We start from the raw sequence: 58,139 nt of genomic DNA on the forward strand, positions 1-58,139 counted from the left end.
TCCGACGATCTCTTTGGTGGACTTCTGAAAACTTTGGCAAGTCCCCGATTCCTTCTCGGTTGGTTCCGGCAGTACTTCTGATGATTCTTCAGACTTTCGGCGGACTCTCGAACACCCATCGAACTTGACTCCAGTAGAATTGCTTTATGTCTTCAAGCTATCGTAGTTAATCCTACACACTTAAAACAAAACTTCGATCAAGACAATTAATCCTAAGCATTTAATCAAGTTGTCCGGCATGTCATTGGTCCCTCGACGCTTTGTCCGATTCTTCAGCACATCGTCCTCTCTTGCGGCTTATTGCCTAATCGGCCAGTTGACTCCGTAACTCTGATATCCTTGGTACAATCTCTTCTCTTCTTGGCCCGATGCTCGAATCCACGGCCCAAAGCCTTCTGTCGATATGTCGACCGATATTCTTCATCATTGCAATTATAGCTTTGTTGTCACAAAATATTTCTATTACTTCTTTTTATTCTTGATGAAGATCTTCAAGAAGTCTTCTAAGCCATATTGCTTGACAAGCTGTTGATGTTGCAACTACATATTCTGCTTCCGATGTCGATAACGTAGTTATTGCTTGTTTTTTTGAACTCCAAGATATAACTCTTAATCCGAGGCTAAAAATATTACTTGAAGTACCCTTTCTATCATCTAAAGCTCCTTTCCAATCACTATCAATGAAACCAAATAATTTACATTTAAAATTATGAGAATACCAAATACCATAATCTGTAGTTCCAGTAATATAACATATAATTATTTTAACAGTTTCAAGATGATGTTTGCTTAGGCTATACATAAACTTGGATACTATACCAACAGAGAAGGTAATATCTGGTCGAGTATGAGTTAGATAAATCAAACATCCAAACAAACTTCTGTAGTATCTTGCATTTGTCAAACATATACCATCTTCAAGTTTTAATTTCTCATTTACATTCATGGGTGTTGCTGTAGTTTTACAATTAATCATGTTAGATTTTTTGAGTAGATCCATTATATACTTTCTTTGTGAAATAAAAATTTTATCTGATCCTTACTTCACTTCCAACCCAAGAAAATAATGCAGTAAACCTAGATCTAACATTTTAAACTTATTCATCATACACTTTTTAAATTTTGTTACAAAAGAGTTAGATGAACTCGTATATATAATATTATCAATATAAAGGCAAACAATTAGAACATTTTATTTATTTTTCTTCTTTAGATAAAGAGTAGATTCATTATTGTTCCTCTTAAATCTATTTTGAAGAAAATAGTAATCAATTTTATTGTACTATGCTCTTGAGCTTGTTTAAGCCCATAAAGAGCTTTCTTTAGCTTATATACATTTTCTTCATATCCTTTAATAAATAAACCTTCAGGTTGAGTAACAAAAACCTCTTCATGTAAATCACCATTTAAAAATATAGATTTCACATCAAATTGATAAATAAGCCAACTCATGTGAGCAGCTAAAGCTAAGAAAGTTCTCACGGTTTCAAATCTAGCAACCGGAGAAAAAGTATCATCAAAATCAATATCTTATTACTGTGAATATCGGTTTGCTATAAGCCAAACCTTATGCTTTTGGATACTTCCATCTACATTAAACTTTGTTTTGAATACATATTTTAATCTAATAGCTTTCTTTTCTTTCGGTAGATCCATTAACTCCCAAGTTTTATTCTTCTCAATTAATTTGATTTCCTCTATTGCTTTTCACTATTCCTCTTTTTCAACTACTTCCTCAAAAGTTATAGGATCTGAAATAAACAAAGCAAATGTTAAGTCATAAATTTCTATTAGTGATTTGAAATTTCTTGGAGGGGCTTCATCTAAAGAATTAGAATTTGAATTGCTACTAGGTGAGGTTGATGATAAACTTATTGGAGCAGGATCTATCATTTGATTTTGTGGAGTGTCTAGTTTTATTGGAATCTGAATTTGTTTTCCACCTTTATTGGTCTCCTAATTCCAACTTGCCCTTTCATCAAACACAATATTTCTATTAATAATAACTTTGTCACTAACATGATTATATAATCGGCTTTGGATTGTAAGGAATAATTAATTAAGATACATTTTTTAGATTTTTCATTGTGATGATTTTGTGAATTCACCAAAACATAAGTAATATAACCAAAAATTCTTAGATGGCTTACACTTGGTTTTATACCATACCAAGCCTTAAAAGGAGTTTGATTTATAACAGTCTTTATTGGTGAAATATTCAACAAATAAACTATTGTTGCAACTACTTCTGTCCAAAACTAATTTGGAAGGTGTTTTCCTTTAAGCAAACTTCTTGTCATTTCAACAACAGTTCGATTCTTATGTTCAGCTACACCATTTTATTACGATGTATATGGTACTGTTAATTCTTTACGAATACTATTTTCTTCACAGAAAGAATTAAACTCATTAGTTAAAAATTCACCTCCTCTATCTATTCGAAGTGTCTTTATGTATCTACCACTTTGTCTTTCTACAAGTGTCTTGAATTTTTGAAAATTATCAAATGTTTCAAATTTAAGTTTCAGAAAATATATCCAACTCATGCAGCTATAATCATTAGTAAATAATAAAAATATTAACTTTCATCAAATGATTTTGTATTTATGGATCCACATAAGTTAACATGAATTAATTCAAGACAATTAGATGCTCTCCATGCTTTTACAACAGGAAATGATTTTTTTACTTTGTTTGCCATAAATACATCCTTCATATACATCGAGTGTATTAATTTTGGATAATCTGAAAACTATTTCTCTTTGATTTAATAACCTTAAACCCTTGATATTAAGGTATCCATATCTTAAATATCATAAAATAGACTCATTCTTTTGAGTTGCGACAAGAATATGCTTTTCAATATTTGAAATATCAAGTGGAAATATTTTGTTTTGCATCATGCAAACATTTACGGTAATCAAACTAGATTTTTTATCTTTAATAGTGCATGAACCATTATCAAATATAACTGAATATCCATCATCTATCAATTGTCTAACACTCAACAAGTTATATGTTATCTCTAACTTATGTGTTATCCATCATCTATTAATTTGTCTTTACCTCAATTGTTCATTTTCCTTCCACTTGGATTTACTTGTTATCTCTAAGTTTAACTTTCAACTTATGAGTTTCATCAATATCTTTAAACATTGATCTTATACTTGACATATGATTAGAATATCCATAATCTATAAACCAAATATCATTTGATATATCATTAATTTATGAATAAGTTATAAACAACTTATTGTTTTCTTTATTTTCCTCCACATAGCTTACTTGCTTTTCTCTTTTTTAGTAATCTGCCGTGACTAAACTTTTTATAATAGTTACATTGAATTCCACTCTTATAATTTTTTTTTATCATAATTTGATTGCCTTTGTTTATCATGCCCATTAAAGTGTCGTCCTCCTCTTCCTCTTCCTTTTTCATTTTCTCTACCACGAAATCCTCCTCTGCTACGTTCTCTTCCTGTTGATTTTTTATCTTCTTTTGAAGTAGAAGACTCCCCCCAATCTAAAATGCTTTTTCTTTATATTTTTCAAGTAACATGTTCAACCTTACTTCATGTGCTTTCAAGGAACCCATTAGTTTATCAAATAAAAATGTAGATAAATCTTTTGACTCCTCAATTGTAGTAACAACATGATCAAATTTCGGAGTTAAACTTTTTAAAACTTTTATAACAATTATATGATCAAGAAGATGTTCGCCATAAGATTTCATTTGACTAACAATTTTAGTCACTCGAGAAAAAAAATCTTGCACCAATTCATTGCTTTTCATGAACAAAATTTCAAACTCACGACGAAGGGTTTAAAGTTTTACTGTAATTATCCTTGATGAGCCTTGAAATTCATTTTGAAGTATCAACTAAGCTTGCTTTGAGGTTGTCGTTGCTGCAATTCTTGAGAAGATTGTCTCATGTACAACTTATTGAATGAAGAACAATCAATGCCTTTGAGTCCTTTTTATTCTCCCTCAACTTGATTTTTTCATTTGGATCTGCATATCCATTCTCTATTAAGTCCCAAAAATCTTGAGACTTGAATAGAGTCTTCATCTTGATACTCTAAAATTCATAGCATTTGCTCGAGAAGATGAGAATAAGGGGTTGAGAGAATTGCCATTGAAAGTCATAATGCCCAATTCAGATTGAAATTTAGCTCTGATACCACAAATGTTGAGGATGGAGGAGCAATGAAACGATAAAAATAATACTATGATACAATTAAAAAGAATCCTTTCGATGAAGAAAACCGTTGTAGTATTTAAATAAGAGGTAAGACAAGAATATATTCCCTAAGTGCACACACTCTATCTTGCTTCATGAACTGTGATCATATTTATAGAACCTAGTGGTAACTACTCATGTCACCCATGATTGAGTTAGGTGTAGGAACTACCTTATAACTTTTAGATCATGGGCCACTTCTTAACACATGTCTATAACTACCCAAAACATGGTAATTACCTAGAACATGATAACTACCTAGATAACTACTATGAATCGATTCTCAACATAAGCTAAAATCATTTTGAATTAACTTGCATACACATAATTCTTTTAAGCAAATAGATATGATCTCAACATGTCTTTTCTCTCCGACATGTATAAATAAATCTTATTCCATTTATTCAATTTATGAAAAAATATATTATATATATGTGTTTATTTGATATAGATCAAATAGAGAGTGCAAAGGGATTTAAAGTTTACTACTCTTGCAATTTGAGTGCTACTATCACAACAACAACAACAAAAGGATCATTGTATCTTTCGAAGATATTGTCGCTAAATCGTATGTATCAGTATAGAATAAATTCATCAAAAAGTTCGACTCTTATCTGTACCAAATCGTTTGCTGTATCGATGCGTCCCGACGGCGATATGCTTGCCTTCGAACGTGATAGGGAATCCCCCCCGTCGTCTTCCCCTATCACTATAAAGTGCTCACGACTCGTCGTCTTCCCCTCATCCTAACATTGCCTTCGAGATGAGTTACTACCCCCAGCAGCAGCAGGCTCCTCCTCAAGGTATGTATTCTCCTCTTTCCGTTGCATAGATAGATTATGGTTGGATTGATTTCAGCCTTATGCCTACAATGAACACGCGGCATACCCCCCTACAGAGCAGGTCCATCCGCCGACTAATGACGCGCTTCCGCCGGCGGGCTATCCGAGCAGGGACGGTGCTGTGAATTCACAACAAGTTCCCGTCGAGACCAAGAGCCGTGGCGGTAGCTTCTGGAGAGGATGGTGAGAAGAGAAGCTCTTTCCTCGAGCTCACAGTAACTTGTGTTGTTTGGTTTCTGCTGACATGAGTCGTGCTCTTTTGGGTGTCGCAGCTTCGCGGGCTGGTGTTGCTGCTGCTGTCTGGACATGTGCTGCTGAGGAAAGTAGACGGAGATTTATATTATTATTGTATGATGATGGAATTGCTGTTATTGCCAATTATATGTTGCATGAGACATTGTTTATTTGATTTATTGGTTGTGGGATTAGTCCTGTCCTTTGACTAACGAATAAGATGTAACATGTTGTTGGCCTCACAGTATCCTCGAGTGGGGTCAACATCATCGTCATTCCAAGAAATTGTAGTGGATTATTGAACTCCCTTTAAGTGTTTGCTGGATTTGAGAGAGAGAATATTCTGGCAGGCATTTCGTCGAACGAGTTTCCGGCGTCTGAAGCGGACAAACCCCACGCGTCTCCTTCTAACGAGTGGCAGGCCCAGCTTCGATGGCACTAAACCAGCGTCGAGATGGCATTGGGGACGGATTGGGATTGGGATTGGGATTGGGATTGGGATTGGGATCCACCTGCGAACCATAAACCATATCGGAATCATTTGCCAGATAGTTTGGGGTCAGATTTGGATCGATTTATTTAGTCATTGAATCCAAATCTGATTTATTGAAAGAAAAAGAAAAAAAAAGTGGAGATATGCACGGTGAGAGAAGCGTGCGAATGGTGGGAACGGTGGAAACTGTGACGAATGTAAGAAAAATAACAAAGAGAGAAAATGAATGTTTTGAGGTTTTTATTAGATGATTAAGTGATTAAATTTTGTCGGTTTTAATTTAAATTTTACGTGAAGAATCATTAACGGTACTAATCTTAACGGTACTAATATTTATTTTATCCTTTCTAAAATATTTTTCTGCTATACTTACTCGTGAAACCTAAAATTTTTCTTTTTTGAAATTCATTTATGGTGATGATGATATATTGAGCCAAGATATATGTACTTGATGTTATTGTGATCCTCTAGTTATTCTGGAGAATATCTATTATAAATATATTATTATTATTAGTGATAGTAGAAGTTTGAAGTGGACTACGGTCTCGTGAGTTTTTCTGCATTGAGATTTTCATGTAAAAATTCAGTATCTCAATATGTGATTAATTCATTATTCTTTAATATTTCCTTTTTGTAACAAGTTGATGTTTTGATGAGAAACTCATTTTGATACACAAAGAGAGAAAAAAATTATTCCACTATAACAGTTTGTCCCAATAAGTAGTATCAAAGCATTAGGTTTTTTTGTACTAGTTTTTTTACGTGTGATTACAATGGAAGAGTCAGACGGTATAATTAAATTGAACTCATCAAATTATTCCACTTAAAAGCATATGATGGAAGATTTGCTCTATTGCAAATATTTGTATGAGCCTATCAAAAGTAAAGAAAAACATTCTATTATAGAAGATGAGGAATAGGAGGTTTAACATAGAAAAACTATTGCCTATATTAGAAGATGGATGGATATAAATTTGTCTGAGCATATTTCTGATGAAATCGAAGTTGATATTGTTTGACAAATGTTAGAAAATCTCTTTGTGAAAAAGACAGTTGGAAATAGAATTTCTCTTTTTAGAAGGCTTGTCTATTTAAAGTATAAAGATGATGATAATATTATTGAGCACATAAGCCTATTTTAGAGTCTTGCAAATAGCCTGGTTGCTATGAAAATGAATATAGATCATGAGATGCAAGGATTATTACTTCTCAGCTCTTTACTGGAAAGTTAAGAAATATATGTGATGATAATTTGTTACTCAACGCTAGAGAAGACTTTAATCATAGACATGGCTAAAGATTGTTTGCTAAATGAAGACGTTAGAATGAAAAAATAAGGTGAATCTTCTTCTAGTGTACTTGTTATTAAAAAATAATACAAACGTGGAAGAAGTCATGGTAGAAATTCATATGGTTATAGAGGGAGATCTAAGTCTAGAAGAGATCTCAAGTGTTTCCACTACAACAGGCTAGGTCATATAAGGAAAGAATAGATTTTGGAAGCAAGAACATAATGAAAGGAAGAAAAATGAGAAAGAGACCAATATAGTTGCTGTTGAAGGTGATATTGTTATTGTTTGTGATGACGGATGTGTCAGCTTGTAGCTCAGGATAGTAACTAGGTAATTGACTCTAGTGCTTCATTTCATGTTACTTCTCATGGTGATTTCTTCATATCTTACACTACTAGTGATTTTGGCAATGTCAGAATGGGAAACAATGATATATTTAAGATTGTGGATATTGGAGATATTTTCTTGAATGCCAATACTAGGAGCAAATTGATACTCAAAGATGTTAGATATGTTATAAATATTCGTCTTAACTTAATATCTATAGGCATACTTGATGATGAGAGATTTATATAATATTTTGGTGAAAGCAAATAGAAACTCACAAAAAGTTCTCTAATTATGCTAAGAGGAAATAAATTAAACTATTTCTATGTTACAGAAGCTAAGCTATATAAAGGAGATATTAATATAATTCAAAAGGGTAAAAGCATAGATCTTTGACATATGAGACTTTGTTATATCAACTCAAAAGGACTTTAAACTCTTACTAGAAAGTAATTCTTACCAGAGTTGCAAGGTACATCTTTTAAATCTTGTGATCATTGCTTAGTTGAAAAAATAAATAGAGTTTCTTTTCATACATATCCATTATCTAAAAGATCAAATGTTATTGATTTAATTCATACTGATGTCTATACTATCCAAACTAGAACTCTTCGAGGTACTTTTTATTTTATTACTTTTATTGATGATCATTCTAGAAAGGTTTGGGCTTTTGCTTTAAAATTTAAAGACCATATACTTAATGTTTTTAAATAATTTCATGTTAGTGTTAAAAGAGAAACTAGTAGAAAGCTAAAGTATATTCGAATAGATAATGGTGGTGAGTATATGGGTCCTTTTGAGAATTATTATAGATTCCATGGTATTAGGCTTAAGAAAATAGTTCCTAAAACTCATCAGCAAAATGGTGTAGCAGAAAAAATGAATAAAATAATTGAAGAAAGGATTTGGTATATACTTTCTCATGCCAAGTTACCTAAGTCATTTTAGGGGGAGGCTATGAGAATTATAGTTGCCCTGATAAATCTTTCTCCATTATTTCCTTAATGTTCTAGAAAGAGTATTGAAAGGAAAAGATATATCTTATGATTACTTGAGAGTATTTAGGTGCAAAGCATTTATTCATATTCCCAAAGATGAGAGGTCCAAGCTTGATAATAAGGCAAAAGCATATATTTTCTTGGGTTATGATCATAAAGAGTGAGTACAAATTATAGGATCCAATGAACAAGAAAATTCTTAGAAGCAAGGACATTGTATTTCTTAAAGACCAATTGTTTGATGATGGGGACAATGTTGAGAAGACAAAAACCTCTATTTATATTCCTTAGAGTTTAGGTCTAATCCCTTCACTTGTAATTTATGATGATCATGGGGGAGATGAATAAGAAGATTGTGAAGAGAATATCAGTGATAATGCTTCTATAGTTGATGATGTTGAATCAACAAAATAATTTGAGCAAATACTTCCACTACTAATTGAGATTTTATTGAGAAGATCCACAAGAGAGTGACAATCATCTACAATATATCTTCCATATGAGTATGTTATGCTTACTAACGAGGGATATAGTATCTTTCACTTTTGAAATTTATTTATAAATCGAAGGACTTATATATAAATATAAAAATTTTAGTGATTAAATTATTAAGTTATAAAAAAATAAAAAATAGTGATATTTTTTTATCCCACCATCTCTGTTTCCTCGTGAGCACCCTTTGTTTCCTAGGAAACAAAGGTGTGGGGTGTTAGGGAGAAGGGAAGAAGAGAAGAAGAAGAGAAGAGAGGAAAGAATAAGAAAAGAGGAAGGGGGCTACGACACCTTTGTTTCTCGCAAGAGGAAACAAAGGAGACGAGGTGCGGTGCATCAAGAAGAAGAAGAAGAAGAAGAGAAGAAGAAGAAGAGGGAGAAGAAGAAGAGAGGAAGAAGGCTGCGGCTAGGAGAGAAGAAGAAGAGGAGAAGAAGAGAAGAAGAGGAAGAAGAGAGGGAAGAAGAAGTGAGGAAGGAGGCTGCGGCTAGGTGTGGTGCATTAGGGAGGAGAAGGGAAGAAGAGGAGAAAAAGAGAAAGAAGAAGAGGAAGGAAGAAGAGAAGGGAAAGAAGAAGGGAAGAGAAGGGAAAGAATAAGGGGCTGCGGCTGTGGTTGCGGTTGTCGCAGCTATGGTTGGGAATCAAGAAAAGAAAGGAAGAAGAGAAGGAGAGGAAGAAGAGAAAGGAAAGAAGGGGGCTGTGGCAGCTGCAGCTGGGAAAGAAGAAGAGGAAGGAAGAAGAAAAGGAAAAGAAGAAGTGGCCATGACTGTGGCTGCAACTTTGGTAGTTACTGATGGGAAAGAAGGAAAGAAAGAAAGAAGAGAAGGAGAGAGCAGATGACTATGCCCATACTATGTTGTGCATGAGCTATAGTTCTGTAGGAAGAAAGAAGATGGGTGAAGAAAATGAAATAGGGAGAGAAGATGGAAGAAAAGAAGAAGAAGAATTTGGGCTTACATATTCTTTGGATCAAAATCTTCAAAAGACAAGTGTCATGATTATTCTCTACTATAATTTTATCACTATTTTTGCCTTGAATATGAGAAATTTGAATAGTTCTAGCCTTGCAATATGATATCTTTTTGGATGTAAAGATTTGAATCTAAAAAAATTATCGAGATTTTGACTCTTCTACCTTGTTTTAGTTATAAATCCCTGTACTGATTTCTAATTTAGACAAAACTTATTTGATTTGAATCTAGACTCATAACACTTTAGAGTAAATTTACCTACTTAAACTTGATTCAAATGACCAGATTTTACAAAACAAGGACCATAATGTTTGACCTTTTGATACTAAACTATTTATAATTTTTTGTTCGAAACTCTGATTTATACAAAACTTTTGTTAGAAACTAGACTTATAGATATTTCTTTTAATACTAAGACTAATAAATTTAGAGTCTATTTGTTCATTCAGACTTCTATTTCAATTGACTCTACTCTACAAAACAGGGATGATAAATTCTGACCTTTCTATACTAAATTGGTTGTAACTCTCTATTAGAAATCAAAACTTTACAAATATGGATTCAATATGAAAGTAGATTGATATAGCTTTCTAATATATATTTTTGAGTACTTTAAAGCATAATTGGTTGTCCAAATAATTTATGAAATATGCCTATCAAATTCTACCATAATTGAGCTTTGGTCGATTTCGTCTATTCTTGTTTCATTTCCTTTGGAAATTGATTTTAGCTAAATTTATTCCTTCAATTGAGCTTTCTATACTAAATTAGTTGTAACTCTCTATTAGAAATCAAAACTTTACAAATCTGAATTCATATGAAAGTAGATTGATATAGCTTTATAATATATATTTTTTGAGTAATTTAGAGCATAATTGGTTATCCAAATAATTTATGAAATATGCTTGTCAAATTCTGTCATAATTGAGCTTTGGTCGATTTCATCTATTCTTGTTTAATTCCCTTTGAAAATTGATTTTAGCTAAATTTATTCCTTCAATTGAGCTTTCTATTAATGTTTTAAATTCTTGTATACTTTTGTCCTTAAATTCTTTGTATACTTGAAATCTATTATGTAAAGTTTATGTTATATCGTATTATTTTGTATGGGCACATGTATGTTCAATTGTTCCGCATCTGCTTCCGATATGTGTCAATTTTATTATTCATAATATCTTTTTGTACTTTGATATTTATGAGATAATGTAAACCATTACCAAAAATAGTAAAGGGAGTTATGCTTAGAGCTCACGATCCTCTATCGGTCACATATGACTTCACTCAAACGTGGGTGGATAAAGATCACAAACATAAAGGATTTATATTTGGTGGATATTTAGAAATGGATGAAACATATTATGTTATGAGCCCACTTCACCTTTTATGTATTTGATATGATATCCAAAGCTTTGGTTATGTGCTTCTATGTGCACTTTAGATAAGAATGAAATGAATGTAATGTTAAATATGATATTTGAGCTTCTATTTCATATTTATTATTTAATATATTTTAAAATACTTCTTATGTGAGCAATTCTTTATGGATTGTTATGTTTTTGTTGTATAAGTGTATTCTATATAAAATGAAATATTGTCAATAGATTTAAATTGATATATCATGTAAAAATTTTTAAAGACCTTTCTCATTTAGAATTTTAGAATGTTAAGTTTAGTTTATAATCATATGAACTTGTGGTAAATGATCAATTTTATGATTGTATTAATTCTCACACGGGTGAATTTATAAATGTGATTAATATTTTTTTGTTAAGTTGGCTTGGATTTTCATAAATGTAGATTATCAAGTGATATGATGTATGATTATAAACTGTACAGGTTTTGTGGATGTGAATTCTGTCTTGAATATTACTCAGTGTCCTCAAATGTTAGTTTGGATCTTAGATTGGACTTAGTAAAATTACATAAAGGGAAGAAAGCTCTCAAGAATAAATATGTTTACAAATCAAATATTGAAAATAATAGTTCACAATAAAGATACAAAGCATAATTAGTTGTGAAATGATTCAGTCAGAAGAAAGGTATTGACTTTGAAGAAATATTTCTCTTATGATGAAAATATTCTCTATCCAAGTTTTTCTTGGTTTGACTGCCCACTTGAAGAAATATTTTCCATCCAAAGAGTCTAACACATTATAGCATCAATAGTATGATAGAGGGTCATTTGGATGGCGATAAATTCCCATCATATGTATGAAGAGAAGGTGGAATCCTAATGGAATTGACTTTTCTTAAATGTGGGAAGGTTTTGACTTTTGTTGTTTGTCATGCTTGATCTCTTTACTTATGTGTTCTAGACGTTAATCTATCTCAAAGATAGATTTGGTTGTGGATTTCTAAAGGAAGTTCTATAGAGTGAATGTCTAACCCCTTTGCGTTTTAGTTTCTTATGCTACGACTATACTTCCCGAGAAGTTTCTATCGAAAGGGGGCATGACTCAGTTACAATGTTGATATGCTGACAGAGGAATAGGGGGTGTGGTCAAAACAGTAAATCTTTGCTATACCAACTAGGTAAGTTGGGGGAGGAAAGAAATGAAAGTTTGAACAACCCTTGCCAAAGCTCGAATTTATTGGGCTAGGTTATGGAGTCAACGATGATGGTCGACTGTTGCATCGTGGAACAATCAACAGGAGGCAATGGGTTTAGGAACTAGGAAGGCGAGGTTTCTAATAGATTTGAAAGTGGGACCGAAGATAGTTGGATCCTCTAACGGTTTTTCTAAGACACGTTGGGAGAGGCTTCTTTCTAGCGCCAATCTGTTAAAGTAAAATTTGATCGTCTGAATAAGATATCGACTCGAAGACAATAAAGTCTTACTCCACATCGGGTGATGTCAGGCCAAAAAGATTTTGAGACTATCTAGTTCGAAACCACACTGAACCTTGCAAAATTATGTTGAAGGTGATAAAACCTCTTCGAAGTTTAAGTTAGTTTTTGAGTTAGTGGTGTCGATTGAATATCGAGTCCATAAGAGTTGAATGAACTGAAAATGAGTCTATTCGGAGACGGTACACGAGGGGTATTTTTATAGCGAGGCTTAGAAAAATTATACTTATAGTCATGGTTTAAAACTGGAGAGCATTACACATCTATTTCGATGTTGGGTGTAATCATATTGCATCGAATCCGAAGAATATGACACGATTGTGAATGAGGTCATAGCATTCGTCGGAGAGTGAAGTCATGTTAGCCACACAGAGAAAGGGTATCGGTCATGTTATAGCGAGATGTCAATCATATGATGCTGAGATGTCGGCTAACTAATCATATGATGTTAAAGTACCGAGCACGTAATAATGAGGTGTCGATTACGTGATGTTGAAATATCAACCATGCGGTGCAAAGATATCGATCAAGTAGTGTTAAGATATTGATCATATGATACTGAGATATCAATCACATGGTATCAATAGTCTTTCATGTGTCATTATGCTCATATCAATTGCGTACATCATCTACATTCTAAATAATCTATTTTAAATTAGAAAGTTGAGAAACATACTTCCAACTTGGCCCGCACAAATTGTTGACACAACCATAATGTTTAATTACAATATCTCTCTTTTCTTCTTCATTTATTTTATTTTACAATCATTTTCATATTAACATGATGAGAATACTTTATTCATATTAACACGATGAGAATACTTTAATGGATGAGTACAATATTTGAAGTTTTATAATTGGGTCAAATTTATAGCAGTAGAGACAGCCAAAACTCTCCTAATACTAAAAGAAAAAAAAAGTTCAACTTTGTGGATCATGTGGATAATTAATATTATTCCTTATAATTAATTATGATTAATATTCTTATTTCTATAATTTAAAAAATAGCATTGAGATCCTTATCTTTATGAATTCTATATTTTAAAAAATATATATTTTAAAAAGTAACATTGAGATCCTTACGAAAGTGAAACATTTAACTTCAATTATCTTCTTGTTAATTTTATCAATGAAAAAAATCATGTGTTATCACCTATAAAAAAAAAATGGATAGATAAAAAAGAATGTTCATAGAAATCACTTTCCTCCTCTTCGATTACACTGAGGACGACGGACCAATGATGGTGTCGATGGTGCATGAGGTCGGTTCTCCGATAGAATGTGACAATGCGACTCCATCAGAGATTTATTGAGGTACAGATATCTCCTTTCTCTATTCATAAATCAAATTAAAATCATTCACTTACCATCAGTAATATAAATGGGCAAATTTTATGAATTTAATTTAATTTAATTTATTTTACTTGTCGCAAGAGGTGATCCTATCTATCATTTTCATATTTTTAAATCGGGTCCTTTAACCTTATATTTTAAAATATCTCTAAAGAGACATGGAAGCAGCTTTTTTTTATCAATTTTGATGGGATTTAGATCGATGCATAGGGTGAATAAATCCAATTTCTTCATAAATTTATAGTATTTTAAAAAATATTATACCTAACATAAAAAATCTTCATATTTGGTTATTCTTATTTTTAGGCATATATCTATGCAAAATCTTTTTTTTTAACTATAATTAACATTCAAATATTTATTCCTATTCTTTATGATTTGTGTCGAAATTTGCTTATGCTTTTAAATAAACTTACAATATTTTGGTGGAGATATAAAGAATACCATAAAATTATTAAAAATTACAATAATTAATTGATACTATAAATTTTATAACCCGGTACTTACTACTCACTCCAAATGTATTGTTAAAGATATTTCAAGTATTATGATAAATAGGTGTCTTATTTCAAGAATCTTACATACATACATACATATATACATACCTACATAATTTGAAGGCTAAGTTTAAATTAAAATGAAGACTATCACTCCAGTTGATCATATTATAATAATAATGTCATCCACAGGATTGGTGGAACGAAAGCAAGGAAGAGAGATTTGGCTTCCGGAACTACAGTTGGAGGTAAACACTTTAATCTCTAGTTTCAGTTTTACAAACTTGCAAAGCTTCAAATTATATATATATATATATATATATATATATATATATATATATATATATATATTCCTTTATATAAAGTTGGATTATAGCACAAAATTGTTTTCTTTTGAAACAGCTAAAAATTGTTTATTTGAAGTTTTCTAATATTTTATCGAGCAATATTTAGTAGGAGTATATATTATTTAATATTCATAATCTTCTATTTTATGCCAAAAAAATACGTATATTACTACATCGTCGAATTTCAAAAGTGGTTCGTATTATTTTATTTATAAATACTTTATAAATATTTTTTATATATTTAATAAATACTTTATTATTTTTTATAAATGCTTTATGCATAAAAAGTGAGGAAATACTTTGAGTACTTTTTCTATATTTCTCTATGATCGATCTAGAAAAGATTAGAAAAATTCTTCGAGATTTACATGACAATAATATAAACAAAAAAAAAAAGCTTGTTAATTGATATCATATTATGAAGCTTCAATTTATAAGAATGTTTGTAATTGAGAAGAATTTAATTTTCTTCATGAATATGAATATGAATATAAATATAGAGTGTTGAAGCATACTAATCTTATTTTGATTTTATAACTTTATGATATATTATTTTATTATTGATATCTGAGATTTCTTTTGATTTTTAAGATCTTCTCCCCCCTCCTAACAAATGTAGCTGCAATGAGCTTCAACATTCTGGCATGAATGTTAAGAAGAGTGTTTGAAATCTTGAGCTATGCCTCCTCCTCTTCCTCTTCGTCTTCCTCAGGTATGCCTGAACCCTCCTAATTAATTTGTCTCCCTCCCATCTTTTGGAAGATGCACATTAGAAGCTGACCTTCAAATGAATTGTGTAAGCTTCGTATGCTGGATTTGAAAACAGGATCCAAATCCACAAGTCAACTCTGAAGAAACGAATCAGGATTCTTCTTCTACCCACTTCTCAGTGAATTGTTGCATCGACCATGTATGCAACAGGGGAAAGCTATTTTTGAAGAAGAGAGTGAGTGAGCTCTGGTTCTTGGTTTCTCTTGGCCATCATACACTGCAGTTTTCTTTCTCCACGATTCCTTTTGGAGAAAGAACATGTGAAGGTTCTTCCACCACGATGCTTCAGAAGAACATGACAAGCAGCCACAACAGCTGCTGACACACGAGGATGTCAACATGCAGGACATGCCTTCCGCTGCTGATGCCATTTGTTGATAATGGAGCAGTTGAGTGATGCGCAACGCAGCTGTAGAGCAGGTCGAAGACGGAGACTCCGCGTTTCTTCGACACCTGCTTCGACGTCAATGGTCGACGCTTGCGTGCACGCCCCGTTTGCTGTATCCACGCGTCACGACAGGGACATGCTAGCCTTTTAACGTGAGGAAGAGCCTTCCGCTGTCACTATAAGTGCTTACGATTCCTGTCCCGTCGTCTTCACTCTCATCCTAACATTGCCTTCAAGATGAGTTACTACCCCCAGCAGCAGCAGCAGGCTCCTCCTCAAGGTATGTGTTATCCTCTTTCCGTGCATAGATCACGGTGGATCGATTTGTCGAGCCTTATGCCTACAATAAACATGCAGCGTACCCCCCACCGACCAGCTCCCACCCTCCCACCGGGCAGGCCTATCCGCCGGCGGGCTATCCGAGCAGGGACGGTGCTGTGAATCCACATCAAGTTCCCATCGAGACCAAGAGCCGTGGCGATGGCTTCTGGAGGGGATGGTGAGAAGAGACGCTCTTTCGCTGAGTTCATAGTAACTTGTTCTTCTGCTGTTGTTCTTCGTAGTTAGTTTGGTTTCTGCTGACATGGGTTCTGCTCTTTTGGGTGTTGCAGCTGCGCGGCTTTGTGTTGCTGCTGCGTTCTGGACATGTGCTTCTGAGGAAAGGAGACGGAGGAGATTTAGATGGATGTAGATATTGTTATTGCCAGCTCTGTGTGTGGAGTAGTAGTATTATGTCTTGGAATGACGTTGTTTATTCGATTTATTGGTTGTGGGATTTGTCCAGTCCTTTGATCAACGAATAGAATAGATAGATACGTAATATGTTGTTGGCCTCACATTATCCAACATAATTCCAAAAAAAAAATTGCAGTGGATGGATAGAAAATTGCTGGTCGCTTTTGATTATTGATCTCTCGAGAGCGTATTCTTTCAGGCATTTCGTCGAACGAGTTCCGGGCGTCAGCCAGCATCTTGATGGTATTGGGGACAGATTCGGATTCGGATTCGGATTCGGATCCACCTGGGGACCATGCCAGGATCAAATAAAACTTGGATCCGACCCTTTATCCTCCTGTAAGCTCGCTCTGTATGAGCAAATAAGAAGGAAGATGCAAAGTTCACATAACCTTTGACAGCCATGCGTTTTCTTTGTCACGGACACATGCAAGTGTTTTGGCATTGTGCTACAGCTATGTCTATTAAACGGGGAAAGTTGTGGTTCTCTTGAGGAAGGCTTTGTCTCAGCATCTACAATGGTTGACCTCAATATGCTGACGTTGGAGCCACGCGGAGCAAAGGCCAACTGTGTCAATGACCATTCCACCAATCAACACGACAGAGATTGATCACTCCGAGCCCAAATACTTTACTTCTTTTGTACTTTTTCATTTCGTGTTTGATAGGGTCACCATTGTCGGTCGATGGAGACTTTGGAAGGTTAATTATAATCAATTCAAGTATCAAAAATATGTTAATTAGGTATATCTATTATCATGACAGATGAGAAAAATATATTTTAGAACTGCCCTCGATTGGTTTCTTTTTTGTTTTTGTGTTTTTGGGAGCTGTTGTTGCTATATGCAAGATTAATTAGATCTTCCTTTACTTTCTTTTTTAGAGGGGAGTGGCCCATTGAATCATTTTTGGTGCTATTGATGAGTTCCCTTTGTACTGATGCAGTTTACATGATAAATTTATATTTTTTTATTAAAAAAATATTTATTTTTATTTTAAATTTATTAAATGAAGCTACTCCACTTTGATACAGAGAAATCTCAACAAAGGCACGAGTTGGTCAATCTCCGTTTAGATTTAGATTTCTCACATGTTTGCATCTCTCTGTCTCTCTCTCTCTCTCTCTCTCTCTCTCTCTCTGTTTCTTCTCTTTGTTTCAGTTCATCATTACTCTCTGTTTGCCTTCATGTTTTGTGAGCATTTGTTTCCATGTCCAATGTTTAGGATAATAGAGGAAGATAAAACAACTTTACATCTTACAATACATCGATTAAGCATTCATGAATAGGTTCTCATCTCCCATGGCATTTGTGTTGTTGTTGTCTTTATGCTTTAAAGATTAAAGAAGGGCACTACTGCCCAAGAAGTTGCATTGACCAACTGCAACAATGTTAGACGTTGTTGCTTGAATCATTGAAATATCACTTTTCAGAATAGACAAATAGCACAAGGTATTGTAGAAAAACAATTGCTTGTTTACAAGAAACAATCTACAAGCTCAAATACACAAAAAGGCATGTTGCATGCAGTTCCCTACTGCATGCTGCTGGAGGGCAGGAATGTAACAAAAACATATTCCTGTCCCAAAGTCAATCAAAATCTACCCCCAACCACAAGACAAACTTGTAACAAAATAATCAAAATCCAGGGAATGATTTCTTGAATCAAGTTCCCCAACCAACCAACTTCAAGAGCCGTGCCGGTGCCGCTACTTCATCAATCGAAGCTTCCATCGTCAGTTGCAAAAGACAAATGAACTTATATACAACATAGAGCAAAAAAAAATTTTACAAACAATGCTAATATCGCTTCCCTAGAATAATGCCGACGATCATTGATACCAAGGCTACTCCCAAGATGAACTTCAAGGCCATAGCTACCAAAGGTTCTGTGTCATCATGCACATTTGGATCTGCATCAGTAGTTCTTGTGTCCTGGTGCACCCTGTCACTTATCTTGATCTTTCTCTTTAAGAGCGTTGAAGTGTCCAGTCCACAATCTCTTGAAAACACCTCTATTGCATCCTTCAATTCAGCATGCGAGGTTTCATTCTTAACCTGCAGAAACATTAAATGACAATTGTTTAGTGTTCCTGGCCATCATGAGACATAGAACTTGATCTATCAAACTTACCTCTTGTCCGCTTGTTGCATAGGCCAACAGCAATGCATTCTCAAGCTCTGCAATTTTCCTTTCCATCTGAGTAGTTTTGCTCAGTTTAAGTCTCATTTCATGGAGTTCCACATTGACAAGTGTAAGTTTTTTGCTTTGTTCTATAACCTGCAATTTCCAAACAAGGCACATACAGAATGCTCAAGTATGATGCATGGAATATCAAGATGATATGGGAAGCAGATCAAAAGCTTATCAGATTTCCAGTTGTAATAATGATCTTACACTTGGTTCTTCAATGAAATAAGACAAGTTGAACAGAGGACAAAAACCAACAGTAAATAGGATTTTGTGGAACATTTCTACATTATGTACCTTGTAAAAAGCAATTTAAAGCAAGGCTTTCTTTGCCATATCATGGGAGCTTGGCTGTGCTGGTACATTCTGTGTGAGACATACATCAACTATGTTGTATTGTGCCTGTCGCATGAATGGCCACATGTCCATTGCCCGTAGATGGGAGTGGTGGCATGGCTACTTGTCCCGTGTTGCTAACCCGATAGGGCCACCCAGCACAAAAATCCTCATGGGTAAGTACTTTCCATGGGCCCATGAATGAGTTGTGCTTCATAAGTTTTTCTTCATTGAAGCACCTCGACATAGGGTAGTTTTTCATATTTAATATTAAGAAAATTTCCATTTTTAGTTAACTTTTATGTTTATAAGATTAATATATGTCGGAGTGCCAAAATAGTGATGAAGGAAGCATATACCAGATTATTAAAGAAAAATATGAACAACTAATTCTATCACGGAATCCTCAAAATATACTATGCTGTTTTCCTGTGTAATTTAATAGAAGAATTGCCTCATGTACAATGTGACTGGCAAAAGACTTGAAGATCAATATCTATACTCTTTATGAATTCGCTTGATATTGACTTGGAAAAGATGCAAAAGACCAACCTTCTCTTTATTTTGGGTTTTGGCTTCTTGCAACCTCTGCTTAAGCTCCTCAACCTGTTTCTCTAGAAGTGCTGCATCCTGATTCTTAGACCATAATGCATCAAGGGTCTGCTTCATGGAAGCTTGCATTTCGAATTCCTTTGTGGATATCAATTCTTTCTGTTGAAAATTATATATCAGTAAGAAGAAATCATTATTGACAATCAAGTGCATACATAAACTGATGATTAATAATAACAAAGGAAACCCTACAACACATAATAAACTAATGAAGCAGATATCATGTCATCATTAGGTTTCAAGTGATGTCTTTGACCCAAGGGTAACAGTTGAGTGAGATTTTTTCCACCTTAGGTATGCAAGATTTTCTTTTCTTGTAACAAAGAACTCATTTCCAAAAAACATTCTTATTATTTTATTTACTGAATGTCTGTTACTTTTATTCTACATGTTGCATATATTGATCCCAGACCAAGGGCGCTTACTAATACCTTCTAAGATAACCTTACGCCTGATTGCCATGACTTGCTTCTTAATCAGTTGGTGAGTGATTTTTGTTTAAGATCAGTAACTTCCAAGCTCCTTAAACATCACTTGTTCATATTCATGAAGCTTTGACCAAATAGCCACCTCAAAGTTTCATTTATGATATCACGTCATATCTTTACCTCTTAATCCTTCAGTATATTATTTATTTCGGGTTTCAGGTTTACACTCAAGGATAAGGAGCAATAGTGGCAAGATAATTCTAAAGAAAACCTACAGTATACATATACCTATTTAAGCAGGTACGATAGAAGTATCCATGGAGTTTTGCAGTGATATGCAGAAAAAGACCCCTTTCCAATAGTATGTGGACTGCAATTTAATTCAGCAGCACCATACACCAAAATGAATATTTTTAATTTGGTTTCTTTGGGCATGCTAGAAGTCATGATTCACAAAAGATACATCTCAATATAAATGGCCAATACTCTTAAATTTTGATTGAATAAGATGACCTGCAAAGATATTTTAGTCTCTATCTATGTATACGACAACATGAACCATACTACCAATTGCTAGAAAGCCACTATTTAGTTCATCTTATTTGGAAAAAATGTCCAAGCTGTATGTACTGGAGTTCCTTCCTTTTCATTATTTAAATGCATTATTTTTTGGGATTTGGTTGGGATTCTACCTAGTTCTTGGTCATAAGCAACTTTCACCATATGTCCATCAAAGATCAGTCAACTTTGGTTCATTTTTGTCAATTAGCTGGCTGAAAAGCAACCTTCCAGTTTATATCTACCAATCTGTAGTTAGATTAACCTGGATCATCTAAAATCAGATGATTTTAGTCAAAGTTGATCTATATCAGCTAGTTCATCCAATTCCGAAATGGAAACTTCAATTTGAGAACCAACTCAGAAAGATCTCCACATTCAATTCATACTGTTTAGTTTTGTGATATTAGAATATTATGGACAAAATCATTTATAGATGTGTTAATCTTTTGTTCACTTTGCAGTGACCTTCAGACTACATATTTTGATTTTTTGATACTTTCATTTCAATTTTTTTTCTTTAGTTTACAGCTTTACATTTGTTTTTAATAAAATTTCTGTGTCTTACATGCTAGACAATCTAGAAACCAATTTAAATGCTGCAAACCTTGGTTTAATCACCATGTAGTTGAACCAAACTCATTCTATCCATGTTCAAATTTCTATTCTATTTCCAGTATAGTTGCTTACCTACTCAGAACTCTCATAGAATGATTTTATATATTCTAATCTTATGCTGTTCATCAAGTGAAACACTTGCACCTTAGCCTGGGACAGTCAATGACATAAAATGCTGTAATCCAGCCTTCTTAGTGAGATAGGCATTTCTAACAAGCAGTTAACAGTTCAGTGAGAGACACAAAATAAAATATCACTCATTAAGAACTATATTACATAATTAAACTACCAGGAAAAGTTAAAGATGCTATGACTGTTTGGTACATGTAAAGAGCATACTACAAATGAAAAAACAGCCATTGAAGTTGACTCTATAGTCAAAGATTTACCTGTTCTGTTATGGTTCTTTGTGCCAAATCAAGTTCCTTTAAGATTTCCTTTAATTTTTGATCTAAGGAATCTCGTTCTTGAAGCAAGCTCGTGTGATCCTTTAGTTTAGCAGTCAGTACTGCCTCCTTCTCAGCAGCAGCTGATACCGAGCTTTCAATCTGAGCAAATAAAATTGCAAGCAAGATATCAAGCATCACTACCCGAATGCTTAAGTGTTGCGAACCATTTTTTTAAATGGAAACAGAGTTCATAAAAGCACCTCTTGGATATAAGTTTTCTCAGCTAGTAACAGCTTGTGTTCAAGTTCAGAAATTCGTGCTTGCATAAGAGATTTCTCAGCCAACTCTGCCTCAAGATTTCCAACAAGGGAGTTGAGAGGGAATTCTCTTGCCTTCTCTTTGGTGGGTTCTTCTTTCAATTGAACTGTTGTTTCAAGTTCTCTCCTCATATTTTGGTACATCTCATGGAGCATGATGTTCTCTTCCATGACAGAGGTTATCTGCAATATCACTTCTGGTTTGAGACAGTAAAGTACATTTCCCAGATGCTTTGGAATATAAATGTTAAACACAGGAAATCATGTTAACACACAATTTACCTACATAATAGAATTTTAAATACCTAATTTTACATGTATATGATAGAGAAAATTTATTTATTAACCTGTGACTGGAGTTTTTCTTTGTCAGAGATAAGCAGTTGCTTGACATCATCCATTTCTTTCATAGAAGAATGAAGCTGCATGAATATATCCTCTTTCTCTGCAGTAGCTTCATCAAGTGCTTCTTGGAACTTGCTCATTTTTGTCTCATATGTTGCAAGGTCCTCAGTGAGACTTAGGTTATCTCTCGATAAATCTTCATTCTCAGTTTTAAATTGAGCCAACCTGCAATACAGTTGCTCAACAAGCCCTTCATATTCTTGTAATTTAAAATGTGCCTCTTCCAGGTTGCTCTTCTGAGTTGCTGCAACAATAGCCAACTCACTAGCCTGTTCTTCGTAATTTTTTAACTGATATTCAAGCGCAAACAGCTTCTCATTCAAGTCTCTGTCTTCTAAATCTCGCTGCCTGTGTTTCTCAATAGCTTCATGCAGCTGGGCCTCATTTTCTTTGAGGCAAACTTCAGTTGCAAACAAGAGCTCCAGGCCTTGTGAATGTTCATCAGTCAACTTCGCTATGATGCTTGCATGAGAGGCAAGTTGCTCATTAACAGCCTCCTTCTCTGCATGGATAGATTTCAAGACCTCATTAAGCTCATTGACTTTATGCTGATGAGCTTCCAACTCTTCCCTGAGCTCTAAGTTTGATGTAGCCAACAACTCATTTTCAGAAAGTGTTTGTTCACCTTTCAGATTAGCTTCTGAGACCTTTTGCTTAAGCTCCTGAATGTTGTTTTCAAGAGAAACAAGTGTTAATGCATTTGCTCCCAATTCTGCTTCAAGTAAGGTGACAGTTTGAGTAGCTTCAACTAACTGTTCTTTGTAAAATGTTGATTGTTCCTCGAGAGATTTTAACTTCTCAAGCAACTCCTTAGTTTCAGACTCCTTTTGCAAGATGCTTGCAGCTACTTGCTCAAGTTTTAATTTCGTATCCTTGATTAAAGATTCATTTAATGAATTTAACTCCAAGTTTCTTGCAGTAAGTTCCTCCACGGCCTTTCTGTGATGTCCCAACTGCTCTTCAGCGTATCTAAGCTTTTGCTCCAGTTCAGATTGCATAAGAGATTTCTCAGACAACTCTGCTTTAAGACTTTCTGCTAGAGAATCAAGAGAGAATTCCCTTGCTTTCTGTTCACTTAGTTTTTCTTCCAATTTGGATACAGTAGCTTCGAGTTCCTTCCTTGAATTTTGGTGCATTTTGTTGCATTTTTTGTTCTCTTCCATGACGGAGGTTATCTGTCATATTACATCTTAGATAAGAAATTCCTTTTCCCAAAATAATTTGTTCAAATGTGAATCACAGAGAATCATGTAAAACGTTGAAATTTCTCGGCATCATAGAATTTTAAGGAACAATATTACAAGTGTAAGATAGGCATGGTATATTTACTAACCTGCGACTGAAGTTTCTCTTTATCAGAGATATGCAGTTGCATGAGATCTTCCATGTTTTTCTGAGAAGAATGAAGCTGCATGAATATATCCTCTTTCTCTGTGACAGTTGCATCAAGTGCTAGTTGCAACCCGTTCATTCTTGTCTTATTTGTTGCAAGCTCCTCAGTGAGACTGAGATTATCTCTTGATAAATCTTCATTCTCAGTTTTGAATTGATCTGACATGCTTTTCGATTGCTCTACAAGCCCTTCCAGTTCCTGTAATTTGGAATGTGCCTCTTCCAGTTTGCCCTTCTGATTTGCCAATTGTTCTTCGGCAGATCTTAACTTCTCAAGCAATTCTTCAGCTTCAGACTCCTTTTGCATGATGGTTGCGTCTACTTGCCTAAGTTTCAACTCTGAATCTTCGACTAAAGATTCATTTAATGAATTTAGCTCCAAGTTTCTTGTCGTAAGTTTCTCCAAAGCATTTCTGTGATGTTCCAACTGTTCTCCAGCATATCTAAGATTTTGCTCCAGGTCTGATTGCATAAGAGATTTCCCAGACAACTCTGCTTTAAGACTTTCTACAAGAGAAACAAGAGAGGATTCCCTTGTCTTCTGTTCACTTAGTTGTTCTTGGAATTGGGCTAAAGTAGCTTCCAGTTCTTTCCTAGCGTTATGGTACATCTCATTGCACATGTTGTTCTCTACCATTACAGAAGTTATCTGCAATATTACTTCTGCTTTAGATAACAAGTTTGTTTTCACAAGGCAATTTGTTATGTCAAATCTGAAATACAAGAAATCATGCTTCTATCTTGTAAATTATCGACATTTAGAATTTTATGGACTTCTGTTAAATGCATAAGATAGAGATCAAGGATTTTAATTTCGGATATTGCATTGTACCAGTCTTTGACCAGACTGGTACAGGTTCAAGCTACATGCCGGTACATATCAAGTTTTGTAAAGAAAGTCTGAAAAAAGACTGAAAACAAAAGAAAAAGTTATTGCCCAGTACAAGTCCTACAACGTGCAGGCCCAAAATTGAGCAGTATAAGGCCGTAGCAGGCAGTATGCCTAATGCCAGGCTTGAATCGCCCGGTTTAGCCTAGTACATGTGTTTATTGGACCGATAATTACCCTTGTACCAAACCATACCAGACAATATTGCAAACGTTGATAGAGATTGTGTATTTACAAACCTGTGACTGGAGTTTCTCTTTATCAGAGCTATGTAATTGCATGAGATCCTCCATTTCTTTCTTGGAAGAACAAAGCTGCATGAATATATCATCTTTCTGTGTAACAGCTGCATCAAGTGCTACTTGCAACTCATTCATATTCATCGCATACATTGCAAGGTTCTCAGAGAGACTTAGGTTATCTCTTAATAAATCTTCATTCTTAATTTTGAATTGATCCAACTGGCTTTTTAGTTGCTCTACAAGCCCTTCCAGTTCTTGTAATTTGAAATGTGCCTCTTCTAGTTTACCCTTTTGAGTTGCTGCTACAACAGCTGACTCACTAGCCTGTTCTTCATAAGCTCTCAACTGAGTTTCAAGTGCAAGCAGCTTCTCATACAGGTCCCTGGCTTCTAGATCTCTCTGCTTGTGTTTCTCAATAACTTCATGCAGCTGGGCTTCATTTTCTTTAAGGCTACATTCAGTTGCTAACTGAAGCTCCAAGTCTCTTGAATGTTCATCACTCATTTGTGCTATAGTGCTTGCATGAGAGGCGAGTTGCTCCACAGCAAACTCCTTCTCTGCATGGATGGATTCCAGAAACTCCTTAAACTCATTAAGTTTGTTCTGATGAGATTCCAACTCCTCCCTGAGCTTTGAGTTTGATGTTGCCAATAATTCATTTTCAGCAAATGTCTGTTCACCTTTCAGATTAACTTCAGAGACCTTTTGTTTAAGCTCCTCAACAATGTTTTCAAGAGAAATCAGTTTCATCACATTCACCCCCAACTCTGCCTTAAGTGAGGCTACATTTTCAGTAGCTTCGACTGCCTGTTCTCTATAAAATGCTGATTGTTCTTCAACAGATCTTAACTTCTCAAGCAATTCGTTAGTTTCAGACTCCTTCTGTATGATGCATGTAGCTGCTTGCTCAAGTTTTAAATCAGAATCCTTAAATAAAGATTCATTTAATGAATTTAACTCCAAGTTTCTTGTCATAAGTTCCTCCACAGCCTTTTTGTAATGTTCCAACTGTTCTCCAGCATATCTAAACTTTTGTTCCAGTTCTGATTGCATCAGAGATTTTGTAGACAACTCTGATTTAAGAATTTCAACAAGAGAATCAAGAGAGCTTTCCCTTTCCATCAGTTCACTTATTTTTTCTTCCAATTGGGCTATGGTTTCTTTGAGTTCTTTCCTTGCATTTTGGTGCATTTCATTGTGCAAGTTGTTCTCTTCCATGACAGAGGTTATCTGCAGTATTACTTCTGTTTTAGATAAAGAATTCCTTTCCTAAAACATTTTGTTATACAAATGGAAAATACAAGAAATCATGCGCCTATTTTGTAATTTATGGGCATCACAGAATTTAAAGGATTCATGTTACATGTAGAAGATGTAGATTGTAATTTACTAACCTGTGACTGGAGTTTCTCTTTATCAGAGAGAAGAAGTTGCATGTGATCCTCCATTTCTTTCTTTGAAGAATGAAGCTGAACGAATATATCCTCTTTGTCAGTAACAGCTGCTTCATGTGCTACTTTTAACTCATTTATTTTTGTCTTATATGTTGCAAGCTCCTCAGTGAGACTCAGGTTATCCCTTGATAAAAAATCATTCTCAGTTTTGAATTGATCCAACTTGCTTTCCAGTTGCTCAACAAGCCCTTCCAGTTCCTGTAATTTGAAATGTGCCTCTTCCAGTTTGCCCTTGTGAGTTGCTGCAACGACAGCTGACTCAATGGCCTGTTCTTCATAAGCATTTAACTGAGATTCAAGTGCAAGAAGCTTCTCAGATAGGTCTCTAGCTTCGAAATCTATTTGCTTGTGTTTGTCAATAGCTTCATGCAGCTGGGCTTCATTTTCTTTAAGGCGATATTCAGTTGCTAACTGGAGCTCCAAGCCTCTTGAATGTTCATCAGTCAATTGTGCTATAGTGCTTGCATGAGAAACAAGTTGCTCGACAGCAGCCTCCTTTTCTGCTTGGATGGATTTCAATAACTCCTCAAGCTCATTAACTTTGTGCTGATGAGATTTCAACTCCTCGCTGAGCATTGAGTTTGACCTTACCAACAATTCATTTTCAGCACGTGTCTGTTCACCTTTCAGATTAGCTTCTGAGACCTTTTGCTTAAGCTCCTCAACATTATTTTCAAGTGAAACCAATGCCATCACATTTGCCCCCAACTCCGCTTCTAGTGAGGCTACATTTTCAGTAGCTTGAACTGCCTGTTCTTTATAAAATGCTGATTGTTCTTCAAGAGATTTTAACTTGTTAAGCAATTCTTTAGCTTCAGACTCCTTTTGCATGATGCTTTTGGCTGCCTGCTCAAGTTTCAACTCAGAATTCTTTAACAAAGATTCATTCAATGAATTTAACTCCAAATTTCTTGTTGTTAGTTCATCCACAGCCTCTTTGTGATGTTCCAACTGTTCTCCAGCATATCTAAGCTTTTGCTCCAATTCTGATTGCACAAGAGATTTCTCAGACAAATCTGATTTAAGACTTTCCACAAGGGAATCAAGAGTGAATTCCCTTGCCTTCTGTTCGCTTAGATTTTGTGTCAATTGGACTATAGTTTCTTCCAGTTCTTTCCTTGCATCATTATGCATCTCGTTGCGCATGTTGCTTTCTGCCATGATAGAGGTTATCTGCAACATTACTTCTGTTTTAGATAACAAATTCCTTTACCCAAAATAATTTGCTATACAAATGTGAAATACAAAAGGTCATGCTCCTATTTGGCAATTTATTGGCATCATAGAATTTTAAGGACCCATCTTACATGTAGAAAAATGAATATTATTAATGACTAACCTGTAACTGGAGTTTCTCTTTATCAGAGATGAGCAGTTGTATGAGATCCTCCATTTCTTTCTTTGAAGAATGAAGCTGAACGAATATATTCTCTTTCGCTGCGACGGATGCTTCAAGTGCCACTTGCAACTCATTCATTTTTGTCTTTAATGTTGCAAGCTCCATGGTGAGACTCAGGTTTTCTCGTGATAAATCTTCATTCTCAGTCTTGAATTGATCCAATGTGCTTTTCAGTTGCTGAACAAGCCCTTCATGTTCCTGTAATTTGAAATGTGCCTCTTCAAGTTCGCTCTTCTGAGTGGCTTCGAAAATAGCTGACTCACTAGCCTGTTCTTCATAAGATTTTAACTGAGATTCGAGTGCAAGCTGCTTTTCGTACAGGTCTCTGGCTTCCAAATCTCGCTGCTTTTGTTTCTCAATAGCTTCATGTAGCTGGGCTTCATTTTCTTGGAGGCGAAATTCAGTTGCAAACTGGAGCTCCAAGCCTCGTGAATGTTCTTCAGTCAACTTCGCTATGGTGCTGGCATGAGAGGCCAGTTGCTCGACAGCAGCCTCCTTCTCTGTATGGATGGATTTCAACACCACATTAAGCTCACTGACTTTTTGCTGATGAGCTTCCAACTCCTCCCTAAGCTTTGAGTTTGATGTAGCCAACAATTCATTTTCCGCAAGTGTCTGTTCATGTTTCAGATTAGCTTCTGAGATCTGTTGCTTAAACTCCTCAACTTTGTTTTCAAGAGAAACCAATGTCTTTGCATTCACTCCCAACTCCGCCTTAAGTGAGGTGACAGTTTCAGTAGCTTCAATTGCCTGTTCTTTATAAAATGACGACTGCTCTTCAAGAGATTTTAGCTTCTCAAGCAATTCCTTAACTTCAGACTCCTTTTGCAAGATGTTTGCAGCTGCTAGCTCAAGTTTCAATTCTGAATCCTTGATTAAAGATTCATTTAATGAACTTAACTCCATGTTTCTTGCCGTAAGTTCCTCCACAGCTTGTCTGTGATGTTCCAACTGTTCTTCAGCATGTCTGAGCTTTTGTTCCAGATCAGACTGCATAAGAGATTTATCAGTTAACTCTACGTTAAGACTTTCCACGAGAGAATAAAAAGAAAATTCCCTTGCCTTCTGTTTGCTTAGTTTTTCTTCCAATTGGGCTATAGTAGCTTCGAGTTCTTTCCTTGCATTTTGGTGCATTTTGTCGTGCATATTGTTCTCTTCCATGACAAAATTTATCTGCAATATTATTTCTATTTTAGATAACAATTCCAATTCCCAAAATAATTTGTTTAATTTGTTCTACATCTGTGAAATGCAGAGAATTGTGCTCCTACCTTGCAATTTATTGGCAATTTTAAGATTCCAAGTAACACAATTAAGACAGAGCTTCAGTATTTAATTACCTGTAACTGGAGTTTCTCTTTATCAGACATGTGTGACTGCATGATATCTTCCAATTCTTTATTGGAAGAATGAAGCCGCATAATTATATCCTCTTTCTCCATTATAGCTGTATCAAACTCTACTTGTAACTCATTCAATTTTGTCTCATACGTTGCAAGCTTCTCACTAAGATTAACGTTATCCCTTGATAAATCTTCATTCTCAGTTTTAAATTGAGCCAACCTGCTAGACAGGTGCTCAACAAGGCCTTCATGTTCCTGTAGTTTGCAATGTGCCTCATCCAGTTTACTATTTTGAGTTGCTGCAACAATAGCTGACTCACTAGCCTGTTCTTCATAACTTTTCAACTGAGATTCAAGTGCAAGCATCTTCTCATACAGGTCTTTGGCTTCAAAATCTCGCTGCTTGTGTTTCTCAATAGCCTCATGCAGTTGGGTTTCATTCTCCTTGAGGCGAAATTCAGTTGCAAACTGGAGTTCCAAGCCGCGTGAATGTTCTTCAGTCAACTTTGCTATGGTGGTGGCATGAGAGGCTAGTTGCTCAACAGCAGCCTCCTTCTCTGTATGGATGGATTTCAAGAACTCATTAAGCTCAATGACTTTTTGCTGATGAGCTTCCAACTCTTCCCTATGATTTGAGTTTGATGTAGCCAACAATTCATTTTCTGCAAGTGTCTGTTCATGTTTCAGATTAGCTTCTGAGATCTGTTGCTTAAGCTCCTCATAATTGTTTTCAAGAGAAACCAGTGTCTTTGCATTCGCTCCCAACTCCGCCTTAAGTGAGTTGACATTTTCATTAGCTTCAATTGCCTGTTCTTTATAAAATGACGACTGCTCTTCAAGAGATTTGATCTTCTCAAGCAATTCCTTCACTTCAAAGTCCTTTTGCAAGATGTTTGCAGCTGCTTGCTCAAGTTTCAACTCTGAATCCTTGATTAAAGATTCATTTAATGAATTTAACTCTGAATTTCTTGCTGTCAGTTCCTCCACAGCATTTCTGTGATGTTCCAACTGTTCTCCAGCATGTATAAGCTTTTTCTCCATATCAGACTGCATAAGAGACTTCTCAGACAACTCTGCTTTAAGATTTTCCACAAGAGAATCGAAAGAAAATTCCCTTGCCTTCTGTTCACTCAGTTTTTCTTCCAATTGGGCTATAGCAGCTTTGAGTTCTTTCCTTGCATTGTGGTGCATTCCTTTGTGCATGTTGTTCTCTTCCATGACAGAGGTTATCTGCAACATTATTTCTATTTTAGATAACAAATTCCATTTCCCAAATAATTTGTTTAAATTGTATGTGAAATGCAGGGAATCATGCTCCTGCCTTGCAATTTATTGGCATCATAGAATTTGAAGTTCCAACTTGCAAGATTAAGATAGAGATTCTGTATTTACTTACCTGTAACTGGAGGTTCTCTTTATCAGACATATGTAATTGCATCATATCCTCCAATTGTTTCGTAGAAGAATGAAGCTGCATGAGTGTATCCTCTTTCTCTGCAGTAGCTTCATGGAGTGCAGCTTGTAACAGGTTCATTTTTGTCTCATATGTTGCAAGCTCCTCGGTTAGACTCAGGTTATTTCTTGATAAATCTTCGTTCTCAGTTTTGAATTGAGCCAAACTGCTTTGCAGTTGCTCAATAAGCCCTTCATGTTCCTGTAGTTTGAAATGTGCCTCTTCCAGTTTGCTCTTCTGAGTGGCTGTGAGAATATCTGACTCACTAGCCTGTTCTTCACAAGTTTTTAACTGAGATTCAAGTGCAAGCAGCTTCTCGTAAATGTCTCTAGCTTCCAAATCTCGCTTCTTGTGTTTCTCAATAGCTTCATGCAGCTGTTCTTCATTTTCTTTGAGGCGAAGTTCAGTTGCATACTGGAGCTCCAAGCCTTGTGAATGTTCATCAGTCAACTTAGCTATGGTGCTCGCATGAGAGGCAAGTTTCTTATCAGCAGCCTCCTTCCCTGCATGGATGGATTTCAATAACTCCTCGAGCTCATTCACTTTGTCTTGATGTGCCTCCAACTCTTCCAAGAGCTTCGAGTTTGATGTAGCCAACAACTCATTTTCAGCAAGTGTTTGTTCACCTTTCAGGTTAGCTTCCGAGACCTTTTGCTTAAGCTCTTGAACATTGTTTTCAAGAGAAACCAATATCAACACATTTGTTCCCAACTCTGCCTTAAGTGAGGTGACATTTTCAGTAGCTTCAACTGCCTGTTCTTTATAAAATGTTGATTGGTCCTCGAGATATTTTAATTTGTCAAGCAATTCCTTAGTTTCAGACTCCTTTTGCAAGATGCTTGCAGCAGCTTGCTCAAGTTTTAACTCTGAATCCTTGATTAAAGATTCATTTAATGAATTTAACTCCAAGTTTCTTGCTACAAATTCCTCCACGTCCTTTCTATGAAGTTCCACCTGTTCTCCAGCATGTCTAAGCCTTTGTTCCAGTTCAGACTGCATAGGAGATTTCTCCGACAACTCAGCTTTAAGACTTTCTACAAGAGAATCAAGAGAGAATTTACTTGCCTTCTGTTCACGTAGTCTTTCGTCCAATTGGGCTATAGCAGCTTCAAGTTCTTTCTTTACATTTTGGTGCATTTCGTTGTGCATGTTGTTCTCTTCCATGAGAGAGGTTACCTGCAATATACTTCCATTTTAGATAGCAAGTTCCTTTCTCCAAAATAGCTTTTTTAATTGTTTCTACAAATGTGAAACACAGGAAATCGGACTCCTACCTTGCAGTTTTCAGCCTCATAGCAGTTCAAGGACCCAAGTTACATGTATAAGATAGAGATTATGTATTTACTAACCTGTGACTGGAGTTTCTCTTTATCATTGATATGGGATTGAATGATATCCTCCAATTCTTTCCGAGAAGAATGAAGCTGCATGATTATATCCTCTTTCTCTCTAACAGCTGTATCAAGTGCTACTTGTACCATATTCAATTTTGACTCATAAATTGCAAGCATCTCAGTGAGACTCACATTATCTTTTGATAAATCTTCATTTTCAATTTTGAACTGATCCAACTTGCTGTTTAATTGCTCTACAAGCCCTTCCACTTCCTGTAATTTGAAATGTGCCTCTTCCAATATGCCCTTCTGAGTTGCTGCAACATCTGGCTCACTAGCCTGTTCATCATTTCTCAACTGAGTTTCAAGTGAAAGCAGCTTCTCGTACAGGTTTCTGGCTTCCAGATCTTTCTTCTTGTGTTTTTCAATAGCTTCATAAATTTGCGCTTCATTTTCTTCTATGCGAGATTCAGCTGCATGCTGTAGCTCCAAGCCTCTTGAATGTTCATCAGTCAATTTAGCTATGGTGCTTGCATGAGAAGCGAGTTGCTCAACAGCAGCCTCCTTCTCTGCATGGATGGATTTTAACAATTCATTGAAGTCGTTCACTTTGTGTTGATGATCTTCCAACTCCTCCCTGAGCTTTGAATTTGATGTAGCCAGCAATTCATTTTCAGAAAGTGTCTGTTCACATCTTAAATTAGATTCCGAGACCTTTTGCTTAAGCTCCTCAACATTATTTTCAAGAGAAACCAGTTTCATTGTGCTCGCCTCCAACTGTGTCTTAAGTGAGGCAACATTCTCAGCAGCTCCAACTGCCTGTTCTTTATAAAATGCCAATTGTTCTTCAAGAGATTTCAACATCTCCAGCAACCGTTTAACTTCAGATTCCTTTTGCATGAAGCTTGTAGCTGCTTCCTCGAGTTTCAATTCTGAATTCTTGACTAAAGTTTCATTTAATGAATTTAGCTCGAAGTTTCTGGCTGTAAGTTCCTCCACAGCCTCTCTGTGATGTTCCAATTGTTCTCCAGCATATTTATGCCTTTGCTCCAGTTCTGATTGCATAATAGATTTCTCAGACAACTCTGCTTTAAGACTTTCAACAAGAGAATCAAAAGATAATTCCCTTGCCTTCTGTTCAATTAGTTTTTCTTCTAATTGGGCTATAGCAGCTTTGAGCTCTTTCCTGGCATTTTGGTACATCTCATTGCATGTGTTGTGCTCTTCCATGACAGAGGTTATCTGCAACAGTACCTCCAATTTCAATAAAAAATTCTGAAAATAATTATTTAATTTGTTATATGAATGTAACATACATGAAGTCAAGCTCCTACCATGCAATTTATTGGCAACATTGAACTTTAAGACCCATGTTTCACATACAAGTTAGAATTGTTCATTTACTAACCTGTGACTGGAGTTTCTCTTTATCAGAGATGTGGAATTGCATGAGATCCTCTATTTCTTTCTTAGAAGAATGAAGCTGCATGAATATATCATCTTTCTCTGTAACAGCTGCATCAAGTGCTTCTTGTAACTCATTCATATTTGTTTCATACATCAGAAGCTTCTCAGTGAGACTCAGGTTATCTTTTAACAAATCTTCATTGTCCATTTTCAATTGATCCGACTTGTGTTTTAATTGCTCTACAAACCCTTCCAGTTCCTGTAATCTGAAATGTGCCTCTTCAAGTTTTCCCTTCTGAGTTGCTGCAACAACTGCTGACTCACTAGCCTGTTCTTCATAAGTTCTCAACTGAGTTTCAAGTGAAAGCAGCTTCTCATACTGGTCTCTGGCTTCCAAATCTTTCTGCTTGTTTTTCTCAATAGCTTCATGCAACTGGGCTTCATTTTCCTTAAGACGAGATTCAGTTGAAAACTGTAGCTCCAAGCCACTTGAATGTTCATCAGTCAATTTTGCTATGGTTCTTGCATGAGAGGCAAGCTGCTCAACAGCAGCCTCCTTCTCTGCATGGATGGATTTCAACAACTCATTAAGCCCATTGACCTTGTGCTGATTAGTCTCCAACTCCTCTCTGAGTGTTGAGTTTGATGTAATCAACAACTCATTTTCAGAAAGTGTCTGTTCACATCTTAGATTAGCTTCTGAGACCCTTTGCTTAAGCTCCTCAATGTTGTTTTCAAGAGAAACTTGTTTCATTGCATTTGCTCCCAACTCTTCCTTAAGTGAGGCAACATTTTCAGTAGCTCCAACTGCCTGTTCTTTATAAAATGACAATTGTTCTTCACAAGATTTGAACTTCTCAAGCAATTCTATAGATTCAGACTCCTTTAGCATGAAGCTTGCGGCTGCTTGCTCAAGTTTCAACTCTGAATCCTTGACAAAAGTTTTATTTAATGAATTTAGCTCTAAGTTTCTTGTTGTAAGTTCCTCCACAGCCTTACTGTGATGTTCCAATTGTTCATCAGCATATTGAAGCTTTTGCTCCAGTTGTAATTGCATAAGAGATTTTTCAGATAACTCTGCTTTAAGTCTTTCCACAAGAAAATCAAGAGAGAATTCCCTTGCCTTCTGTTCGCTTAGCTTTTCTTCCAATTGGGCTAACCTTGCTTCAAGATCTTTCCTGGAATTTTCATGCATATCTTTGAGCATGTTGTTCTCTTCCATGATAGAGATCATCTGCAATATTGCTTCCATCTTAGATAACAAATTCCTTTCAGAAAAGATACTTTGTTATACAAACACAAGAATTCATTCTCCTAACTTGCAATTTATTGGCATTAGCAAAATTTCAGGAACCACATTACATTTATACAATAAAGATTGTGTATTGACTAACCTGTGACTGGAATTTTTCTTTATCAGATATAAGCAGTTGCATGTTATCTTCCATTTCCTTTTTAGAAGAATGAAGCTGCATGAATATATCCTCTTTCTCTGTAACAGCTGCATCAAGTGCTACTTGCAACTCATTCATCTTTGTCTCATACATTGCAAGCTTCTCAGTGAGACTCAGGTTATTTCTTGATAAATCTTCATTCTCAATTTTAGATTGGTCTGACTTTCTTTTCAATTGCTCTACAAGCCCTTCCAGTTCCTGTAGTTTAAAATGTGCCTCTTCCAATTTGCCCTTCTGAGTTGCTTCAACAACAGCTGACTCACTAGCCTGTTCTTCATAAGTTTGCAACTGAGTTTCAAGTGCAAGAAGATTCTCATAGAGGTCTCTTACTTGCAAATCTCGTTGCTTGTGTTTCTCAATAGCTTCATGGAGCTGGGCTTCATTTTCTTTAAGGCGAGATTCAGTTGCAAATTGGAGCTCTAAGCCTCTTGAATGGTCATCTGTCAAACTCGCTATGGTACTAGCATGAGAGGCAAGTTGCTCAACAGTGGCTTCTTTCTCTGCAGAGATGGATGCCAACAACTTGTTAAGCTCATCGACTTTGTGCTGATGTGCTTCCAACTCCTCCATGAGCTTTGAGTTTGATGACGCCAACAACTCATTTTCAGAAAGTGTCTGTTCACATCTTAGATTAGCTTCTGAGAGCTTTTGCTTAAGCTCCTCAAGATTGTTTTCGAGATAAACCAGTTTCATTGTGTTTGTGCCCAACTCTGCCTTAAGTGAGGCAACATTTTCAGAAGCTTCAACCAACTGTTCCTCATAAAATACTAAATTTTCTTCAAGAGATTTGAACTTCTCAAGCAATTCTTTAGCTTCAGAATCCTTTTGCTTGAAGCTCTCTGCTGCTTCCTGGAGCCTCAACTCTGAATCCTTGACTAAAGATTCATTTATTGACTTCAAATTCCTGTTTCTTGCAGTAATTTCCTCCACAGCCTTTCCATGATGTTCCAACTGTTCTTCGGCATCTCTAAGCTTTTCTTCAAGTTCTAAAATTCGTGGTTGCATAAGTGATTTTTCAGACAACTCTTCTTTAAGATTTTCTATAACAGAATTAAGAGATAATTCTCTTGCCATCTGCTCACTTAATTTTTCTTCCAATTGGACTATAGTTGCTTCAAGTTGTCTCCTTGCATTTTGGTACATTTCGTTAAGCATGTTGTTTTCTTCCGTAACAGAGGTTATCTGCAATATAACTTCCTGTTTTAGATAACAAAATCCTTTTCCAGAGAAGCTTTGTTATACAAATATGCAATACAAGATATCGTAGCTATTTATATGCATCATAGAATTTGAAGCACATACGTATGCATACGATAGAGAGATAGAAACTATGTATGTACTGACCTGTGACTGGAGTTTCTCTTTATCAGAGTTAAGCAGTTGCAGGAGATATTCTGTTTCTTTCTTAAAAGAATGAAGCTCCATGGATACATCCTCTTTCTTTGCAACAGCTGCATCAAATGCTACATGCAATTCGTTCATTTTTGTCTCATAAGTTGCAAGCTCCTCAGTCAGACTCAGGTTATGTCTGGCTAAACCTTCATTCTCAGTTTTTAATTGATCCAACTTGCTTTCCAATTTCTCAACTAGTCCTTCCATATCTTGTAATTTGAAATGTGCTTCTTCCAGTTTGTGCTTCTGAGTTGATGTGATAACAGCTGACTCACTAACCTGTTCTTCATAAGTCCTCAAATGAGTTTCAAATGCAAGAAGCTTCTCATACTGGTCTCTGGCTTCCAAATCCCTCTGCTTGTATTTCTCAATAGCTTCCTGCAGCTGGGCTTCATTTTCTTTAAGTCGAGATTCAGTTGCAAATTGGATCTCCAAGCATTTTGACCGTTCATCAGTTAATTCTGCTATGGTGCTTGCATGAGAAATGAGTTTCTCAACAGTAGCCTCCTTCTCGGCATGAATGGATTTTGAGAACTCATCTAGCTCATTGACTTTTTGCTGGTGAGCTTCCAGCTCCTCCCTGAGTTTTGAGTTCTCCACAGATAGCAACTCATTTTCAGCGAACTTCTGTTGAGTTCTTAGATTAGCTTCTGAGACCTTTCGATTAAGCTCCTCAACATTGTTCTCAAGAGAAACCAGTTTAATTGCATTTTCCCCCAACTCCACCTTTAGTAAAGCAACATTTTCAGTGGCTTCAACTGTATGGTCTTTGTAAGATATCAATTGTTCTTCAAGAAAGTTTAACTTCTCAAGCAATTCTTTAGCTTCCATCTCCTTTTGCTTGATGCTTGCAGCTGCTTCCTGGAGTTTCAACTGTGAATCTTTGATTAAAGATTCATTTAATGAATTCAACTCCAAATTTTTTGCAGTAAGGTCCTCTAGAGCCTTGCTGTGATGTTCCAACTGTTCTCCATCATATTTGAGAATCTCAAGTAGTTCCCTCTCTCGATCACTTGAAGCCTCAAGATCTTCCTGAACACTTGCTACTTTTTCTTTTAAATATTTCAACTCATTTTTCAAGATCTGAATTTCATTTTCAGATTCATAAAGTTTCTTCTCCTGACTATTTGACAAGTCTTCAAATTTCTTTCTATCTTCTACAACTACATACAGGATATCTGTCAACTCCCTCTCCTTGTCATTTGCAGCTTGATGTGTAGCTTCAAGTTCGGTAACAAGCCCAGAAACCTTGCTGCTGTATTGCTTTGATAGAGCCTCAACATCTCTATGTTTTTCCTCGATAGTGCTTAGTAGTTGCTCAAGTTCCTTTGTCCGAGAATTAGTAGCTTCCAACAGTAGTTCCAATTCTCCTGCTCTCTTTTTAGAATCTTCAGCCTTGGAATGAGATGAATGGATCATGTCTTCCAGCTCTATACTGCGGAGATGTGTTGCAGTAGCTCGTTCCTCATGTTCTGCACACTTTATGAGAAGATCATTGAGCTCTTTCTCAAGCTCTGAGTTCCTCAAAGATGACTGACTCAAGGAAGATTCCAATTGGCCAATCCTATCTTCAAAACTTTCCAGACAACTTCTCGATAGTGCATTATCTGCAGTGAGCTCCATTATTTTCTCATTGAGTTTGTTTATTTCACTCTCTGCATCAAGCCTTTTTATCTCTGCAAGATTTATTTGTTGCTCGAGCTCCATATTCTTCTTCTCAGAGGATGCCAATTTCATCTCACTTTCTTTCAGCTGTTTTCTGATACTCTCTTCAGCTGCATTTGATAACTGGACCAAACCCTCGAACTCAAGGTTTCTTTTGGCAGTAACTTCTGCAGTTATTCTTGATTCATGATAGAGCTGCTCAAGCAGTTCCATTTTTTTATTTAACTCTTCTTTATGTGACAGTGCTTGTGAGAGAAGTGAGTCTGTTTTCTTTAAATCCTGATCAGCTAGATTTATCTTCACCTCCAACTGGCTATGTGTTTCCTCATTTTCCAACAACTTCGTGTTAAGATCTGTCACAGTGCTCTCTAGAGTTGCCTTCTCTCTGGTCAAGTCAGACAAATCATTTTGTAAACTAGATATCTGCAGTTCTTGGTTCTTAAAGCAAGCTTCATCTGCTTCCCTTTCCTTTACCTGTTCTTGGAGCTTCAGTTCCAATTCCTGCAAATTCACAAGCTTTGTTTCGAGATCCTCTCTTGAAGTAGACAGCATATTTTCTAATTCAGCAACATCTGCTCTCAATTGCTCTTGAGAAACCTTATACAGATTTAGTTCTTCAGACAGTCCACATATGAAATGATCTTTAGAAGCAAGTTCTTGCTCCAGTTTAGCTACTTGTGATTCTGATATTTCCAACTTCTCCTGAGATATTGAAAGCTCTAATAAAGTACTTCGAAGTGCTTCTTCAACATGCTGTTTCTCTGCATTCTCATTATGGAGTTCTTTCAACTCCATTTGTAGGTCATTGACTTGACCTTCCATCTCCTTTGCATTTGCATGTGCCAGATCCAACATCATTTGTAGCTCCAAAACATTCTTTGATTCTGATTCTGCTTGTAAACTACTGTGCTTATTTAGTTCTTCAAGTTTATGTACTTTGCTGACTGAGGACAATAACTCTTCTTCAAGAGCCTTCATCCTTTTCCTCGAGCTATCCAGCTCAGTGGACAACTCAATGAACGATTCCCTTGCATCTGTAAGCTCCTTATCCTTTATATATGAAGCTTTTAGTGCTTCCTCATAGGATTCAAGCTGCAAATTATATATCTGTTCAGCTTCTAATATCTGGTTTTTCATCAACTTATGGCCAAGTTCAAGTTCTTCACAATGCTTGGTCATTTTCTCTAGCTTGTCATTTGCTAGATCAAACTCAGAAATTAGCAAGGCTTTTTCAACTTCTGAACTTTTCAATTTTCCAAGGACAGTTTCAAGTTGAAGCTCGAGTTCTTTGTTCTTCTCTTTCATTTTTATAGAATCAGCATGTGCTTCTGAACTGTCCGATCTATGATTGGCATTATGTGAGGTTTCTTCCACTTCCACCATTGGGTTGAGCAGGTGAGATCTTTCTTCTACATCTGCTAATATTTCCTTCTCTACCTTTATAAATTCCCCATCTGATGCAGATTCCTCCTCCTCTTCTTTCTTTCCTTCTTTTCCCAGTAAGTCTGTACTGTCACTCCTTAGACTCTGGTTTTCATCCTCAGCTACCTGCAATGTAGAATATGGTCAGAAATAGCAAATAGGTCTTCTTGGAGGACAGTAAAAGTGGTTATTAGGTACTTCCACTTGGTTGGTGTCAGCATCAGTCATGTTCAAAATTCCTGATTTGCTCGATGGATGGCATTTCCTAGTATTTATATATGTTACTTGGACCTCAAGGTGTTGTGGAAATTGTGAATCATAACTATGCGTAGCATATCCAAAAGCACAGAAATAACCAGATCATCTATTCTGGACTCATTTGAATGTTAAAATGAATGTTTATTTGACTTTGGTTGCTATCATCAAGATATTGTGAAAGATTAAAAGATTATTGAAGTGTTCAGAACTACTTCCTGGAAACAGAAACAAAAGACAGAAAGTTGGGTTTGCATACATGATATGCATCCCGTATTACTTTCTTGTCAGCTCCAACACAATTGTCAGAAGGATAAGGCTTATGAACTAGTGATCATTTTAGCCTGAGGAGTCAAAGCTGATGAAGTTTCAAAGAAAACATTGGAGCCATATAATATTCAGCCACAGATATTGGATATCGGTTACTTTAGCTGCCATATTAAAAGCCCTAGTACAGATGAGGTTGGAAAAAAGAGAAGTACCAGGAAGAATTTAAGTTCAGCATCAGTTATTAATCACAAAACCATCTTAACACAGGTGAGAAAGAACTATGACATTGCAATGAACATACTACCAGAAATTCGTTTAGCTAATGACACTAATTTAGTTAATTTGCCCTTGTTATTGAATCAGCAAACATGTAATTTACAAAAAAATGGACTCTAGGGAGTTTCATGTTCTGATATCAGGTAATGGTTGAATCTATATGGCCTCATTCATTTAGGCAAACAACAGTTGATAAATCTAGATAAAACCAAATATGCACTGTATATATAATATCTTTGTGTGTCTGTGTAAAAATATATGCATACAAGCTTTGTTAATCTAGGATCGACAGTTGCCTAAAATTTCATTTGTAGTCTATAATTTATAGGTTTGATAAAGCTTTTACATCATTATCTCTTGTCAAATCTGACTACTAAGTAATGCATGGTGCATGTAGGCTAATGATCAATCCAAAACATGCTTAAGTTTTTTCCTGATAAACCAAAAGGAGGCAGTTTCTAATTTCTGAAAAAAACATATGATTCAGAGTTTCATGCATCCAGTGACCAAATTTGATATTGCATAAAAACAGAAGACAGTCACAGAACTGTAATATTTTAGCAAACATTTCCAGGACCAAAAAGTTTGATGTGCGTTATTGCAGCAACATATACACGAATTAAAGGTATACAGAAACAAAAATAGTTATGAGGTGGAAATAGTTACATCTATATTAGCCTCTTCGGATAGCTTCACCTCAATGTAGCCTGAACTTCCTTGCAATTCTTCAGCCATTTATCTTAGAAGTCCCTGTAAGTAAATGTCCTTTGAACATGTTAAACAAGATTAAATAGCTATGCCTCACAACAATCTCTCACCAAAAAGCTTATGCATGCACATATACTTAGAAACAAGAACTCATACTTGATGGAAGCAGTACTTTTGACCAAAGAAAATGACCTGTCGAACCCTCAATGCATGAAATTGGCAGGATTACGCAAAAAATAACTTCAATGAAATTTCTTAACCACCCACCATCGGTTTCGTATTTGACCAATTTTAATCCAATAAGGGAACAATCAAAATCATCAGATTTCTGCATGCCATTCGCTGGAACCCGTCAATGGGAATTTCAATGTGCTGCAGAAAAATTTAACAGAGTTAGGCTCCAAGAATTCAAACTTATCCATAGTTTAAGGCTTCACCAATGTAAAGAGCGTAGAGATCGAATAGTATCACCGCCCCAGGAGATTAGGCAACTATTCCAACTGTCTGGTTGCTTGATTGTATGCATACTTCCATGGGGAGTATTCAATAAAAGAAGATTAAACAATAATTTTCGCTAAATAAAAATTTAAACTTCAAAAAAAAAAACTCTGCTTTTTAGAGCATTTACGGGGGAAAAGCAACAAAAAAACAGGGTATATTGTGTGCTACTGCGAGCACGAATCAGGACATTCCAGAACAAAAATTATACCTTTTGTAAAGAAATTTGAAGTAAATTTAATCTAACCTCGGAAAATCTTCCAGATGATATCATAGAACAAAAACTCTCTAAACCGCAGCTAAGATCGATTAAGAATTAGAAAACGGGCAACAAAAAACACTTAGATCAAAGATCCAAACCAGAAGGTTACCGAGACATGGAAACCCCAAGGAGATTCAATCTTTACAACGATTATACCCTCACAAACCTGATCTTAGAGAGAGCAAAACAAAGCATCACAACTAGTTATCGCGACGAGGTACGAAGATCAAGAAAGCAAGCGGTCAATCCCAAAGAAAACCGATGCTGAATTTGAATAAGCAAAGTCCCAATTAGACTTCCAAGTGATCCGACGAAGAGTGAGCGGCTTCAGAGGGACTTCTTTCTTGCTTAGAGAGAGAGCGAGAGAGAGAGAGAGAGGTTTCTTTGGGAGGGGGAGAGGAGAGGGAATCTTTGTCAGAGAGCAGCAAAAAAGGAGCCCACTGGGACCCGGGCGAGTTCGGTGACTCTCCACCGCCACCCGGTTCGGTTACCACCGGGATCGAGCTCGGAATAGAGTGGACTCCTCCGTCGTACCATCCGGTGTCGTTACTTCCGCCGTCACGTTGCGATCAGATCGGATTTGTTCTTAGTAGCACAAAATTACGAAGATACCCTCGTAATTGGTCGTGCGGCCCGGGCGGGATTACATGACATGAACGACGGTTGATTTCCAGTCCCATGACGAAAATACCCTCCTCTGTATTTTTTTTCTTTCATACAATTATTTTATTGCATAAATCAAAACAAAAAGAAGAACACAGAAAATAAATTATTTTTAGAAACTGATATGGTTTCTTAATCAAACGAGGAATATTCATCAAAACTCGATTACTTATTATTATTATTATTATTTGATCGACACACGCAATAATATTATGGGGGAGTTTGTGATATTTCGAAGAGAATGAGCTTGATGTTCCATGTTCATTCCTGATATAGAACCATTAGTGGTCAGTGGTTTTCTGATGATCTTTTTCTCAACGAAATCTCTTTAAGATTTTGTTGAGGAAAATCTTCTATTCTGTTAAGCAAAATCCTTCCTTTTAATTTGTATAAATAGAACTTTTTTACTTCTTCAATAAAGCTTTTTATCTTCTATTTTTTTATCTTCAATAAAGCTTCGCTCTTGCCTTCGGTAGAATGAAAGGTGAACGCGAATGCCCTCACAAACATGTTAATGTATTTAAGTTTTTTACTTCTTTAATAATTTTTTTTTAATAATTATTTTTATCTTTTATTATTGAACACTTCCATCAAAAGATACTTTGACTGAGTTGGGCATGTGTCAGTTCATGCTTCTTTCTTCCTTAGAAACTATTACTAAAAACCCGATTAGAAGGGTAAAAGTGTCATTGCTGGGCTCTCGGCCTCTTCTTCCCTCCTCTAATAATCCAAATACAGAAACGCAGCACCTGATGCGACCGTAGCAGTTGAGGGTGGGCAGTTCCGTAAGCAGCTCAGCAATGGGGCCACGGCGGTGGGGTTTAGCTTTTTGGCCTGAGAGCGGCAGCCAAAACCGACCGACCAAACCGACCTCGCCATGTCTGCGAAAGCCATGGATGATGACGGCCTCCTCCAACTCACAAGTGCCTCCTTTTTCCTTCCTTTTGCTCTGTATCTATCCATCCTCCACAAGCTTTCCACCCCACTCTGATCCAATCCTCTTCAGCCTTGTTTCTTCTCCCTTCTTTACGCCAAACCATCTCACCTCCTCTCTCCTTCCATCTCTGCCACAAACCTGTGCTGCTCTTCGTTTGACTGATTCTTAATTGGTGACAGATTAAATGGCCGGCTATTGAATTTGATCATTGCGTGCAGTTCACAACTTGATGATCTTTGGAAAGGAGATTTAAATCTGTGTCAACTTGCATCTTTAGGATGGATGAGTCCTTAGGTGGAAGGTACCATCTTGAATCATCAACTGTTGAAATGAGTGGGTGGATCACTTTTGTGAATGACTGTAAAATACAAACAGCTCGACAAAGTTGATGCGGAGGCACTGTAGGGGGATGAAGAACTTGATATAGAAATAATTTATATAATATAAATCGAAATATTATGAACTCATGATTACGAAAGAAAACTATAAATTTTTACAACATTCAAATGTCTACCCTCAACTTTTGATAAGAGGATCTGATATACTATCATCAAATCAATATTTAAAATAAAAAATATATTGAATGAGATTCATATATTTATCAAGTCTCTAATAAGTACTCGTATTAGTGTACCAAAACTTATACACCAGTATATATCAAAATTTTAAAAAATAAAAATAATAAAATAATAAAAGTTACCTTATATTTTTATAGGATCATGTCATGTATTAGATAGTACATCATCATCATCATCATCATCATCATCATCATATCAATATATATAAGGTGTAAAAATATATCAAATAATGTTTCAAACCCTCAAAGAATTTAATACACCACCATCAAATCAATATTTAAAGTATAAAAATATATCATATGAGATTCATATATTCATCAAGACTCAAATAAGTATTGTCTTAGTCATGTGTACTAATACTATATAAACCAATACATACTGAGTTTTTAAAAAATTAAAGTATTAAAATAATAAAAGTTACCTCAATACAAGACCTTTATTATGTTTTTTACAGGTTATTATAGTAGTATAAGGCCTATCATTCGATTTGCCTTGATCAAAGGAATAAATTAATAAATATAGCTTGTATTAAACCATACCATGAAATATTACAAACCTTGACTATATCTTCTCATACCAAAATATATGAATGTATAAAGATATTTTATAAAGTAATGGCACCATATATTTATGTTTTTTTATCTTTCATATACATCTTTTTCTATTCTTGGATTCTCTGTGCTGCTCCAAAAATATATATATATATATAAGATTTACCCACTTCGACAAGCATATTTATATCAATGAAAATGAAATCCATCGTTGCTGTAATCAACTCATATTGGACCCGAATGGGATCCAGGAGGGTGTAAAGATAAAAAAGGAAGCAAGGCCTTATCATGAGCTGCCAAGAACAAATATATAAATTATTTGTCCTGTCATGCTACCAAGTGTGCGTGTAGATGCCATCCACTCTTGTGAATGGATCGAAGCACCTCTCAAGAACAACTGTGCCGTGAGCTGTATCAGAATAGCGAAGCTGTGTTGATAGATGATGATGCAGGGGTGATTGTGTTCGATGAAAAGTTTGTCTTCTTGTCATCTCATCGAGGTAGTATAAAACAGAAGCTTTCCTGTCAACACTCATGCAAGAATAACCTTTCCAGCTGTGAGTTGGGGCCCAAAAACACTACTTTGAATCCTTGGTATCATTCTGCATATGGTTCTTTGTTGTTTGGACCCAATGGGTTGTAATATTCTCTGATCTTGGATTCAATACTCATCTTTTATGAAACGTGGGTGCCAATTTGTAAGTGGAATTGATGCTGAATAGTATTGTTTATAAACACCGGATAGTGTGTTACATGTATCACTCTTTTTCTTTTCCTTGAGAGAAAATATCAAGTATATATATATGATCACATTCGAATGTTTCCTCTTGAAATGAAAGTTATCATTAACTGGGTCCTCGAAGAACTCCAAAGTAAATTAATGATTGAAGACATCAATCATTCTTTCCACATGAAGATGATGGATGGAATCGACAGAATCCATGTGTCTTCTTTATATTACCATTGCCTAGTAGCCCACAAGACAACTCCAAGAGCGGTTTTGCCATGTCCAGAATCCATTGAAGATGAAGTCTTGCCTTTGGAGGGAATTCGTCATTCTAGCGGAACCTGTAAAATGAAAAAGCGTAATCAATGAATCGAGAGGGAGTCTCTGTCAAATTCTTGGATTGTTCTCCTTAAAAGGAGATAGTATTGGAGGTATCAGAACATTTACGATGTGTGGCCGGAAGGGACTCTTGAAAGGTTGTATGGTGCCATTGAGTGCTCTCGACGCTGACACAACTTATGCTATCTAGATTTGGAACAGTTGCAGTGTAGCAGGAAATATATGGCTAACTTCTTCTTGTATCAAAAGTCAAGCTGAGATTAGACCATAGGGACATGAGAGGTATGAGTTCGGCTATCTCATCTTGTATCTGAAGAGTACGTATGGGATAAAAAAATTTATATATAAATAAATACAAGTAGATCGTAATACATAGTGAAAAAAATTAAACAGAAATCATAATCACATAGAACATTAATATTTACGTAGAAAATCCCTCCAATACGAAAAAGAAAAATTACGGGGCAAGTTAACGAATTAGATCCACTATAAAAATAATAAACATACAAATCTCATAGTCTTTTACCCAAAAACTCGCTCAATAATCATAAGAGAATAACATGAATACAAGGATTATGTCACCGTGCACGTTGCCCTCGTCTTCTTCCCTTCTCTTCTTCTTTTGTTTCTCTGCCCCTAACTGTTGTTATTACGGTTTCTCCAAGCCATGTCTACTGTAGCTACAAGCCCTCTTTTTTCTGTCCTAGGTGCCATAAGTCTAGGTTAAAAAAAAAGAGGGTTTAGGTTAAAAGAGCAAATGATTTTAATAGTTGATGTGGACTGTGGGTTATTAAGGCCCATCACGGGTTGAATTAATAAGATATGTACTCAACAACCTTTCCCTTCAGTTCATAACGGAGGTTGTGCCATGACTTAATGTGAAATCAAATAGATTAGATTGTCAGGATATCTCCTGCTTTTCTTTCGGTAAGATCTTTGTCAATATGTCTGTCCGGTTATCAACTATGTGAATTTTCTGAAATTACAACTACTTCTTTTCAAATACATTTTGAATCTAGTAGTATGTGACATCTATATACTTTGCCTTAGAATGAAAATTATGTTCATACATGAAAGAATGGTGCTTTGGCTGTCACAATGCACAACATAATTTTTCTATTTCAACCTAAATTCTTAAAAGAATTCTTTGCAAACCTTTGTAGTAATAATATATTTTACCTCTATGATGAAAAGAGCAATATACCTTTGTAATCTGGATTGTCATGACACAACAGCTCTCCCTACAAAAGTGAGTACAAAACCTGATTTGGACTTCTTTGTATTAATGTCTTGCTATATCTGTATTTGTGTAACCTATCAACACAAGTAGTCCACCTCTAAAGCTTAAACAAATTTTAAAGCTTCCTTTGAGATATCTAAATATTTACTTCACTACTGCCTAGTGCTCTTTGCTTGGATTTGTAAGAAATCCGCTAGCAATACCTAATGCATATATGATATCTGGCCTCGTACATATCATCGCGTACATCAAACTTCCAACTGTTGGAGCATAAGGAACCTTTTACGTTTTCTCCTTCTCCTCATCACTTAATGGATTTTGCTCTAAGCATAACTTGAAGTGACTTGAAAGAGGAGAACCAACTGGCTTTGCATTGCTCATACTAAACCTATCTAATACCTTCTTGATGTATTTATCCTGGTGACAACCAAATCTTCTTGTTTTTTCTATCACGGGAAATCTATGTGCCTAGTATTTGCTTTATTGGCCCAATGTCCTTCATTACAAAAGACTCACTTAGTTTCTTCTTCAACCTGTCAATCGTAAATATATCTTTTCCAAGAATAAACATGTCATCAACATAAAATAAGAGAATAATAAATCTTTACCAAACCATTTGATATATATACAATAATCTGAAATCATTCTTTTGTATCCATTTTTAGCCATAAATGTATTAAATATTTTGTATCATTGTCTTGGAACTTGCTTCAGCCCATACAAGCTCTTCCTCAACTTGTAGACAAAATTTTCTTTACCTTTGACTTTGAAGTCTTATGGTTACTCCATATAAAATTTCTCTTTTAGATCACCAAAAAGGAAAGCTATCTTCATATCCAATTACTCAACCTCCAAGTCTAGGCTAGTAGCAATACCAAAAGCAACATGGATATAAAATATTTTAATAATAGGATAAAAAATCTCTTCAAAGTTAATATATTTATTTTAACCAAAGTCTTTCACAACCAATCTAGCTTTAGCTTTGTACTTTAGTTAAGAACATTGTTCTTGAGTCTTCAACCTGAAAACTCACTTATTCTTTAAGGCCTTCCTTTCCTTTAGTAGTTACACTAAATCATATGTGTGGTTCTTTTGTAGAGCATTCATCACTTCCTATATAATAACTAACCACTTATTTTTCTACTCGCTTTCAATTGCTTCATGGTAACTCTCTAGTTCATCTGCATCAATAAGCATCACATACTTATTTGTAAAATATCTTCTAAAAAGTTGACATTATCTAGAAGATCTTCTCAATTGAGGTTCTACAGAAAGCTGTTTCACATCTTCTTCCTACTCAACATGTCCTACAGGTAGATCAATATCGGCATTTACATTATTTTCCTGTACATCTCCCCTATCACTCTGATGTACTAGATGAGTAACTATGTCACAATCTATTAATCTTTCTATAGAAGTCTTAGCTTGTGCATCTTTCTTTAAATTCTCAAGGGTTTGATCATCAAAGAAGACCATATCTCTGCTTCTAAACATATTCTGCTTTTTTTTTATCCTAAAGCCTGTAACTAAATTGATCATATCAGTAGCTAAGAAAAATATATTCTTTTGTCTTACCATCAGCTTAGACATCTTAATTATCTGGAACGTGTGCAAATGCATGACAACCAAACACTCTTAAGTGCTTGTATGAGACATCTTTTCCTGACCAGACATGCTTTACAACATCACCATCTAGAGTTGTATTATGTGACAAATTGATCACATCAACTGCAGTCCTCAAATCCACATCCCAAAACTTTTTGGGTAGTTTGACTTGTAAAAGCATACATCTAATCTTTTCCATGATGATGTGATTTTTTCTCTCTGCAATTGCATTATGGCAAGGCGTATTAGGAACTATCATCTCATGTTGGATGACATGTGACCTACAATAATTATCAAACAATTATGTGTACTCACCACCATTATATGATCTTATGCATTTCAATTATCTTTCTCTCTCCTTTTCTACTCTAGCATAAAATTATTTAAAAACATTAATAATATGATCTTTGATCTTCATAGCATATGTCTAAACTTTCTTGAAAAATTCATATATAAAAGTGATAAAATAAAATGCACTATTGATATCAGGAACATTAAGACACGGTCCAAATGACCATATATATCTGTATAGACTTGGTCTAAGACATACATTTTTCTAGATAAAGTATGACTAGCAAAGGAAATTCTTTATTATTTGCTAGCTAAACAATCGATAAAAGAGTTTAAACATATACCTTTGAAGTCTAGCAAGACTTCTCTCTTAGAAAGTACTTGTAGGTCTTTCTCGCTCATGTATCCTAGTCGCTTATGCTACAACTCTATGTTGAAATATTTCTCTATAGCATTCAATTACTCAACACAAGGCTTTGGTATGCAACTTGTACAAAGTGTGACATTTCTCCCTACTAGCTACAATAAAAAAACTCTTACTGAGCTTCCATTGCCCTCTACAAAATCTATTATCAAAGTCTTCATCATTTAGCATTCCAACTGAAATTAAGCTCAACCTCAAGTCAACCACATGCCTTACATCCTTAAGAACCAACTGTTGAATTTCGGATTTTGACGATGAAATCAATTGGTGAATTAATGATCTAATTCATATGTTAAGATAAGAATGCAGGACTAATTACGACCGTGAAAAGGTAAATAATTAAAGAAAGAATCGAATGTTAGGTTGGAGTCAAAGATTGGGCATCAGGTCGAAAGAATCAGGGATACACTGAAGGTTCGAACAATGCATTGGAAAGCTCATCGGGAGTTCACTGAAAGCTCACTGGAAGATCGCAAGAAGTCTTGTTGGGAGTTCAGATAAACAATTAACGTGTCCGACAACTAAAATTGCTTACATTATAATCGTTTAGCTTTAATTATTATAGTTAGTGTTTCAATTTGAGTTAGTGTTAGGAAAAATCTTACTAACTAAATTAAGGGCCAATTGGGCCCAAAACAAGGTTGAATTGGGTCGATTAGATGGCTCATTCAAGTACTTGGAGCCATGTCAGGTGGTGGGACTACTTGAGGCTTAGCCTCCCAAGTGATCTAGGCGATGGTACTACCCTGTCAAGTGGTGGTATCACTAGAGTCCAGTCTCCGAGGCTCTGTCAAGTGGTCGTACCATCTAAACTGGGCGATGATACCGTAAAGTATTAGTCTATAGGCGATGGTACCGCCCAATATTGGCGGTGGTATCGCCTAATACTAGCGGTGGTACCGCCAGTACCTCGGAAACTCAAGATGAGACACTTTTTGGCTCCATTTTTGAAGCCATTGGGACCTATAAATACCTCACTCTTTATTGCATGAAAGAACACGAAAAGTGTGAACGAAATTCTTAAGATTTTGAGTTGTAAAAGTATTGAAAAAAGTGCCAAGTGTCCTCCTCCTTCTTTAGCTTTGTGATCATTCTAAGAGAGGTGTAAGGCTTATAAAAGGTTGTTTCCTAAACCTATGAAAATAAGAAAGAGTTGTAGGATGATAGTTGGTATTCACCCATTTAAGGAAGACTGTTAGTGGACGTCGGTGGCCTCGAAGGAGGAGGAATCGGGAGTGGACATAGGTCATGATAACCAAACCACTATAAATTTAGTTTGTACTTTCTTTTTGCGTTTCATTGATATTACATTTTGAGTTAATTGCTTAGTTCACTTACTCTAAGTCAATCATGCTTTCATTATCATTTTTATCGAATGAAGATTTTTTAAAACCGACGTTTTTAACGAAAATACTAATTCACCCCCCCCCCCCCCACCTTCTTAGTGCTCGATTTCGTTCCTAACAATTGTTATCAGAGTTTAGGTTTTTCTCATTTGGTTTAACACCCAAGAGAAATGACTTTTACTAGCAATCAAGAAGGTCTTTCTTTCACTCGTTCTCCCATGTTCAATGGGACATACTACACATATTGGAAAAGTAGAATGAGAATTTTTTTACTTTCTATGGATTTTGATTTATGGAATATTATTGAAATTAGTTTTTAAAAGACTTCCAAACCAATGAATGAATAGAATGATTTAGAAAGGAATACTTTCTATTTGAATGCTAAAGTGATGAACGCTTTATTTTGCGCTCTTGATAAAAACGAATTTAATCGGGTTTCTATATGCGAAACTATACATGAGATTTGGTACACACTCGAAGTCACACATGAAGGCATAAGTAGGGTTAAAGAGTCAAAAATTAATCTTTTGGTTCATAGTTATGAGTTGTTTCGTATGAAACTAAGTAAGACCATTAGAGACATGTACACCCATTTTACGTATGTCATCAATGGTCTAAAAGCACTTGGTAAAAGTTTTTCTAATTTTGAACTTGTTAATAAGATATTAAGATCCCTTCCAAAAAGTTGAGATCCTAAAGTAACGACAATACAAGAAGCAAAGGACATAAATAATTTTCTACTTGAAGAACTTATTGGGTCCTTAATGACCTATGAAATGACGTGTATAGCACTTGATGAACTTGAGAATAACCTTCCAAAGAATAAGAAGGACATGACACTTAGAACTAAAGAAGGCAACTTAGGTGAAAACTCAAGTGACGATGATGATGATGATGATGATGATGATGATAACTTGGCATTTCTTACAAGAAGGTTCAAAAAATTCTTAAAAAAGAATAAAACAAAATAAGATACTAAGAACAAAAGTGAACTAAAAAAGGACCAAGTATTTTACTATGAATGTAAAAAGTCGGGGCACTTCAAAAATGAATGTCCCCAAGTAAAAAGGAGCTACCAAAGAAAAAGAGGACACTCAAAGTAACTTGGAACGATTCAAGTGCATCCAAATACGAGGAGCCAATCAACAAAGACGAAGTTACAAATTACACTATAATGATGCTCAATGATGAGGTAAGTGACTCAATCAAATCTTATTTAGCTTATGATGATTTAATTATTACTTTTAATGATCTATAAGATGAATATAAGTTGGTTGGTAAAAAATATAAGTTGTTAAAAAAGGAGCATGCTTCTCTTGTTAGTGAATTTGATAGATTAAAAAATGGGCATGATACTTGCACTAAGTTAAAATATTTTACTACAAGAAATATTAGAAAAAATTAAAATAGGTAAAAAAATCTCTAAACATGATCCTTGCTAATAAGGGTCATATTCATATAAAAGAATGAATTGGCTTTGTGAGTAACACTCAACAAAAGCCAACTATCTTCGTTAAAGGATCTATATTATATGTCTCACCTAGAGATAAATATAATTTTTATAGCACATATGGACATTATGCCTATAGAGAATCTCTTAGAAAGTGTAGAAATTAGTTTGGGTTCCTAAAAGAACCTTAAATTGTTGAATCTCATATTTTGATGATAAAATCAATTAATAAATTATTTGATCTAATCAATATGTTGAGATAAGTGTGCATGATAGACTACGATAGTAGTAAGGCATAAAGCAGATGATGGACTGGAGTCGAAGACTCGGACGATATATCGTGAGCTCGCCGAGAGTTCATCGTGAGATCACCAGAAGCACGTTAGAAGACTCACTAAAAGCTCATCGGAAGATCGCTGGAAGCACACCGGAAGACTAGCCGAGAGTTGGTCGGGAGTTCGCCAAAAGCTCGCCGGAAGACTCGTCGAAAAGTTCACCGGAAGGTCGTCGAGAAAAATCGACGTACCGAACTATGCTTGCCTTAATCGTAGTTAGAATGATAATTAGAGTTGATTTGAGAGGTAATCTCATCAATCTGTTAGGGGCCAACTGGGCTCAGAGTTGGGCTGGTTTGGGCCGGAGTCAAGGCCCAACCAGGATGTTGAATTCCTGGCCGACAATGGCACCGCCTGGAAAGCAGCACCCTAGGTGGTCTGGGTGATGGTACCGCCGACAGTTATTGCTGCCAACGATGGTACCACCCATATCAGGTGGTGGTACGCCTAGACTGAGCGGTAGTACCGCTCAGTGTTAAGTGTCAGGTGTCAGGCGGTGGTACCGCCCAATAATGACAGTGGTACCGCTAGTACCCCAGAAATCCGAGATGAGATATTTTTTGGCTCCATTTTTGAAAATCATTGGGGCTATAAATGCCCCACCCTTTTCAACATGAAAATACACCAAAGTGTGATTATAATATTGAGTTATTGGGGTGTAAAAGTGTTGTAAACAAGTGCTAGAATCCTCCTTATCCCTTTCTAAATTTTGAGATCATTCAAGAGAGGTGTGAGACTTATAAGGGTTCTCTCCTAAACCTGGGAAAAAGAAGAAAGTGCTGTAAAGAGGTGTTTGGTCTTCACCTATTAAAGGAAGGCCTTTAGTGGACGCCGGAGACCTCGTCGGAGGAATAATCCGAAAGTGGATATAAGTTACCTTGACCAAACCACTCTAAATTTCGGTTTGCTTTTCATTTGTGCAATTTACTTTCCTACAAACCTCCTTAATCTTCTCTTGCACTTTTATGAAAGCTTTCAAGTTCAACTTTTCTCCGAAACAGATTGAATCGAAACCATTTTCATTGAAATCGGCTTTAAACGAAATGAATAATTTTCTGAAATTGTGAAAGTTTTTCGCTACACTAATTCACACCCCCCCCCCCCCCCTAGTACCGCTCTTGATCCTAACATAAATAACTCAATGTCAATAGTTAAAATAGATATATCTATTAATGAGAGATCTAAAGTAAAATGTGTATCTAAAAGAAAACCCCCTTTCTTGTAGATATATTTACAATCAAAAGCTAGAAGGAAGAGATGGTACCTTGAAAGTGAATGCTCAAGGCACATGATCGGAGATCCAACACACTTCTCTAAGTTCACTAGCCAAGATGAAAGGTACGTCACATTCGGAGCTAACAATAAAGGAAAAATTATTTGTAAAGAAACCATAGGTAACAAGTCAAACCTTTTAATTGAAGATGTATTATTAGTAGATGGTTTAAAACATAATCTACTAAGCATTAATTAATTGTGTGATAAAGAATATATCATCAAATTTGAATCTAATGCTTGTATAATTGAAATACAACACAAAAATAGATATATGATTGTCTTAAAAAATAATAATGTGTATACTATTGATATTGATGATTTTTACGATGAAACGTGTTTTTTGGCTTTAGACAATGATGCATGACTTTGGCATAGGAGATTAGGTCATGCTAGCATGAAATTAATCTCTCAAATTTTAACTAGAGAACTTGTAAGAGGAATGTCTAGCATCAAGTTTATCAAAGACAAAGTGTGTGAATCATGTCAATTAGGAAAACAAATAAAAAGTAATTTCAAATTAAAGAATCAAATAAGTACCTCTAGACTACTGCAATTGATCAATATGGATTTGTTTGGACCAATTGATACGACAAGCCTAGAAGATGGTAAATATGTTTTTATAATTGTTGATGATTATAGTAGATATACTTCGACATACTTCTTGGTACAAAAAAGTGATTGCTTTAAATATTTTTTAAAATTTTGTAAACTTGTTCAAAATGAAAAGGGCTTTATAATTTCGTCTATTTGTGGTGATCATGGTGGTGAGTTTCAAAACTGTGATTTTTAAAATGTTTATGAGTCAAATGGGTATAACTATAATTTCTCTACTCCAAGAAATCCACAACAAAATGGAATAGTGGAAAGAAAAAATAAGATCTTACAAGAAATGACAAGAACCATATTAAACGAACATAGCCTACCCAAATATTTTTAGGCCGAAACTGTTAACATATATGCTATGTTATGAATAGGGTTCTTGTAAGACCATTACTTTCCAAAGCTCCCTATGAATTGTAGAACAACAAAAGACCCAATATTTCTTATTTTAAAGTTTTCGATTATAAATATTTTATTTTAAATGAAAAAGATGTCTTAGGAAAATTTGATGTAAAATCTGATGAATGTATTTTTTTTAATTATTCCTCTATGTCTAAAGCTTTTTGTGTCTTTAATAAAAGAACTTTGGTTATAGAAGCATGTTATTTTTAATGAGTTTTTTTAAATTTAAGAAAAATGATTTTGATGCTTTAAATTTGAATGAAAACTCTCTTCCCCCAAGCAACTTGGATGCATCTTTTTCCAAAGAATCCTTACCTAAGGATTGGAAGTATGTAGATGCTCATCATAAAGAGCTAATCAGTGGAGATACATCAAAAGGTGTTCAAATTCATTCTTCTTTTAAAAATTTTTGTATGAATATAGCCTTTTTATCTCAAATTAAACCAAAATATATTAATAGAACCTTAAAAGATAATTCATAGGTTATTACAATGCAAGAGGAATTAAATCAATTTGAGAGAAATGAGGTGTAGAAGTTTGTTCCTAGACGTAGTGACCATTTAGCAATTGGTATTAAATGAGTTTTTAGAAACAAGCAAATGAACTTGGTATTGTGGTTAGAAATAATGCTAGATTAGCAGCTAAAGCTTTCAACCAAGAAGAAGATATTGATTATGAAGAAACCTTTACTCCTATGGCTAGACTTAAAGTCATAAAGATTCTCCTTGCCTATGCTAGTTATAATAATTTTAAGTTATTTCAAATGATGTTAAAATTACTTTTCTTAATAGTTTTATTTCTGAAGAACTTTATGTTAAACAACCTCCTGGATTTAAGAATGTCATTTTTTCGAATCATGTTTTTAAGTTGTCTAAGGCTTTTATGGTTTGAAACAAGCCCCAAGGGCTTGGTATGAGAGACTTAGTTCCTTTCTAATTAAGAATAATTTTTTTAAAGGCAATGTTGATACCATATATATTTATTAAATATTTTAAAAATGATTTTCTTATAGTTCAAATTTATGTTGATGATATCATTTTCAGTTCTTCAAATGAGTCTTTTTGTGAGTCCTTTGCTAAGAGTTTGAAATGAGTTTAATGGGTGAGTTAATTTTCTTCTTAGGATCATAAATTAAGCAACTAAGTGATGGAATTTTTGTTAGTCAAATTAAATATGCTTTAAATTTATTAAAATGGTTCAATATGGATAGTTTTAAGGCTATTAACACACCAATAAGCACTTCTAGAAAGTTAGATATAGATCATGATGGAGAAAATTTTGATCAAAAGACTTATAGGGGCATGATAAGTAGTTTACTCTATCTTACCGCAACTAGAGCGGACATTATTTTTAGTGTTGGACTTTGTGCTAGATTTCAATATAATCCCAAACAATCTCACCTTAAAGCTTTTAAAAGGATTTTTATATGCCTAAAAGGAACTCCTAATATAGGATTATGGTATCCAAAATCTAAAAACTTTAAACTAATTGCTTATATCGATGTAAATTTTGCTGGATGTAGAGTAGATAGAAAAAGTATATTAAAAACATGTCAACTCTTAGGTCCTGCACTTGTCTCTTGATCTTCTAAGAAACAAAACTCGATTGCATTATCTATAGCCGATGCTAAGTAATAGCAATAGGTGCATGTTATGCACAAGTTATATAAATGAAAAATACTTTAGAAGATTATGATATTTACTTAAAAAATATTCCTATAAAATATGATAATAATAGTGTAATATATTTAACAAAAAATCTCATTCAACACTTTAGAACTAAGCATATTGATATTAGGCATCATTTTATTAGAAATCATGTTAATAATCATGATATATCTTTGGAATTTATTGATATAAAACATCAATTAGTTGATATTTTTATAAAGCCATTGAATGAGGAATAATTTAATTTTATTAGAGGAGAATTAGGCATGTTAAATCTTCCTAATGCATGAATTCCTCTTATGCATTATTTTGGAATTCTCGGTTTTTCATAACTTGAGTTTTTCCTCTTAAATCGAGATCGGTTTCTATTACTCTTTCTTCTTTCTATTTGCAAAAATAGTGTTTTGATTCATGGACTTTTGGATTTATGACTTAATCTCTCTTTCGTTCATATGATGATTGTAATATTTACACCAAGTAAATATTTATACCATTGAATGTTTGCACTATACGGTGTTTGTTCATCTGAAAGAAGAAGCAAGAGCACTTGCTTGCTATTATCTTAAAAGAAAAATAAAAATGCTAGAAAAAGAGAAAGTCTTGCATGCATAAGAGGCTAGCTTGCATAATTTATAAAGCAAATTGTACTAGCTTTAATGTTTAAATATAGGATAAAGTGAATGTTGAGTGCTTATTGCAATTACATGTAAATAGTACACCAACGGTGGTACTACTGGATTGGTGGTAGCACCACCAGAAAGCATTGCTTACATGCGGTAGCAACGCTCAGTTGGCAGTATCACACTCAGTAACTCTCCACTATAAAAGCCCTAGTTAGAGTCGATAGTAGAACCACTCCCAACCTTCTCTACACCCCTCTAAACTGCTGTTCACCCCTCATTCCTCTTACTCTACCTCTACAAACTTAAGAAAACCCTCTCTTTTGCAAAGCTTAGGATCAATATTAACCCCTTCGTGATCACAAGAAGATTAACTACAAAGGTAACTCTTAAACCTTTCTCTCATTCTCAATCTATTGCTTGGTAATATATGTAGTTCTTATGGCACCTAGAAGATCCTTATGGGACAAAGTAAAGAGGAGATTAGATGAAACCTTTGACTCCACATCATTTGACTCATACGATCATGCCCTAAAATTCCTAACTTTTGAGTCTATAAATGTGCATAAGGGAAAATATGTAGATCTAGAAGAGTTGAGTGGTTTAGGAATAATTCAATGGTTTGCAAACTTCGATGTTCTTCTAATTCTTCAAATTAGTGAACATATTTATCCTAGACTTGTTCAATTATTTTATAATAACTTACATGTAAATAAACATGAAAGGATATCCACATATCTTTTGGGGCATCATATACTTATTATGGATAGCATAATTTGTAATCTTATGGGAATTCCTAAAAAAAGAAGAGGTTGCTACTTTAAATGACAATGAGATACCAAATCGGTTGGGGTTACATATTTTGAGGCATTAGGCACTATCTTTGAAAATCCTAATTTGTCTATTGTTCCGAAAAGTTATGAACATATGCTATCATTCAACACAAAACTACTTCATCACATCATGATTAGTTTTCTACTTCCCAAATAATACTATCATGATGAAGTTAGTCAAATAGAATTAGGTACAATGTATTGGATTATGAAAGGATATGATAACTTGTTTTGGATATTTGATACATCAAAACATGATTGAGTTGTCAATGAAAGACATGATGCTTCTATATAGTAGCTTAATTATTCAATTGATACATGCATATGACATAGTCATTCTACCATATGAAGAAACTATGAAACTGGACATATTTAACATTGTTAATAGAAACATATTAAGAAGATTAAGATACAGAGTAATGAACCATGTTTGGACCATATTTCCTAGGAGAATTGATCCT

At 35.2% G+C, this 58,139-nt stretch overlaps 2 protein-coding genes and 1 long non-coding RNA gene across 5 annotated transcripts; 2 read left to right on the plus strand and 1 right to left on the minus strand.

Annotated features, from left to right (window-relative positions):
• Window positions 1-4,981: 4,981 nt before the first annotated feature.
• On the plus strand, window positions 4,982-5,492 carry LOC103988595 (uncharacterized). The gene is made up of 3 exons (XR_001978389.2): window positions 4,982-5,044; window positions 5,140-5,266; window positions 5,356-5,492. It is a non-coding gene; the product is annotated as an uncharacterized LOC103988595 (long non-coding RNA).
• A 10,720-nt stretch (window positions 5,493-16,212) lies between these two features.
• On the plus strand, window positions 16,213-17,218 carry LOC135615124 (protein CYSTEINE-RICH TRANSMEMBRANE MODULE 9-like). The gene is made up of 3 exons (XM_065113228.1): window positions 16,213-16,372; window positions 16,450-16,591; window positions 16,704-17,218. The coding sequence occupies exons 1-3, from the start codon at window positions 16,330-16,332 to the stop codon at window positions 16,747-16,749; spliced, it is 231 nt and encodes a 76-aa protein (XP_064969300.1). The 5' UTR covers window positions 16,213-16,329; the 3' UTR covers window positions 16,750-17,218.
• Window positions 17,219-18,281: 1,063 nt separating this feature from the next.
• LOC135584586 (uncharacterized) lies at window positions 18,282-42,185 on the minus strand. 3 transcript variants are annotated; one of them, XM_065113226.1, is made up of 21 exons: window positions 41,962-42,185; window positions 41,303-41,407; window positions 40,994-41,077; window positions 36,392-39,652; window positions 34,988-36,229; window positions 33,595-34,827; window positions 32,202-33,428; window positions 31,918-32,028; window positions 30,796-31,845; window positions 29,397-30,629; window positions 29,119-29,229; window positions 27,997-29,046; window positions 26,598-27,830; window positions 25,201-26,433; window positions 24,014-24,721; window positions 22,623-23,855; window positions 22,219-22,458; window positions 21,959-22,117; window positions 19,906-20,064; window positions 18,961-19,107; window positions 18,282-18,884 (listed from the first exon to the last, which is right to left on the minus strand). In XM_065113226.1, the coding sequence occupies exons 3-21, from the start codon at window positions 41,060-41,062 to the stop codon at window positions 18,627-18,629; spliced, it is 15,957 nt and encodes a 5,318-aa protein (XP_064969298.1). In that variant the 5' UTR covers window positions 41,063-41,077; window positions 41,303-41,407; window positions 41,962-42,185; the 3' UTR covers window positions 18,282-18,626. The 3 variants fall into 3 exon arrangements, with proteins under 3 accessions (XP_064969298.1, XP_064969299.1, XP_064969296.1); XM_065113227.1 differs by having other exon boundaries at window positions 41,507-42,185; XM_065113224.1 differs by having other exon boundaries at window positions 41,303-42,185.
• Window positions 42,186-58,139: the final 15,954 nt, after the last annotated feature.

Source organism: Musa acuminata, chromosome BXJ2-6 (genome assembly GCF_036884655.1).
Source record: "Musa acuminata AAA Group cultivar baxijiao chromosome BXJ2-6, Cavendish_Baxijiao_AAA, whole genome shotgun sequence".
Classification (NCBI taxonomy): Eukaryota; Viridiplantae; Streptophyta; class Magnoliopsida; order Zingiberales; family Musaceae; genus Musa; species Musa acuminata.

Bases quoted from the DNA above. Each gene is read 5' to 3' on its own strand.
- LOC135615124 (XM_065113228.1), top strand. From the start codon at position 16,330: ATGAGTTACTACCCCCAGCAGCAGCAGCAGGCTCCTCCTCAAG. The intron at 16,373-16,449 runs GTATGTGTTATC...ATAAACATGCAG, and splicing joins GCAGCAGGCTCCTCCTCAAG to CGTACCCCCCACCGACCAGC. The intron at 16,592-16,703 runs GTGAGAAGAGAC...TGGGTGTTGCAG, and splicing joins GATGGCTTCTGGAGGGGATG to CTGCGCGGCTTTGTGTTGCT.
- LOC135584586 (XM_065113226.1), bottom strand. From the start codon at position 41,062: ATGGCTGAAGAATTGCAAGGAAGTTCAGGCTACATTGAGGTGAAGCTA. The intron at 20,065-21,958 runs GTAAATCTTTGA...AATTTTCAACAG, and splicing joins AAAGAACCATAACAGAACAG to AAAGAATTGATATCCACAAA. The intron at 19,108-19,905 runs GTTGGTCTTTTG...TGGAAATTGCAG, and splicing joins AAACCCAAAATAAAGAGAAG to GTTATAGAACAAAGCAAAAA.